The sequence below is a fragment of the Choloepus didactylus genome, chromosome 1, assembly GCF_015220235.1.
Source record: "Choloepus didactylus isolate mChoDid1 chromosome 1, mChoDid1.pri, whole genome shotgun sequence".
Taxonomy (NCBI): Eukaryota; Metazoa; Chordata; class Mammalia; order Pilosa; family Megalonychidae; genus Choloepus; species Choloepus didactylus.
Genome location: NC_051307.1, coordinates 59,600,750 through 59,672,838, shown reverse-complemented (window position 1 = coordinate 59,672,838; position 72,089 = coordinate 59,600,750). Strand labels below are relative to the sequence as shown.

General features: G+C 35.6%; 1 protein-coding gene and 2 pseudogenes across 1 annotated transcript; 2 read left to right on the top strand and 1 right to left on the bottom strand.

Annotated features, from left to right (window-relative positions):
• The first annotated feature begins 28,156 nt into the window (after positions 1 to 28,156).
• On the top strand, positions 28,157 to 30,540 carry LOC119511631 (annotated as a pseudogene).
• Positions 30,541 to 47,011: 16,471 nt separating this feature from the next.
• Positions 47,012 to 47,929, bottom strand: LOC119531989 (olfactory receptor 5K1-like; the record flags this gene model as incomplete). The annotated part of the gene is made up of 1 exon (XM_037833955.1): positions 47,012 to 47,929. A coding segment is annotated over exon 1 (918 nt), but the record flags the coding sequence as incomplete, so codon positions are not given.
• Positions 47,930 to 58,554: 10,625 nt separating this feature from the next.
• LOC119511564 lies at positions 58,555 to 62,620 on the top strand (annotated as a pseudogene).
• The last annotated feature ends 9,469 nt before the right edge of the window (positions 62,621 to 72,089 follow it).

The following is a 72,089-nucleotide window of genomic DNA, read 5'->3' as shown; positions in this document are numbered from 1 at the left end:
TGCTCTGAACTGGAAGCACTCAGGAGGTACTTTCCCATGTGCTTTGTTCTTAGGCACTGAGGTCTCATTCTAGGAGGACTCAATGTGGTTTAGAGGGTTCCATAGAAGCATGCAGCAGAAAAATGGGGGCCAGGGGTGCCTTTTCATGTTGGTATGTGTGGCTACACTTAGTAGCTTAAACTCATTGTTATGGCACTTTACACACTTTAGCAATTTTCTTTTAGCTCCTCTTGAGTTTACAAAGGCTTTGATCTTATCCAAAGACATTGTGTCTTTTGCCCCAGTTACCACATATGAGACTTACAATAAACCATAGGGTCAGGGAATGAAGAGCAACAGAAGTAAGGGGGAACTGCAAAAGAAGCAGTCACCTACTCCAGCAACATAACTCCTTTTTAGGTACAATAACAATTTCTGTGGAGGGGATGACTTCTCACTATAAAGACTAAAGCAGGGTGAGGGCGTTGAAAATAAAGTGTAACTTGAATTCTCAATTACAGGCTAATCCTCAGATGCAGAATACAACATGTAGAAAGTCTCCCATCCCTCCTCTCACATTAAGAATGTAACAACACTTATCCTGATGCCACTACAATAGTGGGGAGGTGGTCCCCTTCTCATCTCACTAGTGGTGATGAACTCACCTACTAGCTGGGGCACTTTCCAGATAGCAAAAGAGCCTAGGCTTAAGCGCTATGGAGGGAAGTTTTTAATATGCTGTTATTTTCAATTAGGTCATATTTGTTGAAAATTTTGCATCCTCACTCTTGGAAAATTAGTATGCAATTTTCTCTCCCTGTACTGTCTTTTTCTGATGTAGGTATTAGTATATTCTGGCATCATACAATATATAAAGAAGCGTGCCCTCCTCTTGAATTCTTTGGAAGAGTTTGAGAAGGATTGGTGTTGATTCTTTAAACATCTTCACCAGGGAAACCATCTGATTCTGGACTTTCCTTTGTTGAAAGCATTTTGATTATTGATTAAATTTTTGTAATATTGTTTATTTCTATTCTTCTTGAGTGAGTATAGATAATTTGTGTGTTTCTAGCAATTACTCTATTCTATCTAGTTTTTCTGATATGTTGGTGTGCAATTATTCATAGTATTATCTTATAGTAATTTTTATTTCTCTAAGGTCAGTAGTGATGTTACAATTTTAAATTCTGGATTTACTTATTTGCAAATAATCTAGTTTTCTTTGTTACTCTAAACAAAACAGAGAGTAGTGTGAAGATGGTGGGTAGGAAGCTCTGGATTCAGTCCATTCACCAATAAAGCTATTGTACCGGCTAGATCTGTCTGAATCAACTACTTTCCAGAGGTAGCAGAGTAACCCCTACATGTATATCAGGGTAGCTGTATCTCAGTGCAAATCTGATAGGAAGAATTCAGAAAGACTGAAGTAGGAAACTTGTCTCAGGCTCATCCTCCAGAACTTGTCTTGAAGGCCAAAACCTAACTTTAGAATCTTTGGATGGCTTGACTTTCCTGTCACATGGCAATGTCTTCATCTTTCTTTTATTGGTTCCATTGATTTATGGCTTCTGATTCCTTTGTGTGACTTCCTGTCTATATATCTGAATTTCTTCTGCTTAGGAAACAATGTAGTTACTAGATTAAGGCTCAGTTTTATTCAGTTAAGCTACATCTTAATTGAAATAAGATCTTCAAGAGATCCTCTATACAGTGGGTTCACACCCAGAGGAAAGTGGCTCAAGACAAATAACATGTTTAATTTGCAGCACAAAATTAAAATCACTGCACACTTATTCCCCCTCACCCTTGGTTAATCATCAGTCCCATCAATGGAGATTGATGACACAAATCCTAATGTTACAAGACCATGGACAGAAGTGTCTAATACCTGTACCTGCTAAAACCTCTGAGGAAGTTAGCTAAATATTTAAGAAGTGCAAGGCATCTTCCCAGCTGCATGGGCTCTCCTACCTGTAGGACCTATCAGCATTCCAAAGAACACTTTCTGCTGTCAGAAATGGGGACACTGCCTCTCTAGCCCTCTGGATGCTCATGCTGGCCTCTCTGTAGTTGGTAAAGACATTCAGGATTGAGAAGTGGCCAGCTATGAACAGCACCAGCTGTAAAGTGCCTATCTAGTGTTTCCCTTAAAAACCCAGAGGGTTAATAGTATTGTTGACCAGAGGAGACAACTAGAATTACAACAGCTGGGGGCCATAGAACACAGGTTTCTTCTACATCCTCTCCACCATTTTGGGAGTTCTTGCTCCCTCACACACCACAGAAAACCATCCCCATTTTCCTCAAAGGGCAGTGGGGAATGGAACCCTTTGGACATGATCCCAGCTCTGCACAATCCCTTTGTACTTTTGTTGTTTCAAACTCTCCCTTCTGAGGCTCCTCAGATTCTTCCCTCTCCCCCAAATTATGTTACTGCCTTGCTCAACCTTATAGGAATGTCACAGAATTCAGGGGGCTATAGAAGGGTTGGAGCTCTTGACATGCTATGAAGAGGTCTCCCATCCTGCTTCCCAAATATTGGCTTATCAGGCCAGTCCACTATACCTGAGGTAACCAGCCAGTTGCCATATCCCTCTTCTACCTCCAAATCTGGTGATAGCATCCCCATTCGTGCCACTGTTTCAGACAACTTGGTGAACTTAGAAATATGCTATCACATTTGCATCTAAATATCCACTGAATAATGTGAATTTGTTTTCACAGTTTCTTTTTAAAGGAATCAGAAGAATATCTTGTCCAAAGCATCAGCTTTTCCCAGTTATATATTTTACCTCTCTTCCAATAACACACTGAAATGACATAAATGATGTACAAAAATAAATAAATTTTGAACATAGGTGACGGTGATATCACATCAATGGACCAGAGATTTTGGCAAATTTCTGGAAGGCATAAAAGATGGGATTGTACTGAAGGAAAACATTTGTAAATATAGAAATCTAACTATCTGTCATCTATCTATCCTATGTATCCATATAAGTTGTTAACAATGCTATCCATTAAAGTTACTGAAGTGAGTCTTTCCAGATGGTGGAATAGGGAGCTCTAGGATTCAGTTTGTTCTCCAGGGAAGCTAGTATATAGGCAGGAACTAACTGGAACAACTCTTTGGGGGCTCTGGAGAACAGAACTCCATAAACCATCCAGGGAAGAGCCAAAGGAAGGCACTTACAAACTTCCCTGAATATTTGTGAGTAGATCTCTCCATATTGTGAAGGCTGTTGCCCATCCCCTACTGGCATGGAAGGCTGCCTCTGGAACCACTCCCTGCTGAAGGTTGGCTTTTCCCCCAGAAAACAGGTGGGGTAGGGAGTGCAAGGCTGGGCACCAACTGCAGCTTTTGATTAGTGAATTTGGATTGCTGTATTACAGCTCTCAGAACAGTTACAGATGCAACCTTCCCAGGACAGAAAGCAGCAGGCAGCCTCTGCTTCAACACTGTTTGAACACCAACCCTGGCAGCAGTAGAAGTGAGGATAATTGAAAGACTCAATAACTTTCCAGGGTGGCTAAAGGGCAGCTCTTCACAAAGAAAAAGGAGGCCACAGCCCTGTGAAGTTTTTGGTTTTTTATTAGAGAATTTTGTTCACATGCTCTAGGATCTAAGCAACAATTTGAACCTGCCCAAGACAAAAGTGTCTGGCAGCCTGTGTCTCAATCATCCCCTGGGCAGGAGCAGAGAGAGCTGAGAATTAAACACTCATGCCATCTTAGGCCTTTGGGGAACCATTGTCTGAAGTGCACCATCTGTTTGGTATTGTGAAAGCATCAAGAGAAAAGTGATTCACCACACACAAGGGACACCAAATAAGACTAAGTACTGATTTCTCATCAGAAACCATGAAGGTGGGAAGGCAGTGGCATGATGTATTTAGGATAGTGAAAGATAAAAACAGCCACCCAAGAATTTTTTATCTGGCAAAACTGTTCATCAAAAATGAGGGAGATTTTTAAGTATTTTAAAATGTAGATACAGACATTGAGAGTTGGTCAACAAGAGACCTACTCTACCAGAAATACTAAAGGGAGTGCTAAGGCTAAAAGGAAAAGACAGGAAAGAGAGACTTGGAGGATAGCACAGAAATGAAGAATACCAGTAAGGGAAACTAATAGGGTAAAAGAGACAAAAATATGATATGACATATAAACAAAGGATAAAATGAATGAAGTACTGCATTTACAGTAATAATATTGAATGTTAATGGATTAAATCCCAAATCAAAAGACACAGATTGATGGAATGGATTAAAAAATATGATCCATCCATATGCTGTTTACAAGAAACTCACCTTGACTCAAAGGCACATATAGGTTGAATATGAAAGGTTGGAAAAGATATACCATAAAAACAGTAACCAGAAAAGCAAGGGGATAGCTATATTAATATTGGACAAAATAGACATTAAATGCAAAACTGTTACAAGAGAAACAAAGGGCACTATATATTAATAAAAGGAGCAATCCACCAAGAAGAAAGAACAATCATAAATATTTATGCACTTAGCCAGGGTGCCACAAAATGGATGAGGCAAATACTGGACACACTGAAGAGAGAAATAGAAATCTCTACAACAAGAGTTGGAGACTTCAATAAACCAGTATATCATCAATGATAGAACATCTAGACAGAAGATCAATAAGAAAACAAAGAACTTGACAAAAATGATAAATAAACTGGAACTAACAGACACATAAAAAACAACGCACACCAAAACTGAAGGGTATACATTCTTCTCAAGTGCTCATGGATTATTCTGCAGGATAGACCACATATCACAAAACAATTCAAAATAAATTTGAAAAAATTTGAAATTAGACAAAGCACATTCTCTGATCATAACTGAATGAAGCTGGAAATCTATTACATTTGGAGAACTGGATGATTCACAAACACATAGAAGTTAAACAACACACTCTTAAATAATCAAACAACACACTCTTAAATAATCAGTGGGCCAAAGAAGAAATTACAGGAGAAATCATTAAATACCTTGAGATGAATGAAAATGAGAACACATATCAAAACCTATGGGATGCAGTCAAAGTCAAAGCAGTGCTAGGAAATTTTAGCCCTAAATATGTACATTAAAAAAGAAACAGCTAAACCAAAAGACATAACTGAACAACTGGAAAAACTTAAAAAAAAAAAGAGCAAACTAACCACAAAGCAAACAGATGGAAAGAAATAACAAAGATTAAAGTAGAAATAAATGAAATTAAGACAAAAAAAAAAAAAAAAATGAATAGAGAAAATCAGCAATGCCGGAAGTAGATTCTGTGAGAAAAGTCAATAGAATTAACAAATCTTTAACAAGAAGGACAAAGAAAAGAAGAGAGAAGATGCAAATAAATAAATTCAGAAATGAGAGTGGGCATTATTACTAACACAAATAGGTAGAGAATGAAAGATGGTAAAAAAGTTATACAATGAAAACAGTAACCAAAAAGGAGCATGGGTAGCTATACTAGTATTCGACAAAATAAACTTTAAATGGAATACTATTAAAAGAGATAAAGAAGTACAATATAAATTAATATAAAGGACGGTCTACCAAGAAGGAAAAACAATAATAAATATTTATGCACCTAACCAGGGTGCAGAAAAGTACATGATTAAGACACTGGCAAAACTGAAAGGAGAAATAGATTTCTCTACAATAATGGTTGGAGACATTAATACAACATTCTTTTCAAGGATAGATCATCTAGACAGACGATCAATAAGGAAACAGAGATATTGAACAATATGATAAATGAACTAGAACTTAAAGACATATACAGATCAATGCACCCCAAAACAGCAGGGTATACATAATTCTCAAGTATTCATGGATTACTCTCCAGGATAGACCACATGTTGAGTCACAAAAGAAGTCTAAATAAATTTGGAAAAATTTAAAACTATAGAAAGCAGTTTCTCTGCTCATAATGGAATAAAAGCCAGAAAATCTATAACAGATGGAGAACCGGATAATTCACCAATATGCAGAGATTTAAAATGCACTGTTATACAATCAGTGTCAAAGCAGAAATTAAAAGAAAATCAGTAAATAACATGAAAACACAAAATATTAAAACATATGGGATGCAGCAAAGGAAGTGCTGAGAAGGAAATTTGTAGCCCTCAATGATTACATCAAAAAAGAAGAGAGAGCTAAGCCCAAAGACCTAATTAAACACCTGAAGAGACTATATAAAGAAGAGCAAACTAATCCCAAAGCAAGAAGAAGGAAAGAAATGGCAAAGATTAGATCAGAATTAAATGAAACTGAGAATAATACAAGAATAGAATCAACAAAACTCATGTAGTTAATTGAAAAAAATCAATAAAATTAACAAATCCTTAACTAGACAGACAAATAAATAAGGAAAGAAGATGCAAATAAATAAAATCAGAAATTAGAGGGACATTACTACTAACCTCATAGGAATAAAAAAAAAGTTCATAAGAGTATACTATGAACAACTATATTCCAAACAGCTAGACAACTTAGATGAAATGCAATTTTTAAGGAACACAAGAAAAACCTACACTGACTCTAGATGAAATAGAAGACCTCAACAAACCAACCGAAAGTAAAGAGACTGAAATGATCAACAAATCATCTATAATCAAGAAAAGGCAGAGGTTAATTCTGTCAACCTTCCAAAAAGAATTAATAGCAAACCTGCTCAACCTTTCTAAAAACTTGATGAGGATGGAACAGTACTTAACTCATTCTATGAAGCCAGAATTACCCTAGTAATAAAGCCACATAAAGATACTACAAGATAAGAAAATTACAGACCAACTTCTCTAATAAATATAGATGCAAAAACCATTGACAACAGCAAATCATTTATAACAACACATTAAAGGAATAATACATCATGATCAACTGTGTTTAATCCTGGGTATGCAAGGGTGGCTCAACACAAGAAAATCAATTAGTGTAACACACCACATTAACATCAAAGGGGAAAAACCACAAGATCATCTTGATTGATGCATGAAAGGCATTTGGCAAAATCCAGTATCCTACCTTGTTAAAACTGAAACATAGTAATAGAAGGAAATATCCTCAGTATGGTAAAAAGCATATATGGAAAACCCACAAATAACACTATACTCAATGGTGAAAGACTTGAAGCTTTTTCTCTAAGATCTGGAACAAAATAAGGATGCCTACATTCACCAATGTTATTCAATCTTTTGCAGGAACTTTTAGCAAGAGCAATTAGGCAAGAAAAAGAAATAAAGGACATTCAAAGTGGAATGGAAGAAGTGAAACTTTCACCATTTGCAGATTACATGATCCTATATTAGAAAGTCCTGAAAAATCTACAAATAGCTACAAGAACTCATAATGAGTTCAGTAAATTGCTGAGATACAAAATGAACACACAACAATAAGTAGTGTTTCTATACACTAGCTATGAGTAATTTGAGGGGGAAATCAAGAAAAAAATCCATTCAAAATAGCAACTAAAAGAATCAAATAGAACCTAAGGTGGCAGCTAGGTGAGACAGGGCAAAAAAACACCTCCATGAAAAATACTAGACAAAAGCCAGAAAGTGACCCACAACACCAGTTCCAGCGATGCACCAGCCAGCCAAAGACTACTAAATCCACAGGAACTATGCATTTGGTGAAACTGGAAGTCTGCATTCTGAAATGAGTGAGTGAGCCAGCTGAAAGTCTGGTGGCTGTGCTGCAGTGTGGGGAAATAGTGGGTTGGCATTTGGAGATGGACTAGTTCCTTAAAAAAAAAAAAAGGGGAGCAGCTGCAGGTATGGCTGTGAGAACCATGCAGTGAAGCATGGCAGGAGCAGGCTTTTGCCAATGCCTTGGTGTCTGGCATGGAGGATATCTCTTCCCACACCTGCTGCTGATTGTCTCAGAGCCAGAGGGGCAGAGGGGAGCCAAAAGGAGAAAGAAACTGCACCCCTTGTGGCCATCTCCTCGACAGGCTGGAAATGCTCCTGCCTGAGGACAGAGCCATAGCCCAGAGCTGCGCCAAGGGTCCCAGTGTGGTGGGGAGTGTTTCCCGCAGCACTGCACACATGCCACAACATCAGCCATGGACAGTGGCCTTTAGTGCACCCACAGCTAATTGTCCCAGAGCTGGGAAGGCAGAGCTGTGCAAAAAAGGGGAGGTTAACATGCCAAATTCAGTGATCTTTACAGCTGGCTGGGAATGCCCCTGCATGGCCCAGTGACCCAGGACTTCCCTGGAGGGCTGGCATGCACTTGTGATATGGAACAACCTTCCCTCAGCAGAGGTGCTGGAAAAGCATGACTGAGAAGGGGGACCTGCTTGGAAATCCCAGGGACTATATGCCAGTGCTGGGGACTTGTGGGTCAGTGGCAGAAACAATCTGTGGCAAGACTCAAATGAAGGCTTAGACTCTTGCAACAGCCATGAATCTCTGGGAACACCTGGGAGGTTTGATTATTGAAGCTTCCCTGTCTCCTTGACAGCCCAGGCACACGCCCCACATTTAGAATGGACAGCACCAACAACACACCCAAACTTGGTGCACCAATTGAACCCAACAAGAACCAGATCCCCACACACCACAGAGACAAAGTTGGGGAGAACTTCCTTGAGGGGAATAGGTGACTTGCGGATGCCATCTGCTGATTAGTTAGAGAAAGTGTATGCCACTGAGCTGTAGATCTGGCAAATTAGAGATTGGTATTTTCTAGATCCTGAAAGAACCCGATCAAGTAAAGCAAATGCCAAGTGGCCAAAAACAACAGAAAATTTTAAAGCATAAGATAAAACCAGATGATATGGAGAACCCAAACCCAAACACCCAAATCAAAAGATCAGAAGAGATACAGTACTTGGCGCAATTAATCAAAGAACTACAGATGAACTATGAGAGCATGGCACAGGATATAAAGGACATGAAGAAGAGCATGAAACAGGATATAAAGGACATAAAGAAGACCCTAGAAGAGCATAAAGAACAAATTGCAAAAGTAAATAAAAAAAGTAAGACCTTATGGAAATAAAAGAAACTGTTGGCCAAATTAAAAAGACTCTGGATACTCATAATACAAGATTAGAGGAAGTTGAACAACTTCCTCAACTTCCTCAAGGACCACAGAATGGAAAAATGAAAGAACATAAGAAATAATGGGGAAAAAATTTGAAAAAATCAAAATGGATCTCAGGGATATGATAGATAAAATAAAACATCCAAATTTAAGACTCATTGGTGTCCCAGAAAGGGAAGAGAAGGGTAAAGGTCTCGAAAGAGTATTCAAAGAAATTGTTGGGGAAAACTTCCCAAACCTCCTACACAATATAAATACATAAAGCATTAATGCCCAGCGAACTCCAAACAGAATAAATACAAGTAAACCCACTCCAAGGCATATTATGATCAGACTGTGAAATACTGAAGAGGAGAAAGTTCTGAAAGCAGCAAGAGAAAAGCAATTCACCACATACAAAGGAAACAACATAAGACTAATGGCCACCATGGAGGTGAGAAGGCAGTGGCATGACATTTAAAATTCTGAGAGAGAAAAATTTCCAACCAAGAATACTTTATCCAGCAAAACTCTCCTTCAAATTTGACGGAGAGCTTAAATTTTTCACAGACAAACAAATGCTGAGAGATTTTGCTAATAAAAATCTGCCCTACTTCAGATACTAAAGGAAGCCCTACTGACAGAGAAACAAAGAAAGGAGAGAGAGATATAGAGAAATTTAGCATACATATATAGAACATTACATCCCAAAATACCAGGACACACATTCTTCTCTAGTGATCATGGATCTTTCTCCAGAATAGAACATATGCTGGGACATAAAAACAAGCCTCAATAGATTTTAAAAAAAATTGAATTTATTCAAAGCACATTCTCTGACCACAATGGAAAACAAATAGAAGTCAATAACCATCAGAGACTTAGAAAATTCACAAACACCTGGAGGGTAAAAATGAGGGGGAGATGAAAACATTCCCAGATAATCAAAAGCTGAGGGACTTCATCACCAGTAGATCAGTCCTATAAGAAATGCTAAAGGGAATTAAGCAGGCTGAAAGGAGGGGACACTAAACAATTGACTGAAACCACATGAAGAAATAAAGATTTCCAGTAAAGATCACACAGTAAAGATAAATACCAATACTACTGTATTTTTGATTTGTAACTCCACTATTTACTTCCTACAGGATCTAAAATACATAAACTGTAATGATAAATCAGTGGTTTTGGACTCAATGTAAAATATGTAATTTTTGACAAGAACTACATAAAAGTGGGGGAATGGAGTAGTATAGGAACATAGTTTATGTGTCCTATTGAAGTTAAGTTGGTATCAAAGAAAAAAAAAAGATTGTTATAGATTTAAGAAGTTAAATTTAAGCCCCATGGTAAACATAAAGAAAGTATCAGAGAATATGACCATAGAGATGAAAAGTAGAGTATGAGTTACAAGAAGTGGGGGAAGGGGCAATGGGGTGTTAATAAATGAATGTAGGGTTTCTGTTTGGGGTGAAGGGAAATTTCTAATAATGGATGGTTGGAAGGTGATAGCATTGCAACATTCTGAATGTGATTAATCCCACTAATGGAATGCTAGGGAGAGGTTGGAATGGGAAGATTTAGGCTGTATATATGTTTCCACAATTGAAGAAAAAAAAGTCTAAATAGATAATGACAATTAAATGCCAAGGATGATCCTGGATGGGATCTGAGGATGGAGGAGAGGAGGCTCAAAGGGATACAGTTGGGACAAAAGAAAGAAAAAAAGGAAATATAGAATGTAAGTTTTGTATCAATGTTGAATTTCCTGAACTTCTTACCTGTGCTTAATGGGATTGCATAAAAGAATGTTCTTGTTCATTGGAAATGTATATGTGAATTATATTGTTTGTTCAAGTATGTGTGCAGCTTGCTCTCATATGTTCAGAAGACAGAGCAATAGATGATGGATGAAAGATAGGGAGGGAGGGAAAGAAAGAAATGGTGGTGTGACAGGATGTTAAAGTTGGTGGATCGGGGTATCGAGGGAGGGGGTTCAGGGTATGCTGGAGTTCTGTGTATGGGGTTTGTATTGTTTTTGCAATTGTTCCTGTAATTTTGAATTTATTTCAAAATAAAACTTAAAAAAAAAAGAATCAAATATATAGGAATAAATTTAACCAAGGTTGTAAATGACCTTTACACAGAAAACTACAAAACACTACTAAAAGAAAACAAAGAAGGCTTAAATAAATGGAAGGACTTTTCATGTTCATGGATTGGAAGGCTAAATATAGTTAAGATTCCAAATCTATGCAAATTGATTTACAAATTTAATGCAATCCCAATCAAAATTCCAGCAGCCCACTTTGCATAAATGGAAAAGCTAATCATCAAGTTTATTTGGAAATACAATGAGCCCTGAAAAGCCAAAAACATCTTGAGAAAGAGAACAAAGTTTGAGGACTCACACTTCTCAGCTTTAAGGGATATTCCAAAGCTACAGTGGTCAAAACAGCATGGCATGGGAATAAAGATAGTTATAGTAATTGTGCCAGTTTGAATGTATTGTGTCCCCCAAACGCCATTACCTTTGATGTAGTCTTGTGGGGCAGACTTTTTGGTGCTGATTAGATTTTCTTGGAATGTGCCCCACCCAGCTGTGGGTAATGACTCTGATGAGAACTTTGGAGCAGAACAGAGGTTTTCCGGATGCCCTTGGCCATCCTCCAGTGAAGGGACCCTATTACTGATGTGTTACCTTGGACACTTTATGGCCTTAAGACTGTAACTGTGTAGCCAAATAAACCCCCTTTTTATAAAAGCCAATCCATCTCTGGTGTTTTGCATTCTGCAGCATTAGCAAACTAGAACAGTAATCAACAGAATTGAACTGAGAGTTCAGACATAGATCTTCATGTCTATGGTAAATTTATTTTTCACAAGGCTGCCAAATCCACTTAACTGGGACAGAATGTTCTCTTCAACAAATGGTGCTGTGAGAACTAGATATCAATATACAATAGAATGAAAGAGGACCCTTATCTCACACCTTATACAAAGACTAACTCAAAATGGATGAAAGATCTAAGTATAAGTGCTAGGACAATAAAACTCCTAGAAGAATGTATAGGGAAGCATCCTCATGACCTTGTGGCAGGAGATGGTTGCTTACTTAGAGTTTATACCCAAAGCACAAAGAAGAAATAGAAAAATGGGACCTCCTCAAACTTAAATACTTTTACACTTCAAAGGACTTTGTCAAGAAACTAAAAAGGCAGCCTAGTCAATGGAAGTATATATTTGGAAACCATGTATCCAATAAGGATTTGATATCTAGATTATATAAAGTAATCCAACAACACAACAATAAAAAGACAAACAATCCAATTAAAAATGGGCAAAACACTTGTGTAGAAACTTTTCTAAAGATGAAATACAAATGGCTAAAAGGCACATGAAAAGATGCTCAAAATCACTAACTGTCATGGAAATGCAAATGAAAACCAAAATGAGATATCATTTCATATCTACTAGAATGCCCACTATTAAAGAAACAGAAAACCACGTGTTGAAGAGGATGTGGAAAAAATAGGAACATTCGTTCACTGCTGGTGGGAATGTGGAATGGTGGAAGGTAGTTTGGCCATTCCTCAGGAGATGAAGTATAGAATTGCCACATTATCTGTCAATCCTGCTATTAGACAAAAACTTGGGAGATCCAAAAGCAGGGACACAAACAGACATTTGCACATCAATGTTCATAGCAGCATTATTCACAGTTGCCCAAAGATGGAAACAACCCAAGAATCCATCATGTTTTGTTTATTCACAATGGATAAACACATTGTGGTATGTACATGTAATGGAATATTATTCTGCTGTAAGAAGGAATGAATTCTTGATGAATGCAACAACATGAATGAAAATTGAGAACACTATGTTGAGTGAAATAAGCCAGACACAAAAGGACAAATATTGTATGGTCTCACTAATATGAACTAATAATAGTGAGCAAACTCCAAGAGTTAAAACCTAGAGTATAGGTACCCGGAGATAGAACAGGGAGCTGATTTGTACAGAATTTTCAATAAGGTTGAATATAAGTGTTTGGAAATGGATTGAGGTTCTGGTAGCACATTCCTGTAAGTGTAATTAACAGCACTGAATTATGGGTGTGATAACAGTTGAAAGGAGAAGTTTAGGGTCATGTATATCATGAGAAGGAAAGTTAGATGATGAAATATGGGACTGTAAAACATAGTGAACCTTATTGTGGACAATGAATGTGGTTAACTGTATGCATATAAGAATTTTCTTAATTGAACTAGAATATACATCGCTATTACAAGGTGTTAATAATAGGGTGGTATGTAGGAAAATACAACTAATGAAATCTATGGACTATAGTTAGCAGTAATATTGTAATATTCTATCATCAATTGTGACAAAGTTACTATACCAATGCTAAGTGTCAATAATGAGGGGTTATACAGGCTATGGGATATTTCTTTTTGTAGCAATGAGAATGTTCTCAAATTGATTGTGGTGATGAATGCACAATTCTGTGATTATACCAACATCATTGATTATACACATTGGCTGGATTTTATAGTGTGTGAATAGGACTGTTAAAAAAAGTTACTGGAGAGGGACATGGATTAATCTGAGTTATTTTTAGGAAGAATAATCTGGCAGCAGTCTTTGGGAAGTAAGATAGTAATCAACTGGATGTGAGTGACAAGGAACTAGAGTTTTGCAAAGCACAGAGCTGGGTAGTTTTGAGGGTTGGAATCTCAGTGGTATCAGTTGGAATTTGTGTGTGATTTTAGTGTTCAGAATGGGAAAGAAGGATGTGGACATGAAGATGAGTCACTCATTATACTTAAAGATCATGGAGTGTGAGGAAAGCTAACTTTCAAGGACGTTCAGGAACAAAACATCCAATCTCTTGATCATTTTCATGTCTTCACACATGGAGTACTGGGACATCATCTCACCTCAATATTATTTGAATTTTGGTAATATGCAACCAAACCCCCTGGTTTTCAACCACATATTTCAACAATATTTAAATGCTATTGATTTATATATCTTACTTCCTTTTTTAAATCATGGGAAACTTGCTGTTGTGCCACATCTTTATGATGATCGACTTAACCCTAACTTAATTCTAACTTTTCTATCTAACTTATTAGTCTTTAGAATTAGGGAAGCTTTTCAGATGGCCCAACAACATACCAACACAACTGAAAAAGTCCTTGAAAGGTATATTTGCAGTGAGAGGCAATTCACCTCTTTACATTTCTGCTATATGCATATTGAGCTGAGAGCAGATTCTTAGAGTTTGGTCCTGACTTTACCATCTGTGATGGTTAGGTTCATGTCTCAGCTTGGCCAGAATTTGGTCCTGCCTCCACTGTCTTAACTCATTTAACATATTTTCTCAATGGGCTACCATTTCTGCCTATTTCTATGTGTGGTTTATGAAGCAAATCCCTATAATAAGTGATGTTTGACATTTTGCAATAAATTAGAATGAAAGATCTTTGAATGTCTACCAGAATTGCTGGGACTTACTTATGCTCTCCCAAATAAAAGCCTGCCAGCCTGTTAGACAGTTCAGTGTAATATGAGTCCCTAAGGTATACAGTGTTTTAGAGATCAAAATCACCCTAATCAAGTCCTTTTCAGGGGAACTACACTATGTTAATACTTAATGCATATAAAGCTACATTGAAGAACATGTAAGCATATAAACTGATAACATTTGTTTTTTGGTTTAAATGACATGTATGACATGACTAAATTTCATGATATGTTTTGAGTAATATGCGTAAATATTTTAAGGAGCTTCTTGGGTACTAACAGCTCAAGTCATTAAAACACTGGAGCATGGTGTATAATCACTTTAATATGCTGTTAGATTCAGTTTGCAGGTGTTAGATTGAGGAGTTTTGCATCTATAGCCATAAGGAAAATTGCTACATAGTTTCCTTCACTTGTGATGTCTTTATCTGACTTTGTTATCAGAGTAACAATAGCCCATAGAAAGTATTAGGAAGAGTTCCCTGGTTAAAATGGGAATAACCACATTATCAAGTTAAAAAAAGTATTGGGTCAAACAGAAACTGTTTCCACTTAGCAAATCGTAGCCACAAATAATGGCACAATTTTATAAATGGTAAATAACAAGCTAATAATTTAGTATGAGAACTTCACTTTAACATGTCCCTTTTAATATTTTAGCCTGTGAATATATGGCTTTCGTATTTCTCAGACTGTTGATAACTGGCTTTAAAAAAGGAATTATGAAAGTATAAAACAGAGAGTCCATCATATCTTGATCATCTGCTTGAGGAGATCTAGGTGCATATAACGAAGAGACAAGTGCCGTAGTACAAAAGAGACAAATAAGAGATGGGCTCCACAGGTTGCATAGGCTTTCCTTATGACTTTTGAAGAATTATTTAAGACTGTAAAAAGAATAGATGTATAAAAGGAAAGAAGTCATAATGGTGAATATCTGAATTGAACCAGAGAAAATAGAAACCATCAGAAAACTAATAGAAGTGCCAGTAGAGGAAATATTAAGGTATGATATCACAGTAGTAGTAAATATTAAGGTATGATGTCACAGTATAAAATAATAGTAAATATTAAGGTATGATATCACAATAGAAGTGACGCATTATGTTGGACTTATAGAACTTTAATCTGAGTAAAAAATCTACATTAATTGAGGCATGTGGAAGGCCACCTACAAATGACCAGGCTGACAGCTGGATGCAGTGTATTCGTCATAATCACTGGATAACCTAAAGGGTTTCATATGGCTACATATTGATCATATGTTATTGTTTCCAGGAGAACACATTCTGTGATTCACTGATTACAAAGGAAAAAAGAAAATGTATCATGTATTCAGTTAGAGATATCATTTTACCCTTGGCCAAGAAACTGACAAACATCTTGGGGCTCATGGTGGATGATTGCTGACATCCACAAAGGCTAAACACCCAAAAAATAAATATGGGGGGGTGAGAAGTTGAGGATCTGTGCCAGTTTGGATGTATTATGTCCCCCAAAATGCCATTATCTTCAATTCAATCTTGTTTAGGCAGACATATTAGTGTTGATATAGGTTGGAACCTTTGGATTAGGTTGTTTCCATGGAGATGTGACCCACCCAACTGTAGGTGATAATTCTGATTAATTTCCATGGAGGTATGACCCCACCCATTCAGCATGGGCCTTGATTAGTTTTCTGGAGTCCTATATAAGAAGCTCAGACAGAATGGGTTTGCTGCTGCAGCCTAGAGAGGAATATCCTGGAAGAAAGCCCTTTTGAAACCAGAATTCCAGAACAGACACCAGCCACATGTTTTCCCAGCTAACAGAGGTTTTTTGGATGTCATTGGCCATCCTCCAGTGAAGGTACCCAACTGTTGATGCCTTATATTGGACACTTTATGCCTTCAGGATATAACTCTATAACCAAATAAACCCCATTTATAAAAGCCAATCCATTTCTGGTGCTTTGCACAATGGCAGCATTAGCAAACTGGAACAGGGTCATTTGAGGTGAGAGCAATCAGCCCTAGGTTCCCCATCATGGTGATGAGACACACCATAAAGAACACCAGGAGTAGGGGGATTTGTCACTCTGGTCAATCTAAATCCTGTGAGAACAAACTCTATCAGCATTGTTGCATTTTCCTTTTCCATGTCCTCACTGGATGTCTCCTGAAATAAGATGGAAAACATGTAAGAAGAACATTCACTAAGGGTTATAAGATGAAATTTTGAGGAGAGAAGTTGAAATAAACCCATCTATCTTATCAGAATGATCTTTTAATTTTAATTAGCACTACTATATTTGGTGGAAACTACTTTTGGAGATCAAAGAAATGGAAATGATTGCAAATCAGTTCAAATAGCAATTAACAAATTTAGAAAAAAAACAAAGACATTCTAAATCTATACTAAATATATCGGTATACCAATATTGATGCATGTGGGAAGGAAATTCTATATGTGTGTGACATGGACACAGGGTCAGGGAAAATAGCTTTGAAGGGCTTGGATTATAAAATGCATTGAATGACATGTGCAGGATGTTGAATTATATCCACTCAATAGGCATGCACTGAATACTTTTAATACAGGGAGTGCCATTGTAAGATATTTTTCAATTAATTATTTGTTAGTATAGAAAACAGGCTACAGGGAGGGGAAACTAGAGTCAGTCATGTTAGCCAGGAAGCTGATACTATTGTCTTTTGTTCTCAAACCAGATTACACATCAGAATTGCCTGCAGGCACTTTTTGTCCTAAATAGAGACTGTGAGATATTTCTATAGAAGTTGATTCATTAGGTAAAAAATGAAGTCCAGGAATATGCACTTTAAAAATGTCTCCAAGGTGATTGAAATACATAAAGTGTGCAGTCTAGATGTGATATGACATTAGCAGTGACAAGGAAGATGAAGAGATACATTCAGAAGAATTCAAAATGAAGTGTCACTAGGAATCAGTGACATATAAGATGTGAACGTATTGGTCTGTAAAGGGAAGAAGAGCTACTTGGTGATCAGGTAGATGGTCATCAAAAATTGTAATTGAAAATTTAGGTATACTGATAAATTTATGCAGAGAAACATTCTCCAAACCTACAGGTGAGATGTATTACTAATATGGGTCCAGTAGAGCAGAGTAGCATTAATGCCTTGGAGGCAGTTGGGGAAGTTGAAGTAATGGTTATGGATCCATGGAAAGTGTATAGAAACAAAAGAGAAAGGAAAGAAAGAATTTTGATGAAGTGGCATTATAGGGGGTAATGGATATGTATTATTTATTGGATGGCCAACATCTGATCCCCTTTCCTACCATATGTGTGCTATGGATCAGAGGCTACTATACACTCTAAAAGTCAAAAAGCCTAGAAATTCACTTTCCCATTCCACTTTCCCTACATTGAAGAGACTTGGCCTAGGTTTGGCCTATCAAACCCACCCACCCTGAAACTGGAATATGGAGAGAGGGAGACAAAAGGACAGAGACAAAGAGAATTGTGGTAGCAAAGACAGCCAAGACAGCACTATAAACACTCCAGAAAATGCATCCTGCATCCATTCCAATGGTGTTGGCAGTATGAGCTGTGGCATCTGAAGCTCAGAAGCTATGACCTAAGCCCTCACAATGCTAATGTTAGTGCCTGATTTAGACTGATGCCTCAAAGCTTTGCTTTCTTTGGTTTCTTCAAATTGTCCTAGCTGATTCCTCCAAACTTCTCAGAAATTTTTATGTTAGTTATTTTCCATTCAATAAACTAATTTACTACTTAAATCACCCAAACTACATTCTGCCTCTATAAAACAAGAAACCTGGCTGGCACAAAATATAGAAAAGTGAATAACAGAAAAGTATACCAAGCAGAATGGTCACAAAAGCAGGAGAGAAAATGTAAGGCCTATTGTTCTCAAAATAAAAGTAGAAAAATACTAAAGAAGATAAAGTGAATTTCAGTGTCAAATGACAAAATGAATGTCCTATAAGGATAAAGAGTAAACAAAGATGACTGAGTGTGGAAATTAAGAGATTATTAGGGACTTCACTGAAAGCAGTTTACATTTCTATTTTGATAGAGTTGATGCTAGACATAAATGAGAAGTAAATGGGAAACGAGTGGTGCAAACAGTGAGGAGAATGATAAAATATTCCCTGGTACTCGTACTCCATGTTATTTGAAAAAGCTGTTTGTTTCCTGCCTGTAGAGAAATATAAATTGTTTTCCCATGGAACATTTGAGAAGAGGAGAGAGGAAGGTATCTAAAGGGGAGTAGAAGTAGAAAGGGAAATTTGGGTGGATGAGAAGAATACAAGAGAGAGGAAGAAGTATTAGTGGAGAATAACAGACATAGATGGAAAAATGTAAGTAGAGTCAAGGAGACAGGAGAACAAACATGTCAGAGAAATACTGAAAGTGAAATAAAGGAAAAGATTCAACTTCTTGGAGGTGAATGTATGCCTTAACCCTGACATTCATTAAAAGTTCTATCAGTCCTGGTGTTTTTTTTTTTTTTTTTCTGGTCAAAATTCAAAGTTTATGTCCCTACAGAGTTTGTATATGAAGGAGGGACTTTGATTTTAAGTATTACTTTACAAACATTGAAAAGCTCATAAATAGACAGCTTTGCATCAATTTGTTTAGCAGAATGAAATTGAGTAAAATACTAGATCTTTAATACATGAATAAACTCAAGCAATAATTCTAGTTCTTAAGTGGATTTTTATTTGAAATAGAATCCCAAGAAATCCCAAATCACTAAATAGTTGAAAACTCTCAGATGCAATATTTGTTGTGAGTACTTAGCAAGTCATGAATACTGGTAAGGACAATGGAAGCAGACATTTTCTACATATTTCCTGATATAGATAGATGAGTAGAAAGATAGATAGATAATCTGAAATTAGTGGGTGGAGGAATAAAGGAGCTATTATTTAAGTGAATCATCTTAAGAGTTTTAATCAAAAAAGATGTCAAACACAATGTCAATTTTTATCAGAATAATCAAAAAGATTTCTTTATATAAGAATCATTATGACAATGTTCAAACCCAGTTTCCAATTGTTTCATGCACTACCTCAACAAAACTTATCTTAAAAAGTCACTATCATTAGGTTACAATATAATAAAACATTGGTAAAGGGAACAATTCAGTCTTACAGCTATTTTGCTTATCCAGATTTTAGAGTCTTTAAACAAAATATACAGGTTATCCACTATTTTTTTTTCAATTTTTAACTAGGTTATTTTGGTATCTTTTAAATTCAACTTAAAATTACTATAAATTAAACAGTATTTTAACTTTTTGTATAAAGAATAATGAATATTAAAGAAATAATTTCTCCATGTATTTTAAGAAATTTGGAGAAAGTTTAAAGGTGTTAGACTTTCTAAAAGTATGAAAAATACACTAGTACAGGAATGACAATAATATACATAGCAATTCTTTTTACTGAGATTCCTTTTGGAGGTTTCATTTCCTAAACTTAGGGAAATGTAATTTATATAAATTTGCTCTGAAAACAAGTCAACCAATTGTACAAATGCACAAGTGAAATTCCCACTGGAGCATCCAACATTCTCTTTATGACAAACGTAAGTTGTTTAAATGGGCATTGCTGACTTGGACACCTGTGGGAAGTCCAGGTTGTTCCACAGGGCACTACAGGTTTTGAAATTATAAAGGTCAAGCCATGACAGATACATCCAGATGAAACAATTATAATTGCACTCTATGCTACATTTTTACAACACAGAGGGAAACTTCTGATATGTTTATGCAAACTTTATATATAAAATCTGATTCTCTGAGTGTCTTGATTAGCATGGTCATGTCTGAACTAATGAGAAGATGATTTTAGTGAGGCCAAAATACTAAATTCCCATCATGAGCCAACACCAAAAAGCCCTCCACTGCAAACTGCAGCTCAAATTACATAGCTCCCTACTTTCAGCTGAAATCTGATGAATAAGTAAGAAACAACTAGGCAAAGGTCAGGGAGAGGAAGAAAATGAAAAATGAAGACAGAGGACATCAGCAAAAATAAATCAGTGCTTCCCAAACATTATTACATATGAATCTACTACAGGTCCTGTTAAATGAAGGTTAGATTATTGGATGAAAAAAATATTCAATGTAGCTGGCATGCAAAGACAAAGCAGGGAAGCCAGCATGGGATCACACAGGGCCTAAGGGGCTACATCAGGGACTTTGTTCATTAACCCAACTAAAAGGTAAATTATTGAATGATAATTGAATTACAAAAGGTGATTTAATTTAAAAGTAGATTAATTGTAGAAGAATTTATGTTTTCAGTAAACACTAAGGGCCTAGTTTCAATAACATAGTGCACTAGGATCTCAAGAATTTTATAATCTTACAGTAGCATGGTGTTAAATGTTTTACCAGCTTTAGCTTTGGGGTGGGGGGGGCGGATTTTAAATCAATTTAAGTTACTATTTTTAAATCAATTTAAGTTACTATTTTTCCACTCAAGAATCATCACCAGCACTGTTAAAGCTTATATTACAGATCTAGTCATGTTCAATTGATTATAAAATATACATAGTGAATGCATTTCAAAATTTAATCTTCATATAATCTTTCACCAAAAGTGATAGAAACCTGTGGAATTATCCTAATTTGCTTGTACTAATCCCTCAGGAATTTCCCTGGCATATAAAGGAGTAGCTAATAGGTGAACCTCTGAAGATGCACAGTCTCAGCTGAAGAGCTCCCTTCAGCCATATCCCTCTATAGTTGGTAGCGACTTTAGTCTACCTTCTAGCTTTCTTCAGATACAAGAATAATGATTCATACCTTAAAAAGAAAAAAATGAAACAGGCAGCATGACAGTATAGGGATTCTTTTCCTATTTCTCCTCAAGTTTTCCAACACCCTATTTGAATGATATATATTTTTCTCTAGGATCAAATTTTGGATATTTGCCATGTCTGGCAAAATCAATATGTGAAAACTCTGAATTGCAAAAGCAGCAAATTGAATAATTATGTACCTTACAGAATTTGCCATAAGTCATTTAAATCCTATTCAGTGCTAACACTTTTTATTAGTAAAGTGAATACAGTATTTCACATACAAACATTCACATATTTTCAGCAAACTTGAGTAAAGCAAGGTCTAATTTATATTAACCATCTACTTTTACATGGATTTAGAAATGTGATATAAATAATGAAAGATAATCATTCTTCTGCTTTGGTTCATCTTTAAACCATCTGAGATATTGAGTAATGAAGCACCCTTAATAAAATGATTCAGTGGTTAGTGTCCCAGGATATGAAATATACCCCACCTGTCCTTCAGGCTATCTGTCACTCCCATTCTTCCAGCCTTCTGTTCTCATTTCCTGTACTCAGCTTGGATTGTCATCTGTATGTTCACAAGCATCTGATATTTTCTCGCTCCCATAACTTCCCATGACACCTTCCTTCAAAATCCTTAGCCTTATTCCTAGATTGTGTTACTCATTTTTTCTTATGCTCAAACTTGAGATATCAAGGATGGTTATTTAAAATTATAAAACTGAATATATAATAAATTATGCTACCTGACTTCAACTGCTTAACATTTCTAATCATTTCTGGTTATTGTCCTAACACCCACTGTCAAATATCTATAAAATTTAGTTGGTAGAAACCCTTATTCTTCCCCTTCACTTCTATGAAGGGGAATTTTGTCCCTCTCTTCAAACAAGGAATGTAGGAATAAACTCTTCCAGTTTCTCCAAACCTTATTTGATACTCCCTATAAAAGGAGGAATATGTTATCTATCAGATTGGAGAGATTGCTGGGATCCTGGCATCCAGAAGAAGCAGCATAGTGTGCGGTGGTTAAGTACCCAGCTCTGAAGCCAGAATACTGAATTTGTAAACCCAGGTCTCTTGCGTAGCCTTTTTGAGCCCTACATTACCCATCTGTGAAATGCTGTTGTTATCTTACTTGCCTCATGTAGTTGTGAGAGGATTATGTAAATTGCTCAGCACAAAGTAGCCATTCAAAAAGTGCTGGTTATTACTGGTTGCAATACAAGGAGATGCTTTTACCAAGCCTCTAAACTGTGGTCCTCAGTCTACACTGCACAGTGGAATTGCCTGGAGAACTTTTCAAATATACCTGTGCCTGGCTGGTTTCATCCCCAGAGATTCTGATTTGATTAGGCTGGTATATGTCCAAGTTCACTGGGGTTTATTCAACCTCTCCCAGTGATGCCAGTGAGGATCTTTGTTTTTAAACCACTTTTCTAAAGTTAGCAATGGGATTCTTTTTCTGCTCTCAGACTGTCAGAAAAAAGACAATGGGCTCTCCATTGTACTTGGTCTTCAGAGGAAACAGTTCTGGCACAAATCCTGCCTTCTAGAAGCCAACCTTCCTCTTGCTAAAGACTGGCTGTTTGAGGGAGGCCCCATCCATCTAATCCCTGCTGGCTACTGATGTGTATGTGATCCTTCTGCAGGCCCTATACACTCCAGGTGCAGTGAGTAATAGGGAATCTGGTTTCTCTGCCTTCATTTCTAAATTATGTTCTCTATCTAATCCTTCCAGAGATGTTGTAACTTGGAGTGATTAGGCCTCTATAAGGAAAATGGATACTTTGATCCTGAACTGCTTATCAGTTCTTTGTATTCATATTCTTTTGGTTAAAACCTGGAAGGAAAGAGGCATAAGTGGGTGTCTGACATCATGCTCTGCACAAGCCAGAAATGCTTAAAGCATAGGCATGGAATAGCATTATAGATAAAATGAGGGTAAAACAGGACCTACCTTGTGAGGGTTAATTAAGAAGGTATTAAATGTGGAGTGCTTAGAACAGATCCTGAAACATTGTAAGGGCTCAATAAATATTAGGTATCATTTGGAAGTTAACAGCATACAGGGTTGAGTGCTGGGTGATCTAATTTGGGCTAGACTAGATGACTGGCTGGGCCCCAGCTACTGAGCCTGGAGTTGGGTGTTTTAGAAAAGCTCCTGGCATGCCCTGCAAAAGACTGGGATGAGAAGTCTTTTGCTTGGCTTATGTTTCAGTCCCTAATATACACAGGACTCAGGCACTTTTGTGACTTGCTTGTGTTTGCACTTCAGCTGGGACAAGAGCTGGGGTTGGTGTGACATTGTCAGGGAAACCTTTTAGCTTCCAGATAGGGTTCCTTCCAAAACAGAATATCATTACTGTGCAGGGTTTTTAGCCAAAATTGTGTCTTACAGTGGAAGAATTTTTGCTTTTATAGCTTGTGTTTTTAACTTTTTTATCAAACAGAACTCCAGTGGTGTGAGAATTTTAGCCTTTCCATGATTGTGCTAAACTTTGGTTGGCAAATCAAGATTAACTACAACAAAAATCTGTCTTTATCTCATTTAGTATTGTATCCAGGTCCATGGAAGGAGTGGGAGGAAGTTGGAATCTTGTGCCTTCTTTACAGACTCCTGAAATTAACTACTATATCATGCAATCCAATAGGTTTTATGGTTCATTTTAAGAGCTAAGGCTGAAATGGATTTCAGAGACCCACACCATAGGTTCAACCCCTGAGGGATGGATAGCATATTCATGAAACCATATCAAGGTACTAAGTGGTACTTTCTTGTTGCCCAGTGCTTTATTGAGGATTCAAAGATATGACAAGATGTGAGATGATCTAAGTAAATTCTAGTGAGAGGTCAAAGACTTGGGACTAAATCCCCATTCAGGTCTTATTTAGAGGCATCAGAACCCAATTTTATTATCCCAACTGTGGCAGGTTTAATTGTATATAGTAGAGAACAACATGATTTTAATCTTGATCCATTCTTGTGGGTGTGCTTTCATTGAAAATAGGACTTTTTGAAGGTGTTATTTTTAGCTAAGGTGAGACCTAACTTAATGGGGTTGGATCTCAGTCTTGTTCCTGGCACTTTATGAAGAGAAAGTCACTTGGAGGAGTAGAAGCATGAAGTCAAAGGAACTCAGAAGGCAAAGCAGAGGACAAAGCCAAGGAACCCAAGAATTTCCAGACAGCCAATGTATTATCAACCCCAGGAAGGAGCAAGTCTTCAAGCCTCTGATAAAATGAGACAATAAATTCCTGTTGTTTAAGCCAAACTATTGTGTGTTATTTGTCTTAGCAGCCTGGCAAACTACAACACCGGAAATCCAAACATAACCCCAGGAGTGCCACCTTCCCCTCTATTTGAAATGAGGAGATAGATGAGGAAGGAGAGGAAAGAAAAGGGAGAAATGGGCTCCCCCTAAAACTACATCAGGGTTTAAAAACTTTATTAACATATTCTGTTATTACTAAACAAGTGTGGTTTTACCTATTTGTTTTTTTGGATAATTTATATTCATCTTGATTTCAGAAGTATTAAAAATAAATCATAGTCTAGTGATTACACCACCTGCTTCAGGTAAAAGGAAAGATTTTTTTTAACTAAATTCAGTTTTATTGAGGTGTATTCACGTACCATACAATCGTCTATGATGTACAATCAACTGTTCACAGTACCATTATATAGTTACGCATCTATCACCCCAATCTATTTTTGAATATTTTCCTTACACCAGAAAGAATCAGAATAAGAATAAGAAATAAAAGTGAAAAAGAACACCCAAATCATCCCCCCTATCCCACCCTATTTTTCATTTAATTTTTGTCCCCATTTTTCTACTCATCTATCCATACACTGGACAAAGGGAGCATGATCCACGAGGTTTTCACAATCACACTGTCATCACCCCTTGTAAGCTACATTGTTATACAATCGTCTTCAAGAGTCAAGGCTACTACTGGGTTGGAGTTTGATAGTTTCAGGTATTTATTTCTAGCTATTCCAATACATTAAAACCTAAAAAGTGTTATCTATATAGTGCATAAAAGTGTCCACCAGAGTGACCTCTTGACTCCATTTGAAATCTCTCAGCCACCGAAGCTTTACTTCATTTCACATCTCCCTTTGGTCAAGAAGATGTTCTCAATCCCATGATGCCAGGTCCAGATTCATCCCTGGGAGTCATAAAAAGGAAAGACTTTAAAGGAACTTAGAAGATTGATAAATAAGAATTTTAAGGAAAAACCCTAAAAACTTTAGAGAAATAAATGTTTATGAAGGTAAACATATCCAGTAACAATATATTTTAAATACTTTTTTACCTGGATTTACTTATTGAAAGTTTTATAAAGGCAAGTTTGTTGCCAATGGTAGTTTTTAAAATGAGTACAGTAATAAAACTCTTCCTCTGGATCATTTAGGAGACTGTTTCTACCAACAGTTCAATTAAAATATGTATGTCATTGGCAGAAAATAGTTCAAGAGTTCAAAATAATTCTCAGAAGGATTTCCTTGGCATTGACATCAAAACGTAGCCAGAGAGATGTAATCTCCTAATATTATTGACATAGCAACTTGGAATAGTTAAATATATAGTTTGTGCCCTAGAGAGAAGCCTAATGCTCATGAATGAGGAATTTTCAAGGGTCGTGGTTTGATTATCCTTCATTTGGGTTCACACTTTTTAATCTTATCACCATGTTGGATAGAAGATTCTAAGTGGATGCTTTAATTTCTAGGCTGCTAAAAGAAATACTATACAATGGGTTGATTTAAAAACAGGAATTTATTGTCTCATGGTTTCAGAAGCTGCCACACTTTGTTCTTCCCAGTGTCAGTATTTTCTAACCAGTTTGCAAACTTTGAGGTCCCTTGGCTTTTATGCCACTAGACAGTGTACATGGTGGCATTTCACCTTTTTCTTTCAGGTTCTGTTGACTTCAAACTTGTTGCTTCACTTGTAATTCCTCTCTTTGTCCAATTCCCTTTGCTGTCAAGGACTTCAGCCATCTTGAATTAAGGCTTATCTCCATTCAGTTTGGGCACAACTTGGTTAATAATATCTTCAAAGATCATGTTTACAAATGGTTTCATACTTACAAGACAAGGGTTTGGGACTTGAACTTGTTTTTTTGTGGGAGACATGATGTAATCTCTAACAGTGGGAGACAAAAAAAACCCATTGGACTGGACAGCTAAGACTTCATAATAGAGGTGGGAATAGATTTTGTTGTCTCAGAAAGGAGTAGGTGTGGTGTGAGCATGTGTGGGTAAATAGATGCCTCTTTTTACAGCCAATATACAATTTCTGAAATCTTCCCCTGAAATTATAGTCATAACTTATTTAATCTTATACCTGCATTACTACAATAGCATTTTTTTTTTCTTCAAAATACACAGAACACCTCAGAAGATTCCTTTATTCCCTAATCTGGAAATATCCCATAATTTATAATGTAATGACTGCCTATTTTCCATCAGCCTTCAGTCTTAATTTGTTTGGTAAGCTACTAAACAAATAAATAAAGTAAGCATCATTTGTGCTCACTTCATTTCCTTATATTCTTTACTCTCTTATGCAGTCTGTAAGCCAGGTCCCTTTCTTAATGGTTCTCTGCATGTCACTTCCATTCTTTGTTGTATGTCTTTTATATTATGTATATTACCAGCAACATTTCTCTCCATCCATCTAAACCCTCTTCTTTTAATGCTCAGATCAAGGTCTACAAAATGCCCCAAGGAAAGACTCACTTGTCTTCATCGTTTCCCAAACTCTTGCTACACATATAACACTTCACAAGTCACAATTTTTCCTATGGTCCTCTGGAATTATTGGTGTAAGTGTTATTCCCCCTCAGTTTGATTGCAACCTTATTCATATCATGGTCATACATATATCTTATGTTTCTTGCCCAAAATTTGTACCAGACTTTACATAAAATAAGGACTCAGTTGTTCCAGAATTTTGTATATACTGCGGTGGAGATTGTAAGATATAAAAAAGGATAAAAAATGGTTTCAGTTTTCAAGGTTTCTGTTCAAAATATAGTGGGGGAGATAAATGCCTACATCTATAGCTAGGTATTAAAGGCAGGCTCTTGTAATGTTGAAAATTGTATACCACTGTCACCAAATGTTTACCTAAAATGTGTGCACTCTTGAGAAACTTCTAATTGCCCTGTTCTCTGAGTTCCTAGCCAATAATGCCAATATACAACAAGAAGGTTGATGTGTTAATAGAGTGCCTCTACTTCTACAGCAGTGATGCTCCTTAATGAATATGGGGCAGTGTAGATACATGCTTGTTTGCTTTATCAACCTTGTAGTTCCCCTGTAAAGGGAGATTATAGCAGGTATGGGAGTCAGTAAGGAGTAGGCCACACTGTTCTTACAATAGACCTCATCTATTGTCCATTGCTCCACCTTCATGCTATCTGTCTTTAGAATATAATGAGAACACATCTACTATAAGTCATTTTGTCATAGCTGAATGCTTCACTTTTTTATTATTATTTAGCCTCACTGTCCACATTATATGGCAGTTTTATGAACATAAAAAAACCTTTCTCATTCATTTATTCAACAAATATTTATTGATTGCTGACCAGGCACTATTATATATTCCTGAGGATATATCAAAGAATAAAACAGATAATTTCCCTTCCCTTGGAACTCACATTCTAGGGCAATATGACTGTTTCAGGTGAGAGCCAAATTGATGTGGGGATTCATGACTATATCTCTGCTGATATAGCAAAGTGAGCAAACTTTCACCTATAATGAGAGATATTAGGGATGTGTTGGAAAAAGACTCTGCCGAAGAAAACAATTAAGAATATTACTCCTTTTCTACTCTTAGCCACAAAAGAATGTGGGGTCAGTAAAAGGTAAGTAAGAGTCAGTGGAAAGGATCAAATGACTCATTTCTTGTTATTCTAATCTTTTTATAAATTTATGAAATTTTCTTATTTAAAAACTTAGAAATGTCCCCTGCTCAGAACCACAAAACAGGTGCTATTTATTGCATCATTTATTCATGCATTCATGTGATGCAGTTTTTTGAGTGCCTTCTGTGTGCCAGGCACTACTGAGGATTCTGTTCACACAAAACTTACACTCTAGTAAGTTGTAGTAGTGGGGCCTGAGGAGTCAGAAATAAATAAATACATAAATAAGTGAGGAAAATGGCAAAAACTAAAAGTGCTATCCTGACTGCAATGTAGGATGACGTTTATAAAGAAATAGTGGGGATTACTTTACATTAGATGTTTGAGGATGATCTGTAGGAAAAGTAAGTATTCAAGCTGAGGCATAAGCAGCAAGAGCTAGTTACGGTAGACTGGGAGAGCATATTAGTTACATATTAGGAGATGTCGTGAAAATACTTTAAAGTAGAAATAAGCTATGCATGCTTGAGGAATCCATAAAAGTCAGGGAGTGTGGTTGATGATGGGAGTTTGTCTTGCAGGGTTTTTAACATAAGGTAAGGGGTCTGTATTTTATTTTCAGAGCAAAGAGAAACCTTGGGAAGGACTATTGGTTTCCTATTGCTGCTGTAAGAAATTACCTCAAATGCAGTAGCTTAAAACAATGTAAATTTCTTTTATTACTGTGCTGGAGACCAGATGTCTGAAATAGGTCTCATCAGGATAAACTTAAGGTGCTAGCAGAGTTGTGCTCCTTCTGGAGTCTATAGTAGAGGATATGTTTCTTTGCCTTTCACATCTTCTACAGTCTCTCAGTATTCCTAGGCTCATGGTATTCTTTCATCTTCAAAGCCAGAAATGGCCAGTTGAGTCTTTCTTACTGTGAAAGAAGGGGAGAACACTCAGTCTTCAGTGTCCATGCAAAAGAAAGTTTTATTCTACTCATTTCTACAGGTCGTTATAGCATACAAGGTAGTCTCCTACGTGACTGTTCTCAGGTACATTTTTTCTAAAGCCATGAGGTGTATTTACATATCTTTAGTCTTAAGGGACAATTTCTTTGGGGGCTAGACTGGAAGCAGTGGGGGAGGGAGACAGGAGCATGGAAGGAGCCCAGCAGGAGCTCAGAGATTATTGCAGTCCACTTTCAGATGTGCAAGGCTTTTGGCCTTTTCCTAGCTCCAGTGTCCGCCTTCAGACATCTGTAGCTCCGGGGAGGCCCTGCTCTATAGTTTGTTAAGCCAGGGGGCCTTCCTTGTCTCCACATCTTACTACATTCCATTACTTGGACTCTGACTTTTCTGTCTGCCTCTTCAATATTTAAAATACTTTTGTGATTGTGTTAGGCCCACCTGGGTAATAAAGGATAATTTCCTTATTTTGATGACAGCTGATTAGTCAACTTAATTCCATTTGCAACCTTAATCCCCCTTTGGTATATAGCATAATGTTTATAGGTTAAAGGGAATAGAAACTGGGACACCTTTGGGAGGTCATTATTATGCCTATACCAGGGGGTGTGATAGCAGATAAATGGCAGTGTCTTATTTATATTTTAAGTAGAATACTTTACATAATCTTTGAAAGGGTAAGGGAGGGTGCCAGAAGGATCCACCCAGCTCTGGGCTTGATTTGGCCTTTGTGGCTTTTGACTCCTTCCTGGACTTGGCTCCGAAGGGTGGCTCCAAGCAACAGTCTGAGGAGGACCTGCTCCTGCAGGATTTCAGCCTCAACCTCTCCACCAAGTCCTCCACGTTTTCTTTGGGAATGCCTTCATTTTGTCTGCCATCCCCATCTGGTTATATTGGTGAATATGGCACATGGATCTTGTTCAGTCTGCTGTTCTGTATAGTGTGATGACCCTAGTAAGCACCTATTTGGTAGCTTTTGCATACAAGAAAGTCAAATTTGTTCTCAAACACAAAGTAGCACAGAAGAGGGAGGATGCTGTTTCCAAAGAAGTAACTCAAAAACTTTCTGAAGCTGACATTAGAAAGATGTCTTAAAAGGAGAGAGAGATGAAAGAATCTTGTGGAAGAATGAAGTCGCTGATTATGAAGCTACAACATTTTCCCTCTTTTATAGCACTCTATTCCTGTTCTTGGTGGTTGTTGCTTCTTTCTTTATATTGAGGAACTTCAGCCCTACAGTGAACTACATTTTGTCCATCAGTGCTTCATCAGGATCATCGCCCTTCTGCCTACTGGCTCCAAGGAGACCATGTCAGCTTTCCCTGTGGCTTTGTATTTATGAGTGGCCTTTGGTATATGGAAAAGTAGCAGGGTGGTCAGGGTGGGGGACACACCAGATGTTTTTGTAGCCTAGAATTTGAGGGTTTAAGAAAACCAACAAAATGTAATTCAGTGTTTGTTTACTGGCTCTTTTTGACAGATTGCTGAAATTAAATGAATTGAAAGAGAAACTCAGAGTAACAGGACATTTATTAAAAGGCAAAAAGTGTCTTGAAATGTGTTATAGCCATAGGAAGAGAAAATAACCTGTTTCTTTGATATTTCAGAGATCATAGTAACCTTGGCTGAGCTGTTATTATTTATAATAGTAGCAAGAAGTTAATAACTGGTTCTCTGTGTTCCAAGCACAATATTATAACTTTTTTTGAACCAATGTCACAATGAATCTTCTCCCCTGGGGTGTTGAATGGAAACCTCATGTTTACAAGTCTCTGAATTTGTGATTTGAAATAACGCAAATTTCAAATATGGTTTCTCCACCTCAGGGATGAGAGATGTTAGAAAAGTTCTTTTTTAAAAAAATAATAAGAAAAGCAGCCAATGTAATAACTAAAAATAGTGCCCAGGCATATGAGAATAGTCCTGTGGTCTTAAAGCTCACACAGTTCCATTATATGCCTTGGGCCCTGGGTGGCCAGGTAAGTCATCTTTACCCTGTCATGTTAGTTTGAACTTAAAGAGACTAGAATCATTTTTTTTTCCTTTGACCAGGGTTTTATACCACTGGAAGAATGTTAAGTAAGACAGAGAATTTCTTTCCTAAATATTGATATGTAAAAGACCAAAGTAATTTTTGTAATCTTATTTCCAGAATTCTGAGAACTCTAAAAAGGAATTAGTAATGGTTTTAGTGCTTCTCAGCATGTTTCCATTAGTACTTTCATAAATTTGACCATTTATCACAGAGGTTCCCATGGATTGTGAAACAAATATTGATCCCTTCTCCCTTCAGTCCAGCTGAAAGCAGGCTATTGCATTTTTACCAGTTGTGTACAGATATTTTCTGTGTGGCCTGACTTGAAAAAGTTTGTGAAGCTCTTCTTTAACCTATATTACTACAAAGGCTATGGAGTCACAGGTGATACTTGTTTCCTATTATTTTATGACTATATCCAGTAATTTCTACAAAGCAATACCTCAAAGTAAATATCTTATTCTTAATCTTTAGTCTCCACTTCTAAATATAAGATGAATGTTATAAACTACATTAGTTTTCTTATTTTTATATTTATTAAAAAGGTGTTCATTAGGAGTCCATCTTCTAGTTTATGACATTGGCTGTTTTGGTGTACCGCATCAAAGGAATTGGAAGTAAAACAGGTCAGGAGCCCATTTCCATAGTTACCCAGATCATCATTGCAAATGAGGATTATGTTTTATCATTGTTTCCAAAGGTTTGCAATTCTTTGCTTTTCTTTGATGCATTATTATCTGAGTGCCATCTCTGGATAAGATGAATGAATGGGGAAGTCAGAAGAGATTCACTGCTAAGTACAGTTAGAGAAACTCCCAAGAGGTTTATTTCTTTTTTACTTTTCTTTTGATAAATAACCAGTCAGTAGTTTGACTGGTGATAAGGAGTTTGTGTACAAGATGCATTTGCTTCCTTGACAGAATTATTATTTCAAACCATCAGTGTCTACTATATGTTACCAAATCTGGGCCAAATATCTTTTTTAAATTTCAGGGAAAAAAACGGCCACTAGATGGCAGTACCTGTATAACTGGGGAGGGGGTGGAGTGTGACTCTCTACTGTTCTTAATATATGACACAGGACAGTGTAGCTGAAATGGGGTGATGAAATGGGATATCACCCAAATATTCTTAATAGAATTTCTCTGTACTCATTAAACTGAATAAATTTGTAGGAGAATGAATAAGCAAAATTTGTTTTCACTCCTGAATTTTTCTTTCAGTTCTTTTTGGTTTTAATCCTGATAATGGTTTCTAGCTATCTTTTTGTTAAACAAATTTCCATGCATGAGATTATAAGGCATAAATATACTCATGGTTCCACAGTTTTTATTAAGGATTTACTCTACTAATATTTTATTTACTCTTGTGAATTACAGAACCTTTCTTCCAGTACTCCCCCCATCATATCAAAGGGCTGTGTGGCACATAGAATTACACTGTGCTGAATTTAATTTACTTAGTAACATTCTGCTGTAGAATTTTATCTTAAAAAGAAAAGGGATTCTGTAATTGGGACTCAAAATGATTAGTTTTTTCAAACTGCTTGTGATAATAGAAGCATAAGGTGTTGGAACATTTTTATATTTCCTCATTTATAACTTAATAAAATTCTGGGATTGAAAAAAAAATAGAAAGGGTAAGAGTGGAAGTAACATGAGGTAAGGAGTTTGCATTTTGTTTTCAGTGCAAAGAGAAACCTTGGGAAGGACTATTGGTTTCCTATTGCTGCTGTTAAGAAATCACCCCAAATGTAGTAACTTAAAACAATGTAAATTTATTTTATTACAGTGCTGGAGATCAGATCTCTGAAATAGGTCTAATCAGGCTAAAATTAAGGTGATGCTGGAGTTGTACTCCTTCTGCAGTCTTTAGGAGAGGATATGTTTCTTTGTCTTTCCCATCTTCTACAGTCCCTCAGTATTCCTAGGCTCATGGCACCTGTATTAGTTAGGGTTCTCTAGGGAAACTGAACCAATAGGAGATAACTGTAAACAGGAGATTCTACAAAAGTGTAGCACAGGATGCATGAGTCCAAATTCCATAGGACAGGATGCACAAGTCCAAACTCCATTGGGCAGACAGTAAGCTGGCAACTCCAATGAAGGTCCTCAAAGAATTCCCCAGGAGAAGCTGGCTGCCTGAAGAAGTGAAAGCTCTCTCTTCTACCTTAAATGTCTTCAACTGATTGGACTAAATCCAGCTGATTGAATTCTCTCATTGCAGAAGACATGCCCTTTGTTGATGTAATCAGCCACAGATGCAATCAATTGACTGATGATTTAATGAAACAGCCTTCTCATTTATTAAACAGACACAAATGCACTTGCAGTAATGGTTAGGCCCAGTGCTTGCTTGACCAGACACCTGGGCATCATCACCTGGCCAAGTTGACACATGAACAGTACCCTTCCATCTTCAAAGCCAGAAATGGCCAGTTGAATCTTTCTTACATTGCATCCATTGGACTCTGACTTTTCTGTCTGCTTCAGCAAAATTTAAAATACCCTTGTGATTATGTTGGACCCACCTGGGTAATTCAGGGATAATTTCCTTATTTTAATGACTGCTGAGTAGCCGCCTTAACTAAAATTGATAACTTAAACCCCCCTTGGCATATAACATAATGTATTTACAGTTTAAAGGGAATAGAAAATGCAAAAACATTTGGATAACATTATTATGCTTACACCAGAGGGTTTTATGGCAAATACATGGCAGTATCTTATTTACATTTTAACTAGAATACATAATCTTAGAAAATGGATCATGAAGTATAAGGGTGGAAGTGGGGCAAATAGCTAGGATAAAGCAGTAGTTCAGAAATAGAGTGATACTTCTGGACATAAAGAAAGGCAAATGGACTTGGGTTATATTTTGGAGGATGAGTCAACAGGTGTGCCGGTTTGAATGTATTTTGTCCCCCAGAAAAAGCCGTATTCTTTGATGCAATCTTGTGGCGCAGACAGAATAGTGGGGATTAAGTTGGAACATTTGAATTAGGTTGTTTGCATGGAGATGTGCCCCACCCAGCTGTGGGTGGTGACTCTGGTGGGATACTCCCATGGAGGTGTGGCCCCACCCATTCAGGGTGGGCCTTGATCAGTGGAACCATATAAATATGCTGACTCAAAGAGATGGAACAGAGTGCAGCTGTGAGTGACGTTTTGAAGAAGAGCAAGCTTGCTAGAGAGGAACATCCTGGGAGAAAGCCATTTTGAAACCAGAACTTTGGAGCAGACGCCAGCCACGTGCCTTCCCAGCTAACAGAGGTTTTCCGGACGCCATTGGCCATCCTCCAGTGAAGGTACCCGATTGCTGATGTGTTACCTTGGACGTTTTGTGGCCTTAAGACTGTAACTGTTTAGTGAAATAAACCCCTGTTTTATAAAAGCCAATCCATCTCTGGTGTTTTGCATTCTGCAGCATTAGCAAACTAAAACAACAGGGTTTAATGATGATGTGTGCCTGTAATGGAGGGTGATGGAGAAAAGAAAATGTGAGGAGTGGATAGGGTTATTTATATGTTGAAGGAAATTGGGGGAGGAATATTTAGTATGGGGGCAGGTATGGAGATAGAAAACATGAGTTTTATTTTATCCATGTTATATTTGAGATGTCTTTAAGTTTTCTAAGTGGAAATTTCAAATAGGCATTGAATATAAAGCTCTAGGGAGTCAAACTGGTATTTGGAGTGATCATCATAAATTTTTATAGCTATAGGAATGAATATGATTATCTAGAGAGAGTGAGAAGTTGGGAAAAAAGGGTGCTTGGGTGAGAGCACTTTGGTGTTCTAACATTTAGATTAAAATCACACTGCCTGGCTTATAGTTTGCATGGTGGGAGGAAAATGCAGTAGAGTAGTGTTTTGGTTTGCTAAAGTGGCTGGAATGCAATATACCAGAAAGGGGTTGAATTTTACAATGGGGAATTATTAACTTACAATTAACAGTTCTGAGGCTGTGAAAATGGCCAACTCAAGCCATCAACAGGACAATACCTGGTCTCTGAAGACAGGCTGTTGGCATAAGGGACAACTCTGTCACATGGAATGACACATGGCCAGCATTTGCTGATCCTCCACTCCAGGGATTTTTGCTTTTGGCTTCTGGTTCCAATGGCTTCCTCTCTGAGCTTCTTTGGGCTCTCTCATAGTTTCTCTGGGGCTTTTCTCTATGAACTTCTTTCAGTGTCATTCCTTCATAGACTCCAGTAAAGGATTAAGACCCACTTTAGGATAATTTCTCAGTTGAAATAACCTAATCAAAAAGTCCTACCTACAATTGGTCTGTATCCATAGGAATGGATTAAAAGAACACAGCCTCTTTTGGGGTACATAACAGCTTCAAACCACCATGCTCTACCCTCTTGACCTCTAAAGGACATTTTTTTCCATATGAAAAATACATGCATTCCATCACAATATCACAAAAGGCTTAAATCATTTTAGTAACAATATTAAGTGCAAAGTTTTATCAAAATCAGTTACAAGTGTGGTCGGTCCTAGGACAAAATTCCCCTTGGCTATGGAACTGTGAAAATTAGGAGTTATCTGCTTCCAATATACAAAAGAGGGACAATCTTAGAGTGAATGTTCCCATTTCTGTAGGGAGAAATGGGAAGGAAAACAGGGGTCATCAGACCCAAATGGTTTCAAAAACCTGTAGGGCATACTTCATTAGATTTCCAGGTCTGAAAGTCATCTATAGAATGATGTTTTATCCTCAGGCTTTGATAAAATGGCAGCCCCACTAAGAGTTTATGTAGTGGCTTTGCTCTCTCCAGACATTGGAGTGAGGGCTCAAACATCTCCAAGCACTGGGGAGACAGCCATGCTCTCATCTTCACCCTCTTCTAGCAGCATCAGGGTGGCAGCCGATCTCTAGGCCCCACTTCTGGGACATAGGCTTAACCCCCTGAGAAGAGTGGGGTGCCAGCCAGAATCTCCCCAGTCCCTAGGTAATGTGCTCCACCCTGTCTGAGGTCTGGGGTGGCAGCACTCTTGCTGAACAATGGGGTAGCCAATCTCTCCTCAATTCCCCAGGCATCTGAGAGCTCTGGGGTGGTAACACTCTTCTTGAACAACAGGGCAGAAGTCCTGCCCTCTGCAAAGTCCAGGGCAAACTCACCCTTTCCACAGGCATGTGTGGGTCCTTCTCCTGGCCTAAGGTATCTTAACTCCAAACCTTAGCTTCCATGGTTCTGCTTTTGAAGTCATTTATCCTCCACCCTGTCCCTTTTCTGTCCCTTTTAGCCCTGACTGACAGTGGTTCCACTCTTACAGATCTCACAAAAATTTGCTGGTTTCATATGCAGTACACAGGGGTCCTAACCTTCAGACAATAGGACTTTCACAAATCTTTTCTGGATAACTCCATCTCCAATCCTGACTTGTACTGAAATAGCTGACTGGCTCCATAATCAGTTAAATCCTCATAGGGAGCACTATTCTCTGGGGACTCACTTTCTGGAAGCTCAATTTTTTTTTTTTTCAAAATATCAATTTCCAGTTTCTTTGTATCCAGGAGTTCAGTTCTGAGCTTATCCCTTTCCTTTTGCATTTTACTATAAGCTTCCTCTCTGAGCTTCTTTGGGCCCGCTTTTTAGCTTCTCTGGGGCTTTTCTCTGTGAGCTTCTCTCAATTTCATCTCTTTTACAAGACTCCAGTAAAAGGATTAAGACCCACCTTGGGGCAACTCCTCAAATGAAATAGCCTAATGAAAAGATCTCACCTACAATTGGTTTGAACCCACAGTAATGAATTAAAAGAACATGGCCTTTTTTGGGGGGTACATAACAGCTTCAAACCACCACCTGTAGAAATTAGAGGAAGTGACTTGAAAAAACAAGGCAAGAATGACAAACCAAGGGGCCTGAATTTTTTTCTTTTATTTTTCAATTCAGTTTTATTGCAATGTATTCACATACCCTACAGTCATCCACGGTGCGCAATCAGTTGTTCACATTACCAACATATGGTTGTGCATTCATCACCAAAATCAGTTTTTGAACATTTTCATTACTCCAAAAAATAAAAATAAGAATAAAAATACAAGTAAAGAATAACACCAAATGCATCCATCCTCCCTATCCATCCCCACTCCCCCCCATTATTCATTTAATTTTTGTTTCCATTTTTCTACTCATCTGTCCATATACTGGATAAAGGAAGTGTGAACCACAAGATATTCACAATCACAGAATCACAACGAGTAAGCTAATTAAACACTTGTCCTCAAGAATCAAGGAGAAGCCTGAATTTTATTTAGTAGACCTTGAATGTTATATTCTTGGCATTAAATAATTTTAAGTGAAAGAATTTCCTAGATCAAACATGTTTTAGAAAAAATACTCTGGCTGTGGTGACTCAGCACTTTGTTCTCAATGTTGCACTTTGCATGTTGATATGGCATAAAAAATAAATCAATCAACAAATGTTTATTGAGTGCTTCTAATGTACCAAGTAAGATTAAGCTGTGGAATAAAGGTGACTTAAACCAGGATCATTATAGAAAACAAAACAAAAACTCCAAATTGAAAATTATGAGGGATGGTATTCTTTTCTGATCATGTTTGGCTCACTGATCAAGAGTTGGTATCAAGGGCTTAACAGCACCAAGAATAGTAAAATAAAAAGTGTTAAGTCATAACATTATTAAAATATTCTACAATTAAGTCCAGAATTTACATAAGAAACTTGCACACACACCAAATAATAGAGGCTGTTTTATTATAGATTGCATTAAACAGTTCATTTGGCACAGGTATTGAAAGACCTGTAGAAATTTTCTAAGCAGAGAAGGATCAGAATGGGAATGCTAAGCACATTTAACATACAAAATATCAGAGGCATAAAAGCTCATGAATTGTTGGAAGAATGGAAAGAATTTCTCAGTCTTTGTGAGCATAAGGTATATGTGGGAAATTGGTACTATTTACTCTTTATAGAAGTGTTGCTCAAAGGTTAATTTGGTTTTTATATACCCTACCTGAAATAAATATTGAATGACTCAGCTATCCATTAAAAAATTGCCAAGGATTTAAAAATTATTCTGTAAACAGAAGGCAGTATCTTTAAATTTGTTGTTGGAAGAGTAAGAGTAAGAAATCTTCCCAAAATAGAGGTAGGAATTAAGAGATAAAAATCAATAAACTAGGTAATGCTTAATAGAGAAACTGGATGTGGAAGCACAAAAATCAGAATGATGCACTGCAAATTAGGGGACAGTAGTGGTAAATGAGGATAAATGGAAGTCAGGTTCAGGTATCCCAGGGCACTGTAGCCTAAGGTTAAGATTCCCAAGTGTATCCAAAGAACAATGGGGAGACATTCAACATCCCCAGGCTCAGCCTCTTAGTGTCATTTATGACAATGTCATTATGCTCAAACCCCTTATCCAACTTGTCATGAAGTTGCCATAAAGCTCCATGGATTCTTCAAGTTCTCTCATGTCAGTCCCTTCTACTACTTTCACTCAAACTGAAACACATAATTCTCAAATCATCTCTTAGCCATATACAATGGGGCCACAATATTTTTATCAATAAAATCAGCTTTGAGCAAACTATTTTTCTACATTTTGATGAATATGTAAAATTTACTATTCCTACAACTGTCCGTTCATGCTGAGATGATAAATATATGGCAGATGCAATCTTAGATATGTTTGTCATATGAAAGTATAAAGCAGAGTATAACTTGCAGTATGTAGGAAGGCAGAAGTATGCCTGGTAGCAAAGGAAAACATGTAAATTTTGCCTTGTGAATATGAGGCACTTGAGCACACCAATGAACTGTTGTATCAAAATAGCAACAATGTCTGGAGAGCAACCAAGAAAAGATATCATTGACAATGGACAATTAATAGACATTATGTGACATGATTATACTGTAGTGGAATATTATTCTAATCATTTCCTCTTTAATGCACTTGTGTCTCTTAAGTCTTTTCATTTTTTAGAGGATGCTGCCCAAAATTTCTATTATTTGAAGTATAATCTAAAAATCATGAAATGTTTGCAAATCATTATTTTATTGTCTCACTTCTGGCCTATTACAATATTATCATGTGTTAAGGCTCTATATTAAACCTTGCAAGCTAACATCCATCCTAAATATCATTAAAAAGATGTACTTCAACATTATTCTGTTGTTTTCAGGATAAAGTCCAAATCTTTACCAAAATCTTCAACAGCTGTCACAAGTCTACAGATTCCCGCATCAGCTACACCTGCCAATTTTATCAAAGAGCCTCTAAGTAATAGCTTGACATGTATTTTAAAAATTTTCAGCCAGCCTAGTGTCTTAAAAAACTCAATAACTTTAAGCAGGATTTTAAATCTCCAGTCCAACAGAGTTCCCTCCACTCCTTATTATTGTAAATATTTAGATTTCTGCTTATATGCTCCGTTCTCTACAGGAGCCTCCTGCACCAGCCAAACTTTTGTGATACCTGAGTAGGCCATAGACTTTCCTGCCCATTGTCCTTGCCTTTTCCTAAACCCCATCCTGCATTTGCCCTTTCCCTTCAAGAATCAGCCTGTAATCTATTTAATCTTTAGATTCTTTCTCAGCTATTCAGGTAAGAATTCTATATTAGTTGTTAGGCCTGTGACAGATGTCCCTGCCTAGCACATCACCCCTCAGCCCTCCTGAGTTAATATGTAGACTGTTCCTCTATAAGCTGACTCAGGTTTCTCTTTCTCTCTCCATGATGGTATTCTCTGGTCATATGCTGCACTTGGCTTTGGCCAGGGCCTGTGTGATACCACCAGGAATTTAACACTCTAGGAATAATTCAATGAAGCATGGAGGTTGATGGATAAATACCTTGACTTCCTCACATCTTGGTGGAACAGTTTTATGGGATGTTTCACAGTCTTTCAGATGGTCCTTGGTTTCCCACAGTGGCATTCTGCTCATTAATCCATTTATGGCTTTCCTTCCTCCCCATCTCACTTCTCTTTCTCTCATTATGCTTCTTGAGGTTGACTCCAACTTACACTACCCAAATCCTTGCTTCAGAGTCTGCTTTTGAATGGAACATATCAACATAGTCACTAGTATTTTTTCTCATATTTGCTTGTACCAATCTTGTACAAATCACCCAACTGGAATACTAACTTCTTAAAGTGTGCTGAGGAAGTCATATATGCACTCAGTTGCCTTCTCTGAACCCTCACCTCTCCCATCCTTTTCCCCGCTTGCTTGCTTGCATGCAGGTTGTTTTTGTATTTCCACCCTTGTTCACTTGTTTGCAGGTGTTTGGTGTATTTCCATCCATACTTGCCTCATGCAGGTGCTCTTTGTGAATAACCTGGTCTGTCTCTAGAACTTCAAGTATCTGTGTGACACCTGAGATTCAGGGCTAGCGTTTGGCAGCTATAAATGCCAGTATTATCCCATACAGCAACTGCTAAAAAAAGCTGAAAAAGATTCAGAATTCAATTAGAGATACAAATGAAGTGGATTTGGTTAGCCTAAGGCAAGTCAGACTAAAGGGTAAAGGATGATATTGATTGTGTTTCAAAACTTCAAATTTTGTGTGGGACCAAAGAAAGATATGGTTATTAGGTGCAAAATCTCTATTTTCTGTAGCACACCAGATAATTTAACTTACACTGTCAGTTAACTTAAACTCCATAAATACATAGAACTTTGAATGGGGAGTAGGATCTAGTTGATTTTTAGTTTGTGTGAACCTACCATATATCCCAAAGTAATTTGGGCAGAGAATAAAAATGTATTTGCAAAGCTCCTCTGAGGGACTTGTAGAAAATGTGGAAATATTGAACTTCCCCACTTGGGGAATTCCTGATATTCTCATAAGCATTGGAGGCTACAATTTAGAAGGCTGGGCCCTTGAACTTGGGGCTTCCCTTGTGAAGCTTGTTCTGCAAAGGAGAGGCTAAGCCTACTTTTTGTGCCTAAGAGTCATCCCAGGAGAACCTCTTTTGTTGCTCAGGTGTGGCCACTCTCTCTAAGTCAACTAAGCAGGTAAACTCACTGCCCTCCCCCCTATGGGGGACATAACTTCTAGGGGTCTGAAGCTCCCTGGCAACATGGGACATGACTCCTGGCTGTGGACCTGTACCCAGTAGTGGTGGATTGAGAAAGACTTCTTGATCAAAAGCGGGAAGAAAAATGAAACAAAATAAAGTTTCAGTGGCTGAGAGATTTCAAATAGTGTTGAGAGGTCCTTCTGGAGGTATGTGTTATATAGATTTCCTTTTTAGTTTTTAGTATATTGGAATAGCTAGAAGAACATACCTGAAACTTTTGAACTGCAACCCAGTAGCCTTAATTATTTTTTATTCACTTTTTTATTTTTATTTATTATTATTTTTTAGCCTTGATTTTTAAAGATGACTGTATAAATAGGTTGCTTATATGGTGTGACCAAGCAATTGAGAAAACCTTGTGGCTCACACTCCCTTCATTCAGTGTAAGGACAGATGAATAGAAAAAAATGGGAACAAAAAGTAAGTGAATAATTAGGTGTATGGGGAATGGGATGTTTTGGGTGTTCTTCTTTTCTTGTACTTTTATTCTTTTTTAATTTTTTTAATTTTTATTTTATTTTATTTTATTTTTGGGGAAATGAAAATGTCTAAATTTGACTCTGATGATGCATGCACAACTATGTGATAGTACTGTGAACAATTGATTGTCCACTGTGGATGATCGTAGGGTAGGTGAATATATCTCAATAAAATTGAATTAAAAAAAAAAACGTGTATCCAAAATATAAAAGAACTGTTAAACTTAAGAACAATAAAATGAACAACACAGTTTAAATATAGGCAAAAGATCTGAATAGTCGTTTCACCAAAAAAAAAAAATATATTCTGATGGCAAATAAGTATATGAAACAATGCTTATTATCGTATATCATTAAAGAATTACAAATTAAAACAACAAAGAGATACCATTACAAACTATCAGATTTGCTAAAATCCAAAACACTAACAACACCAAATGATGGCAAGGATGTGGAGCAACAAAACTCTCATTCATTTCTAGTGCTAATGTAAAAATATACAGTCACTGTTGATGCGAATGCAAAAAGTTACAGTCACAAAGTAGTTTGGTAGTTTCTTACAAAGTTAAAGTAGGCTTATCATATGATACAGGAAACATGTGTCTTGCATATACCCAAAGGATTAAAAACTTCATGACAATGCAAAAACCTGCACATGTATGCTTACAGCAGCTTTATTAGTAATTGCAAAAAATTGGAAACAATTTGATGCCCTTTGTAGGTGAATGGATCAATAAGTGGTGGTACATCTATACACTGTAATATCATTCAGCAGTAAAAGAAAGGAGTCATTGAGCCACAAAGAGACACAAGAGGAAACTTAAAACATATTTTTGCTAAGTGAAAAATTCAGTCTTCAAAGGTAACATGCTGTATGATTTCAACTTCTTTGACATTCTGGAAAATGCAAAATCAGTAGCTGTTATTAGAGAGGGGGATGGAGAGAGAGATGAATATCCAGATCACAGGGCATTTTTTAAGGCAGTGAGACTATTATATTATATATTATATTACATATAATATAATATATAATAATAATATATAATATATTACATATTATTATATATTACATTACTATAATAATGTAAAGAGAGGATACACAGTATCATGTATTTGTCAAAACTCATAGAACTGTATTAACACAAAGTGTGAACCCTAAAGTAAACTATTGACTTCAGTTACTAAAATGTATCAGTATCGATCCATCAATTGTACCAATTTACCACACTAATGCAAGATGTTAATAAAAGGGGAAGCTATGTATGTGCATGTGTGTGCATGTGTATATGTAGGAAAATTCTTTGTACTTATTGTACAACTTTTCTGAAAACCAAAACCTCTAAATTTAAAGTTCTTTATTAAAATAATAAAACCTAGCCCCCCCACCACACACACACATAAGTAATCCTAGGCCAAGACACTTCAATAGTGAATTCTATGAAATATTTTATGAAGTATACCATCAATTCCTCATAAAATCTTCACAAATTGAAGTTATGGAATACTTTCCAGTTCATTCAGTGAGGCATCTAAATTTGAAAAGAAGTAAAGGTATCACAATTCACAGATGACTATCCCTTACGTAGAAAATCCCAAAGATTCTATAAGAAAACTACAAGTGTTAATACACAAATTCAGCTATGCTACTGAGTAAAAGATGAAGACAAAATTTAAAAATGGGCAAATGATATGAACAAATTCCTCACTAAAGAAGATACATAGAAGACAAACAAATACATAAAAAGATGCTGAACATCATTTGTAATTAGGGAAATGTAAAATAATAAATAGATGTCTACTAAAATGCAAGAGGGCCTATTAGTGATGACAACCAAATAGCTAAGAACACACCTATCATGCATATTTTGGTTTCTAATACTACTCTCAAATAAAAGGAAATATGACTGTTGGAGAAATTGCTAATTATAGGACTGTGGCAAAAAACAAGATGAGCCTGGAGCATCTTTATCATGCCAGAAAGTAAGGAAGTGGTGGGAAAATAAAAATAAGAGAAATCAATACTCAAAATAATGGGTGTATGCCAAAGTGATACAGTAGAACTGAAATAGTTCCTAATAGCTAAAATTGGAAAAATTCAAGCAAATAAATAGCCACGAATCCATACTGAATAAATAAATGGGAAAGAAAAAACAAAAATTCCCTGTAGAAGACCTCTAAATAATTTATGTAGGCACGATGCCCACAAGGAGGGGGAATTCAATCCCCAGTCCTTTTTTAGACCTCATATATTAACTTCATCCAAAGAATACAGTATGGAAAGAGAGAAAACAGTTACTTTAAATGGGGAAACTTGGCAAATGCTATTTCAAGCAAGTGGTCAAGGTGAGCATCAACAGATCTAAGTCATGTTGATAGAACATAGTATTGATTTAATTTTTGTATGAGGTTGATAGGATGCAATGATAATTGCGTAATGATTAATCTACAGAACTCTTGACTCTGTCCTAGTTCAGTGCCCTCTTCACATTTCACCTTTTTGAGAGACTTTTCCTGTCATACTACCTTTACTTGTTTAGTATCATGTTGTGGTTAACAATATGGATGGATTCTGGAGCCAGATGGATTGGGTTGATTCCAAGTGAAAAGTTCTGTGTTGATTAAAGATTGCCTCAGCATTAATTAAAATAGAATATAAAGGACAAGAATGAAACATAAGTATCAGATATATGTATATGTATATGTATCGGATACTATTCATTAAGTTTCAAAAAAAAACATTTTTTCTAAAACAAGCTTCAATTTTTAGAAATACAGCTCCTTCACAGAAGCTAGTCACAGTTAATCACAAAATGCTTATAACATAACAAGGTTTTTGGATATAAACATATTAATAAATGCAATACAGGTTATATACATGCAATTCTAGATTGTGTGGGGTATATAAAGCATGTTTGGGAATCCCTAAAATAGAGATCAGTCTGGCCTGGTCTGTTTATCATTAAGTCGCATCAGAAATAAACTGTACTTTAAAGAATGGAAAACATGATATTTGGTGAAAACAGTAATAATAGTATGGAAATGATTGGAACACTGAGGTTGAAAGATGATGGAGGTGAAAGATAGGTGGACAAGGTGAGAATGTTAGGAGAGCTGTTGGTGAATGTGGAAAATACGGATGGAAATAGATCTGGTTACTGAAAATCTTAACGTCACCCTACGTGTCATCCAAGTTTGAAGTCTTCCTGGAAGCATAGATTTTAGATTGATTCATTCAGAAAATTAATCTGACATTTCATTGGAAAGAGAGACAAGGAGCAATGAAAATGCCTTCAATAATTAATACATAATAGATAATAAGATTTGAAACTGGGGGGACTCTAACAGAAGAGGGAGATGCATAGGTATAAGCAACATTCTAAGATGAACAACAGTAAATTTTAAATTTTGGATAGTAAAATACAGGTTTATTTTCTCTTGTGAGTAACAGCAATTTCATATCTGATCATATATTGCCAGTATTTAATACAGTGCCTGACATATTTGGGCATTCGTTAAACATTTCCTGAGTACATGACTTATAAACTAAGGTAATTTTTTAGTATTTTTATTATTAGTAAATTTAGATAGTTTATACATATTTTGACATTTTTATTTTTTAAAACCAGTTGATAGGGTCCTTTATCTGCTTTCTTAATGAGTCTTATGATTTTTCTTACTATTTATAAATATACATTTTCTAGTGAAAGACTACTGAACCTTTATATATAGTTGTAGTAATTTTTTCTCAATAATTTGCTTGTCTTCTAATTTTGTTTATGATATTTTGTAATGCAGAGAAATTTTCATTTGAAGGCATTTATTTATTCCAATGACTCAGATTGAGACATTGACTGAGTCCAATGACTCAGATTCTATTTTTCTGTAATTCTTTCTGATATGTCCTCCATTGTGCACTGACTTCATCCTCAGACTGGTTTCCTTTTTGATGGAAAAAATGGATGAAGGCAGAGTCAGATTTCACATCCATGTACCATGCACTCTGAGGGAGAATAATTACAGTTTTGTGAATCTCTTTTCAAATAAAGGAAACATATTTACAAGAAAACCACTTTTTCTGTTTCATTGGCACATAATAAATGCATACTTAACTCGGAACAATCTGTCGTATTCATTGCTAAGTGTTGGTTTGGGTGAAGGAATGGAGAAATAAAGAGATGGGAAATACTTAAAAAAGGAAAAGGGGATGTATGAATGCAAGGATAATAAGAGTGTTTACCAGTTTGAGGGTAATACCATGATATACAATATCCCCTTAATTCAGAACTTCTCAAACTATTTATGATATTCTTCCATTGTACATATTTATAGATTTTTTGAATTTTCACTACTATCTGCCTCATTCAAGTTTGAACAGTTTTTCCAGTATTCTGTAATGTTATGATTATATCAATAATTTACATTGGAATTAGTGTAGGCCAGTGATTTTGTAACAACAAACAAGAGAAGTAACTATATCAGTGGAAAGACCCTCGATATAATTGACATATGCAGTAATTGCACGTCATGCATCATGGACTACTAATTAAAGTATGTGAAATATTTGAATCCATGGATTTCAATGAATAGCATCATTTTCAAAGAGAAAGATAAATCCTGATTACTAACATATACTTTCACCAAGCTTGAGAGGAAAATTTATCAATATTAAAGACCAAAATATTCTAGATTTGAGAACATATATTATCAGAACCCATATTCAAATATAATCCCTTCAATAAACTCAAACAATTTGGAGAATAAAATTCAGATGCACAGCTTATATCTTATAGATGGTGTCGGTAAAGAAAAGATTAGTATTTGAGAACATGGAATGTGCCTGAGTTTGAATAATATTCCACAAGGATTTCAAAATTTGGCTTTAGTTTTAAATGGAAGCTACTTTTATATATATTGACTTCTAGTGTTTGCTGGATATTGCAAATAGTAGCTAAATATGCTGTGAAAAAAAATGGTGACCTCAGGTGTAATCATACATCATTCCTCATAGACTCTAGTACCCTATATTTTGAAAAGCATTTTAGTAGAATCCCTCCTTTCTGAAATTATTCATTTATTCATTATTTGTCTTACATATCATCATACTTAAGTGGTTTAATAACTTACATAAAATTGGCTGTTTTCCATTTTCTTAGTATATACAACAATGATTATCAAAATTTTTAGCATACTAAAATAACTTTACCATAAGACAGAATTTTTTTTCAGAATGTTAGATTTTTCTTTTTCATAATTTTTTTCATAACTTTTATGACTTCCTTATTTCTTAGAGTATATATAAAAGGATTTAATAAAGGAATTACTAGAGTATAAAAAATAGCAAGGGGTATATTGTTCATTTCTTCTTTAACTGTGTTTGGTCGAATGTATGTAAAGAGAAGAGAACCATAGAATAGTGAGACAGAGAGAAAGTGGGATGCACAAGTCGATAAGGCTTTGCCACTTCCCTCTCTGGATTTCATTTTGAAAATAGTGAAAAGGATGTAGAGATAAGAGATTACAACTGTGGTAATAGTGAAGATTTGAAGTGACCCTGAAAAGATAAGGATCATCAGTTGATTGATAAAAGGGTCCACACAGGAGAGTCTATACAATGGAAGTACATCACAAAAAATGTGATTGATTTCATGAGATCTGCAGAAAGTCAACCTAAACAGAAACCCTACATGAATCATAGAATGCAAGTTTCCAGCTAGGTAGGCCCCCATGGTCATCTGAATGCAAAGTTTCTTTGACATCTTGGTGTGGTACTGCAGTGGGCTACATATTGCCACATATCGGTCATAGGCCATTGCTGCCAGAAGAAAGCAGTCGGCAGTTTCAGCGAGACAGAGGAAATAAAATTGCACCATGCATTCAGAGAGGGAAATCATTCTGTCTTCTGAAAAGAAGATCTCTAACATTTTGGGGGTAACAGCACAGGAACAGCATGAATCCATCAGAGCCAGGTTGCCCAGGAAAATGCACATTGGTGTGTGAAGACGTTGCTGCATAATGATCAATGCCACCATTCCCACCATTGTGATCAGATAGATGGCAAAGAACACCACAAAGAGAAGGTGTTTCATCTCTGGTTGATCTGTAAATCCTGTGAGGATAAATTCAGTTGACAAGGAGTAGTTCTCTTTGGTCATCTCTACCCTGTCTGTTGAGAAAGAAACTGGATAAATACGATTCTAATTCAAAATATGTCAATTTTCACTACACATTTCTCTTGCACAATAGGTAGACATACTTCTCTTTCAAGCTTTCTGTGTTTTTTTCTTTTTTTAAAATATAGGCACTTACACCTCTTGGGAAATTTATTCCCCTAATTGTTATCTTCTATCACATCAAGTTTGAGTTCGAGATTCACAAGAATATATTGATAATTCCAGAGAGACTTTTTACAGAGGTAAAGATTTGCTTCATGAATTTTTGCAAGACCATGTACAAATTTAGGATACCCATGTTTGATTATGTGTTTCTGTATCAATGTCTTGTTTTCTATTGAGGATCCTAGAATATTCTTAAAAGCATTTTTCCGTATATGTATTTTTTCACAGAGCAAACACTTTTCATATTCTCTCCCTTGGGAGAGAATGTAGAAAAAGCAAATTAGGTATGATAAATTTATACGTCAGGAGCAAAGAACAATCCCTACCGATGAAGAGGATGACTGTTCATCTAGAAAGAAAATTCCATTGGAAAGAGGGGATTTTATTATCAATAAATGTATTCAATGTTTAATTTGTATATGTTATCTTCATATTTTTCTCAACCCTTTGTGTAACACATTAGCTTTGGCAGAGTCAATTTTCTGAGATTATTTGTAAAGGAAATTTTTTTTTTTTCCACTCATCTTAATACTGCCCATGGAAGATTTAAGGTTCTCCTTGATGTTCTAATACTATTTGGTTTGTACCCATACCCTCATAATGGTGAACAATTATGAGAATTTATAAACATCCGATGTGTACCTTTAAATAAATTGTTCCAATGAGACTCATCCTAAATTTTTGTTATAACATTGTAGATTCCCAATATTGGATTGTTTATTTAAGGTAATGTTCCTGTGATCATTTCCACTTCCATTTATCTTTATTGCAGTTCAGTGGCCATAACTCCCTGATATTGACAAAAGAAACATCTGTTTCCTATATACCTCAATAATTGTTACCCCTAGTATAAATTAAAATTCTTTAGGGTGGCAGTAAAAGTGTTCTGTAATCTTATCCTTTTCCAATCTCATTTCCCTTTCACCCAGTTTTCCAGCTTTCATGTCAACCCATCATTTAGCTACTTCATCCCTCTATCCCCCGTACCACACTCATTTTCATAAACACTGATTCTGCACAGGCTGTCATTCTTGTTGTTCCTGCCCAAAGATTTTCCATCCTTTATTTAAGGTATAGTTTAAATTTTATGCTCCTCAGTAAAATTTAAATAAATACTCCTGCCACACTGATCTCCATTTTCTAAGCCCCCAACATACTATTATATTCCCAACCCAACCTTGAATTGCTTATGGATAATCTACATTTCTTTTTTGTTATATGTCCATGCACCATTTTCTTATAAGTCTATAAGCATTTGAAAAGAACTGAAGCCTACTTTTCTGTGAAAGTAGTTATGAAATGCTACAGGAAACAGGCAGAATCAATTCAAAATCTTGCTCTTTTCTAATCACCTGCAACAGGTGAATTTGTTTTCGGTATCTTATCGATGATACTGAGTGACCCCTTTGGCATCTGGAAATTTAGATTGTTAACTTCGAAGATAGACTACGTAGTAAATTATTCAAAATGCATCATATTTTTTTTTTGTTTTTTTTTTTCATTTTTATTGAGATTGTTCAGATACCATACAATTATCCAAAGATCCAAAGTGTACAATCACTTGCCCCTGGGTACCCTCATACAGCTGTGCATCCATCACACATAATTTTTATTCAATTTTTAGAAACTTTTCATTACTCCAGACAAGAAATAAAGTGAAAGATGAAAAAAGAAAAAAAGAAAAGGAAACTCTAAACCTCCCCTATCCCTAACCAACCCCCTCAATTGTTGACTCCTAGTATTGATTTAGTACATTTGTTACTGTTTATGAAAAAATGTTGAAATGCTACTAACTGTAGTATATAGTTTGTAATAGGTATATAGTTCTTCCCTATATGCCCCTCTATCATTAACTTCTAATTGTATTGTCATACATTTGTTCTGGTTCATGAAGTGATTTCTAGTATTTGTACAGATGATCATGGACATTGCCCACCATAGGATTCAGTTTTATACATTCCCATCTTTAGACCTCCAACTTCCTTCTGGTGACATATATGACTCTGAGCTTCCCCTTTCCACCTCATTCACACACTATTCGGCACTGTTAGTTATTCTCACATCTTGCTACCAACACCCCTGTTCATTTCCAAACATTTAAGTTCATCCTAATTGAACATTCTGCTCATACTAAGCAAGAGCATCTACATTTCTTCCACAAGGCAGGAGGGAGAGTCGAAGGTAGAGAGGCAAAAGAAAGAGGAAACAAAAAAAAATGACAGCTAGGAAGCAGCAAAAGGAAAAATAACCTTAAATCAAAGTAGAATAAAGAATCAGACAATACCACCAATGTCAAGTGTCTAACATGCCTCCCCTATCCCTCCCCCCTTATCTGCATTTACCTTGGTATATCACCTTTGTTACATTAAAGGAAGCATAATACAATGATTCTATTAGTTACAGTCTCTAGTTTATGCTGATTGCATCCCTCCCCCAATGCCTCCCCATTTTTAACACCTTGCAGGTTGACATTTGCTTGTTCTCCCTCGTAAAAGAACATATTTGTAAATTTTATCACAATTGTTGAATACTCTAGATTTCACCAAGTTACACAGTCCCAGTCGTTATCTTTCCTCCTTTCTTGTGGTGTCTCACATGCTCCCCATCTTTCTCTCTCAACCGTATTCATAGTTACCTTTGTTCAGTGTACTTACATTGTTGTGCTACCATCTCCCAAAATTGTGTTCCAAACCACACACTCCTGTCTTCTATCACTCTGTAGTGCTCCCTTTAGTATTTCCTGTAGGGCAGGTGTCTTGTTCACAAAGTCTCTCACTGTCTGTTTGTCAGAAAATATTTTGGGCTCTCCCTCATATTTGAAGGACAGCTTTGCTGGATACAGGATTCTTGGTTGGTGGTTTTTCTCTTTCAGTATCTTAAATATATCACACCACTTCCTTCTTGCCTCCATGGTTTCTGCTGAGAGATCCGCACATAGTCTTATTAAGCTTCCTTTGTATGTAATGGATTGCTTTTCTCTTGCTGCTTTCAGGATTCTCTCTTTGTCTTTGACATTTGATAATCTGATTATTAAGTGTCTTGGCATAGGCCTCTTCATATCTCTTCTGTTTGGGGTATGCTGCGCTTCTTGGATCTATAATTTTATGTCTTTCATAAGAGATGGGAAATTTTCATTATCTCCTCTATTATTGCTTCTGCCCCCTTTCCCTTCTCTTCTCCTGCTGGGACACCAATGATACGTACATTATTGTACTTTGTTTCATCCTTGAGTTCCAGGAGACGTTGCTCATATTCTTTCATTCTTTTCTCCATCTGCTCCTTTGCGTGTAGGCTTTCGGGTGTTTTGTTCTCCAGTTCCTGAGTGTTTTCTTCTGCCTCTTGAGATCTGCTGTTGTATGTTTCCATTGTGTCTTTCATCTCTTGTGTTGTGCCTTTCATTTCCATAGATTCTACTAGTAGGTTTTTTGGACTTTTGATTTCTGCCGTATACATGTCCAGTTCTTCCTTTACAGCCTCTATCTCTTTTGCAATATCTTCTCTAAACTTTTTGAATTGATTTAGCATTAGTTTTTTAAATTCCTGTATCTCAGTTGAAGTGTACGTTTGTTCCTTTGACCGGGCCATAGCTTTGTTTTTCTTCGTGTAGGTTGTAATTTTCTGTTGTCTAGGCATGGTTTCCTTGGTTATCCAAATCGGGTTTTCTCAGACCAGAACAGGCTCAGGTCCCAGAGGGAAGAAATATTCAGTATCTAGTTTCCCTGCAGGTGTGTCTTAGAAAATTGCTCCACCCTTTGATGCCTCGGGTCACTGTGCTTTTCTGCCCAGCAAGTGACGCCTGTTAGCCTATAATTCTTGAATGGTGTGAGGAGGTATGGCCGAGTTCCCCCAGGCTCTGGGGTCTGGTTGTGAATGGAAAGGGCCCCACCCCTTTCCTCCTAGAGAAGACAGACCCCTCAGGTGGAGGTCATTAGCATTTCAATGGTCTCCCTCTCTGTGCTGTCTCCACCCTTCTCCGCTTCACAGCCCTGAAAACTGAAAATGACTGGGGCTTTCTCCACTGAGCTGAAAAAGAATCAGATAGTCCCCTTCAGACCCAGTCCAAGGCTCTCCAAGGTCAGTCCTCACCCAAAGCCTCTGTCTGTTTTTTGGGGCTGCGTACCTGTAGTGAGCAGTTCACACTCGCTACTTAAAACCCCAGTTGGAGCTCAGCTGAGCTGTATTCGCTTGCTGGGAGAGAGCTTCTCTCTGGCACCACGAGGCTTTGCAGCTCCGGCTATGGGGGAGGGGGTCTCCCGACCTGGTTCCGCAGGTTTTACTTACAGATTTTATGCTGTGTTCTCGGGCATTCCTCCCAATTCAGGTTGGTGTATGATGAATGGATGGTCTCGTTTGTCCCCCCGCAGTTATTCTGGATTATTTACTAGTTGTTTCTGGTTTTTTGTAGTTGTTCCGGGGGACTACTTAGCTTCCACTCCTCTCTATGCCGCCATCTTGCCCGACTCCTCCATCATATTTTTTTAAAATGCAGGTGTCTTTCTTTTAATCGACTCATTCCTACTATTGGCTTCCTTGGAAAATTATAAGATCTTCTGAAGTATATCACAATAGCTTATATGCTAATATATAAAAATAAGCTTGCTTTATCTCAGTTTCTAATACTTACAAAGAGAAACAATTTAAATCAGGATTTTTTTTTAGAACAAATTTTGTTTTGCTTAAAAGGCTATCTTCTCTCATTATTAAGTGATATATACATGTTGACAGAAGATATCATCATGTAAATTCTGTATCAACATAAGTTAAATTTTCCATAATCAAAATAGCAAAATAAAGGCCTTGACTGAGATTTTAATTGATTAATTTTAAGTTCTTAAATATAAAGTATTTAATCATTCACATAAATTAGAAATAACTTTCAATGTATATGCCAGAAGCACATAACAGAAATCCTTTCTGATCTTATTGTAAGCTTTGTAATTCTACCTTACATTGAAGTATATTGTTTTGTTCTAGTACCCACATTTTTCAATTGAGAGAAAAACTGGAAAGATAACTAAAGAGTTAAAATTGAAAACAACAAAAAATGACCATTAAATTTAGAGAAATAAATATTCACTGGAAGTTATGACAGTAATAATAAATAGAATACTTCTCTTACCTAGATTCCTCAGAGAAGTGCTTTGTTACAGGTTGTTAATTATCTTACGGTATTAGTACTTGCATAATTTCAAAACATAAACCTTGGTCTCTAAAACATTTGGGATTAGCATGAAAATGTAGGATATAAAAAAGTCAGTGTGAATAATTGTTTTCCTTACAAGGCAAAATATGTTTTCCATTAAACCCTTAGGGATTTCATTGCATTCTCATCATTTCATTTCAGTAGAGAGATTTGGTTTTCAGAACATTTAAACCACAGGGCATTAATTAATTATATTCTGTGAGGCACTGAGTATAAAGTAAATGACCACCACTAAAGTCTGTTTGATAATCGTTTCGCTGATCCTGATGTGACTTGTCACATTTTTATAATCCTGTTCACCATTTTGTACATAAAATCTAAAATGCAACAAAAAGATCTCAGGCTGGGAAAACACTTCTGTGGAAAGTGGGATTTATATGGTTTATGAAAAGTAGTTAAGATTTGGAGGAAAGGGGGAGGGGTAGGCCAGGGTCACGGACTTCTTCACACTGTGAATGAATCTTTCCCCATCCCTAGAAAGTGCTCTTTGGATAAACTGATATTGTTATTTAGACCCCATATTAATTACTAAGATTGTTTTCCTTTTCTGTTTATGCCAATTACTCTTTAACTTTCCTACCTGATTTTCTTCTTCATATAAATGGAATTTGTCACAGAATGGTTCCACATAAAAAAATCAATCAACATAATGCACCACATTAATAGAACAAAGGGATAATAAGCACATGATCATCTGAATCGAAACAGAAAAGGCATTTGACAAAATCCACCATCATTTCATAATTAAAATGCTCATAGGAATAGAAGGGATCATACTCAACCAGAAAAAAATACATTTTTAAAATCTCACAGCTAACATATTCAATGGTCAGAAACTAAAAGTTTTCTTCCTAAAATGAGGACCAAGACCAGGATGCCCCCAACCACATCTGTTCTTCAATATTCTTCTGTGAGTTCTAGGCAGCACAAACTGTAAGAAAAGAAAAAAAAAAAAAGGTCATTGGAAAAGAAGGAGTAAAGCATTTCTCTCCAGAATGGCATATTCTTTTTTACAGGAAATACCAAAGAATCCACAAGAAATCTATTAGTGCTAATAAACAATTTCACTATGTTGCTGGCTAATAGGAACTCACAATTAAAAATGGGAAAATGATCTGAATGGACTTCTCAGTAAAGAAAATACTAGAGATGGCAAATAAGTACATAAAAATAAACTCAAAATTAATTGTCATTAGGTAATTGAAACTAAAACAATAATAAGATATCTACTAGAATTGTTAAGATCAAAAAATAATTTATAATACCAATTGCTAGGAAGCAGGTGGAGTGACAGGAATTCATATAGCTCTCCATTTGCTAGCTGAAAGAGCTTAGAAAAAATGACAACTCAAAAGGTATGGCCACATCTGTCTTACAGATCATGGCTTCTAATACTATTTCCTAATAAAAAGAATGAAGACCATAGAGAAATTGCTGATTCTAGGACTGTGGCAGGAAATATACAACATGAATCTGGAGCATCTTTTTGTGCTAGACAATAAATATGTGGAATGAATAAAAAGCAAATTCATTCATAAAACAAGGGGTGTATACCAAAGAGGAACAGGAGAAAACTGAAATAGCTCCCAAGATCCAAAGCTGGAACAACTTTAGCAACTAAATTAATAAGGTAGTGTTTGATTATAAGTCAATGTATAAAATAAATATCTATAAACTCATATTGATATGAATAAATGAGTGAATACATAAGTAAATGAGGGAGAAGAGAAAGATATTCACTATACAAGAATTCTAAATAATTTATGTAGATATTCTGCCCTCAAGGAGGTGAGGCGTAACTCACCATGTCTTTTGTGAACTGTGCAGCATGACTTCCTTGCAAACAAGTACATTGGAGAAACTTGTCAAATACTACCTCAGTCAAATGGTCAAGGGAAGCATACAGAGTTAAAAATCTTGTTGAAAGTATGTGCTGCTGACATGGTGTGATGAAAATGTCAGTTTACTTTTGTGCTCCCCAAAACCCATAACTCTGGTCTAATTATGAGAAAAACATCAAGAAAATCCCAATCGAGGGACATTCTACAAAAACTAAAAAAAAATTCCTGTAAACTGTTAAGGTCATTCAAACAAGAAAACTAAAAAACTTTCATAGCCAAGAGTAGCCTAAAAAGAAATAATGACTAAATGTAATATGGTATCCTGGATGGGATATGGAAATAGCACAAAACATTAGATTAAAATTAAGAAAATCTGAATACAGTAAGAGCATAGTGAATGAGAATAGATCAATTCTGTTGATTAATTATAACAAATGTATCATAGTAATAAAGATTAACATTAATGTCAGGAGAAAACTGATGTGTCATACATGGAAACTCTGTATTATCACCATTTTCTGTACATCTAAAAATTTGCTAAAATGTAAACATTTCTCTTAAAATGTTAAAATAGCTTCAAGAGAAAGCTTTTATTTTCAGTGTGAAGCCAGATAGAAGCCAGAAAAAGCCACGATTTTTCAACATCCATTGCAACAATTGATTCATGCAAGGATTGTCAATGTATGCTAAAAACATTGATGGTCATCTATTGGGGATTTGCATGGTTTCCATGTATTATCCTACAGATTTTATTTTAAGTTGAAAAGAAAACCATTATCTTTACGTTGAAAAAATCTCTTGGGCATGTCCTTAACCAAATGTTCAACGATAGCATCAACAGTAAGGAGAGAAACTGAGGTTATTGTCTCTTGCTGTTATGCAAATGAAAAAACAACCAAACAAACAAAAAACAACAAAAAACACATGGCACACCTCTTCTGCCAAAAGTATTTAACCTGAACCCAACTGTGAGGAAACAACAGAAAAACATAGATGGTGGCATATTCAAAAGACAGCTGAACTGAATTATTTAAAAACTTAAATCTCATGAAATCCAAAAATAACAATTAGAAAAATGGCAGGTGGATTCTTCCAGATTAAAGATGTTTAAAGAATCTTGAAAACAGAAAACAGAGAGTGACCTTTGAATCCTCTTGTGAAAAAAATATCTATAGAAGACAATGTTGGGGGAATTAGAAAATTTTGAACATGAACTTTATTTTAGATGTTATTGAGTTATTGTTAAATTGGGAGATATTATATTAATATTATGATTCTGTTGGAAATGTCTGCATTCTTTGAGATATATGCTAAAATTTTTAAGGATAAAAATCATGAGGTCAGAAATATAGTTACATGTGTATATGTATATGTATACAAATACTTATGCAGAGAGAAAAAGCCAATTATTATAAAGTGTTAACAATTGTTTAATCTTCGTAAAATATAGATGGGCATTAATTGTATAATTCCTTCAACTCTTCTATAGGCTTGAAATTTTTCAAAATAAATTTGGGGGAAAATATCATGGATTCACATCTCTCTTGAATCTCTGCCCACTTTCTCTGCCCACTTCATATATTAGCATGTTGAAAGAGTCTTCGTCTCATGCTACCTTACTTTTTCATGCTATGCATAGTTTTATATAGTTGTTAGGAACATGGATTCTGGAGCCAGATGGACTAGATTGATGCCTGAGCTCTTCCTTGCAATTCCATGCACAAATTTATAAAACCTCTCTGCCTCACAATTTTTTTTTAATGCACTTATTGGAAAGTAAAATAAGGTAATGTAAGTCAAACCCTCACTAGATATACTATAATCATGAAATGCATACAACTCACAAGTTTTGTGTTGCTGCAAGATTTTCTGAGGATTGATGTAAAATAGAATGTAAAAAGACAAAGAAAAAGGTAATGTGTCAAATAGTATATATTCATTCAGTTGCTAATAAAGCATCATTCTGAAGCAAGCTTAAACAGTAAGAAAATCTACTGGATTACACAACTAGAGGAGGTAACTTATTCCTGTATCTGCATCTCTTGTTCTGTTTCTCCAGGGTTCTCTCAGCTCTGTCCTCCACTGTGTTTTGACTTCATCCCCCAAAAGGCTTCCCTGTTGATGGAAAATGGATGAAGAAAATGACATGTTTCACATCCACACATCTTCACATTTGGAAGGAGAAAGACTACTCTGTGGATCTCTTTTAAAATATAGGAAACATTTTTCCCAGAAGCTTGAAATAAATCAACTTTTCTGTCTCATTAGCCCCAAACAAGTCACATACTCTCTCCTCAACAAACTCTAGTATTCACTGTTTGTAAGTAATGGGCAGATGGATGCACATATACATAAACAAAATCATGGTGCTTTAGAAAAGGGAAAGGGGATCAATTCATGCAAGGCTTACAGTGAACAAAGTCCATGAAATAGAGAGTGGAACTAAGAGGTACAACATCCACCTGAAACTTTTTTCCTCTGGAATTCTTCATGCTTTTAAAAATTATTTTAGAAACTGATACAGCTTTTTTTTATGTGGGTTGTAATTATCAGTATTTCCTATAATAGAAATTGATTTATAAATTAACTATTTATTTATTAATTCATTAAGAAATTACAATAATAATCCTATTTCATGCTAACTTAAAAACTGTGAAAAACCAACTGGAGCTCAGTGAAAGGTACATTGAGATTCATTTTGTCTAGGTTTGTCATTTTCTGTAATAAAACTTTTTACTGTTTCATTGAATAACCTAAGAAGTCTTTCATCATCTCTGATATTGAGGATATTTTTTCAATTCATTAAAATACCATTATTTCTAAAATTATTTTTAGTTTTTATTTTTACAAATGTAAAAAGTCTACAGTTGAACAATGTAATACAAAACAGAAATTAAGATCTAAGTTGTTAAACAATTGCTATAAGACAGGACATAAAATAATCCTTTCTTTCCAGATTGATTTGTGATATTATTCTTACCATATTCTTGTGTTTTCCATAGCCTGTATATTGATTCTTGAGTTAATATGACATCATATAAATTATTTTAGATTTACCATGCCTTTTAATATCACACGTTATGTCAGTCTCTCAGTATTTTCTTGGCTTATTTTACAGACAGATTTTAAATCTATCATCTACCAAATTTTTTAAAAAAATGATATTTTGATTGGAATTACATTAAATTCTCAATTTATGTAAAGTTCATCCAAATAAAAGTAGAGACTTTTTACCCTTCACAAAAAAATATGTCTCTGAATGATTTAATAATTAAATGTGGAAAATAGAAGTACCTGAACTTATCAATGCACATGAGATTTTCAAATGGGATATTTATCAGCAGGAATGAAAGATACATGAAGGAGAAATCAATATATTTGAGTACATTAAAATGAAAATGTCTGTACATTGCAAAGCATTATTAGAAAAGTTAATAGATGAAGAAATTACTGAGAAAAAAATGCCACAACTGCATTTAAAGATTGAACAGATTTTCAAGGTAAAAATTTTCTTAGAAAATTCAAGAAAATCTTAGGGCTCATTGGAAAAGCAGGCAAAGGACACAAGCAGGTGATTTTCAGGAAAAATAATAATGGTTAATAAGCATATGAAAATGTGTTAAATTTACTAATAGCTAAATATATAAATATCATATTTGCTTATACATTATGTACTGAGGAAATGTTTATTTATGCCGAAATATGTCAGACACTGTACTAAATATTGGTATTATAAAATCAAATATAATATCATTGACATTCAAAAGAAGTAAGTAGTCCTCCATGATATTATCCAAACAGTTGCACATTTCTATTTGTTCTTCCTAAAATGCTGCTTAATCTGTGCATCTATCTCTTTTCTTATTCTCTTCTCCAGCTCTCACCGCATATTATGTGAATGTTATCAGTTAATCTCATTGCTTTCAGTCTCTTTCCAATCAAATGCCAGATCAGTTTTCTGAAAATACAATTATATTACTCTATTGCCAGGAAGATTTCCGTGTTTGATGCTCCTAAGATAAATTCATATTCACTGGGGTAGCATTAGGATTCTCTGTAACCTGATCCACTTCCATCCTATTTCCCACATTCACCAACAGCTCTCACCCACAGCTCTGCCAATTTTCTTTCTCTGTCCACCCGCTGTTCACTTCCCTCATTCCCCAGACCCAATGTCACAATCATTTCCATAAACATTGGCCCCTGCTCATTCTGTTATTCCCATTTTTGTCCCAAATATCAGAGGAACATTTTACTTCCAATGCCAGTTAATCAGTAAATACACCAGGTATACTACCTCTATTTTCTGAATATCCCAGCTTGTTATATATACACAACACATTCTAGAATTGTTTGTGTATTATCTGCATTGCTCTTTTCATGTATTTATCTATTCAATATGCTTATTATATTGTGAAAATTTTGACATTAACTGTGACTCAAGCTTTTGTAAAGAGAGCTGTAAAATGTTATGAAGAAAAGGAAGTATTGATTCAAATCTTAGCTCCATTCATAAATGACCTGGATGAACTTGGACATGCTCCTTAATATTTCAAATTGTGAGTTTTATTCAGAAAACATGGAAAATAATGATAATGCATTGGTAGGTAACATTTGAGAAACTTCTATTTTAGTGTCTAGCAGCAGTAGGTTCTCAGAAAGTTTTTTTTTTTATTCATATTTACACATTCAAGTGATCGAAAATGCATTTTGCTCTGAGTTTTAGGATTTTTGTATTATCGGCCTCATTTATGTTTGAATAGCATTTCATGCTCTCTGTTAAAAATTTGAATACAATACAAATTTACATTGGAATCAGTCCAGGTTAAAAGTATTCCTAATAACAAAAAAAGTGATAACATAGGGGAAAAACAATGGATTTAATGGATATATTAAAAATATTGTACTGTCATGCATTATGGAAAATTAATCGAACTACATAAAAACATTTAATTCCATAGGGATTTCAATACAAGTAGCTGCATTTTCAATTATGGGTTGATAAAATTCCATTTAAAAGGTGTTCAGTTTCATAGTTGAGAGGAAAAAATGACGAAGTCTAAAGATGAAAATGTCTTTAACTTGACAGTAAATATTCTGCAGAAATCATATTCAGTATAACCTTCTGAAGAAAATCCAAGTTGAGAATCAAATTCAGAAGTAAATGTTACATCTGATACATGGTGATGCTTAAGAAGGATTAATATTTGAGAAAATGTGCCTGAGTTTCTAATATTAGGGATTCCATAAATTTCCAACAATATTACGTTTCTCATAATGACTGGAAATTCTGATTTCTATTTTTAGTATTTGTTGGATCTGTTGAAAATAGCAATTATACACTGACAAAATTTGTGATCTCAGGAGCAATCATTTATTCCTTCCCAATGTACTCTATTTGCTTAAATTTTGTAAGACATCTTAGCAGAAATTATCCTTTCTGAACGTATTTATCCATTTATATGTTATTTGACTTAAGCTACTTTATGTTTCACTGATTTAAACTTTATATACAAAGTGGCCATTTTCCATTTCTCAGTATCCTTTGTCTTTGAAAACCTTTTTTTTTTTTTTTTTGGTTGTTGTTGTTGTTTTTGTTTTTTGTTTTTTTTTTTCCCTACATTAAAATCAGTTTGCTACAGAAATATTTGTTTCACAATGTTTTGGGACATTCCCCTCTTTTTTATTATTTTTCATAATACATATTACTTCCTTATTTATTAGACAATAAATAAAATGATTTAATAAAGGAATTACTTGAATATAAAAAAACAGTAACTTGTATATAACATGTTTTCCTTCTTTAACTGCACTTGGTCTAACATACATGAAGAGAATAGAACCATAGATGATTGAGACAGAGAAAAAGTGGTATGCACAAGTTGAAGAGCCCCTTCCCTCTTTGGATTTTATTTTGAAACTAGTGAAAATAATGCAGAGATAAGGTATAAGGATGATACTATTAGTGAAGATTTGAATTGACCCTGCAAAGTTAAATATCAACAATTCTTTGATATAAGGGTCAACATAGAAGAGTATGTACAAAAGAAGAACATCACAAAAAGTAATTGATTTCATGAGATCCACCAAAAGTTAACCTAAGTAGAAACCCTATATGATTCATGCAAAGCCTTCCAGCTATTCCTATAGAAATCTGAATGCAGAGTTTCTTTGAATCCTGGTGTGGTACTACAGTGGGCTGCATATTGCCACATACCTGTCACAGGCCATTGCTACCTGAAGAAAGCAGTCTGCAATTTCAACAAAGCAGAGAAACTAAATTGTGCCACACATTCAGAGAGGGAAATCACTTTGTCTTCTGAAAAAAGATTTCTAACACCTTGGGAGCAAAGGCACAGCAACAAAGCTTGCCCAGAAAGATGTACACTGTTGTGTGAAGACTGCACTCCAAGAAAACCAATGCCACAAACCAAGATTCCCCACAATGGTGGTCATATAGATGACCATTATCCTTCCTACTCTGCTTTATTTTTCATATTATTAATCATTTCCCAACATGCTATATAATTATTTGTCAATACATCCATAAGCCAAATTGCATCCTCCTCATCACCACCCTTATGTGTAGACAAGAGGGAAGGGGCTCCCTCTGTTTTGGTCACTATTCTCAACAACATGAAGAGTGTCTGGTACTTTGTAGTTCTCAATAAATATTCCTTGAACAATGAGAAAATGTTACTTGAAAAAGCTTTGCTCAAGAATTCTTAATGGAAGACCCCATGGCTTCTCCAGCCCCAGGTGTATTCAGACAGGAGCTCCTCAGGCAGCAGTAGCCATTGTCATCAGTGTTGTTGCCCACACCTGGAGCATGGAGTTCCACTGGAGTCACAAAGACATCACCATGCCTGAAGCATCAAAGGAAAAAAGTACAGGATGGGAAAAAAAGGCATCCAACCTTTAATAGAAAAGCAGCTCAAATTATGATAGGCCCACAAACAAGAAAATTAAAGAAACATTAAAGAATGAAAAGGCCTTGCATCTCAACATTATTGGTGAAAAACTACAGAGGTTTCACAACCATCTTTATCACAAAAAAGTAGAATATTCAAGGAAAGACCCTCGTGAATTAACTGAAAGTCATTTAAATCAATTCAGTGATGAACTGGAGCAGATTGAGTTTCATAAAAGCATCAAAGAAAAGCAGGGAAGGAAGTGCCATTCCCTGGAGACAGTTTTCAAGCAGATGATGGCATGAGGGCAGCAGCAGTGTAAGGATATGGTTTGGGATTCCAGACATTGTAAATAAAAGTAATATGAAAACTTTTAGGGAATGAGATATTCATCTGAATAGCCAAACATTAAAATGAGAAAAATCTGTGCTAATGATGCAGTTCCCAAGAAGTACAAAAGGAAAAATATTAAAATTGTACTTAAAGATTTAAGGGAATTGAAACTAAAGATTGAACAGTTGATTGAGATGAAGAAATGACTGCAGTGTCCTAATTGTCTTTATTTGAGTTTTAAATAAATAATGTAAGAACTTCAAGTTATACTCATTGAATATATATAATAGATACATATTATATATACATATTCTATACATATAATTTATATATATTGCATATAATAGCAATTTCCTGTAATTAGAATATATATTATATATATATATACACACACACATATACATATATACACATTGCTATTAGATCATTCTTCTACATGAAGAGAGACCCATTTATAGTTTCAAAAATGAAGTTACGGTTTTTATTTAAAAACCAAAGTTGCAGTCCTGCTCAAATTCTTCAAAAAAAAAATGAAGAGGAGGGCAAGCTACTTGTGATGGTAGGTTCATGTGTTAACTTGGCCAGGTGATGGCTCCCAGATGTCTGGTCAAGGAAGCACTGGCCTAACCATTACTGCAAGTACATTTGTGGCTGGTTAATAAGCCAGAAAGCTGGTTTATTAAATCATCAGTTAATTGATTGCATCCGTGGCTGATTACATCAAGAAGGGAGTGTCTTCCACAATGAAATAATTCAATCAGCTTGATTTAATCCAATCAGTTGAAGATTTTTACGGGAGAAGAGAGAGAACTTTCACTTCTTCAGCCAGCCAGCCTTTCCTGGGGAGTTCATTGAAGAACTTCATTGGAGTTACCAGCTCACTGCCTGCCCTATGGAATTTGGACATGTGCTTACCCAAGTTTGCATGAGACACTTATATAAAATCTCATATTTATAGGTATTTGCTGTTGACTCTGTTTCCCTGGAGGACCTTAACTAATACATTACCTAACTCATTCTATGAAGCCAACATCACATAAATACTAAAGCCAGACAAAGATACCTAAATAAAAGAAAACTATGTACCAATATCTTTAATGAAAATAGATGCAAAAGCCCTCAACAAAATACATAAAAGTTGAATACAGCAGAAAAATAAAAGAATTATTATACACCATGACCAAGTAGGATTTATTCCAGGAATGCACAGCTGGTTCAACAGAAGAAAATCAACTAATGGGATGTACCACATAAATAAATCAAAGCAGAAAGACCACATGATCATCTCAATTGATGCAGAAAAGACATACGACAAAATTCAACATTCTTTCTTGATGAAAACACTTGAAAGGATAGAAATATAAGGGACCTTCCTCAGTATGACAAAGGCAATATATGAAAAACCCACAGCAAATATAATACTGAATGGAGAAAACTGAAAGCTTTCCTTCTAAGATCAGGAAGAAGACAAGGGTGCCCAATGTTGCCATTGTTACTTAACATTGTGCTGGAAGTTCTAGCTAGAGCAATTAGGTAAGAAAAAGAAATAAAAGGCATCCAAATTGGAGAAGAAGTAAAATTTTCACTATTTGCAGATGATAAGATCCTATATGTAGAAAATCCCAAAAAAATCTACAGCAAAGCTCTTAGAGCTAATAAATGAATACAGCAAAGTGGCAGGATGCAAGATCAACACAGAAAAATCAGCAATGTTCCTATAAACTAGAAATGAGCAGCATGAGGAAGAAATAAAGAAAACAATTCCATTTATATTAGCAACCAAAAGAATCAAGTATTTAAGAATAAATTTAATGAAAGCCACACAAGATCTATACACAGAAAACTATAAGAAATGGCTAAAAGAAATCACAAAAGACCTAAATAAATGGAATGACATACCATGTTCATGGATTGGAAGACTAAATATACTTAAGATGTCAATTCTACCTGAACTGATTTATAGATTCAATATATACCAATTAAAATACCAACAACTAACTTTACAGAAATAGAAATACCAATACCCAAATTTATTTGAAAGGGCAGGATGCCACAAATAGCCAAAAATAACTTGAGAAAGAGGAATGAAGTGGGAGGTCTCATAAAACCTGACTTCAAAACATATTACAAAGTTACAGTGGTCAAAAGAGTATGGTACTGGCATAAAGATAGATACATCAACCAATGAAATTGAATTCATGGTTCAGAAATAGACCCTCTCATCTACAGACACTTGATCTTTGATAAGGCAGTCAAGCCAATGCAACTGGGACAAAGCAGCCTCTTCAATAAATGGTGTTCAAGGAACTTGATATCCAATCAAAAGAATGAAACAGGAATACTATCTCATGCTTTATGCAAAAAATAACTCAAAAAGGATCAAAAACCTAAACATTAGGGCTAAAGCCATAAAACTTTTATGAGAAAATATAGGGAAATAGCTTAAAGAACTTATGATAGGAGGTGGCATTTCCCTAGACCTTACACCCACAGCATGAGCAATGAAAGAAGAAATAGATAAATGAGATCTCCTTAAAATTAAACACTTTTGCACATCAAAGGATTTTTTTTTTGAAAATTAAAAAGGCAGCCTATGCAATGGGAGACAATATTTGGAAACCACATATACAATAAGAGTATAATATCTGGAATATATAAAGAGATTCTATGACTCAACAAGAGAAAGACAAACAACCCAATTAAACAATGGGCAAAAGACATGGAGAGACACTTCTCTGAAAAGGAAATACAAATGAATCAAAAAACATGAAAAGATGCTCAATTTCACTGGATATTAGGGAAATGCAAATTGAAACCACAATGAGATATCATATCACACCTGCTAGAATGGCCATTACCAAAAAAAAAAAAAAAAAAACAACAGAAGATTACATGTACTAGAGAAGATGTCAAGAAAGAGGAACACTTGTTCACTGTTTGTGGGACTGTAGAACAGTGCAGCCACTCTGGAATGAAGTGTGGTGTTTCCTTAGGAAACTAAGTATATAATTGCCATAATGATCCAGCCATTCCATTATTAGGTATATTCTCAGAGGAACTGAAAACTAAGACATGAACGACATTCATAAACTGATGTTTATAGTGGCATTATTCACAATTGCTAAAAGATGGAAACAGCCCAAATGTTCATCTACAGGCAAGTGGTTAAACAGGTGTGGTTTATAAATAAATGGAATATATCACAGCTGTAAGACAGAATAAAGTCACAGAGCCTATCACAGTGTTGATGAACCTTGAGGATGTTATGTTGAGTGAAATTAGCCAGAAACAAAGGGACAAATACTCTTTTGTCTCACTAATATGAGCTAACACTAATGATCAAATGTTGACAGTTAAACCTGAGAATCCAGGTGATCAAGAGACAGAAAGAGGGTAGAGAGAGAGCATTTGATGCTGAAGGATTATAGAATATTCAACAAGATTGATTGTATAGATCCAGAAATGGATAGTACAGTACTGTGTGATGGTACCACAATGTTGTAAATCCACTGAATAAAGATGACTGTGAGTACCTTTGAAAGAGGAAGGCTAGGGGCAATAATGACACCAAAAGGAAAGATAGAAGATGAAGACTAGGACTTTTTAACTTAGTAAAACTTAGAGTGGTCATGGATGGTGATTAAATGTACAAATAAAAAGTGTTTTTACATTTGGGAGATAAATGAATGTCAACTTTGGAAGGTGTTAAAAATGGGATGGAATTGGGGGAAGATATAATCAATTCAAACTAGAGTCTATAGTTTACAGTAACATTGTAATATGCTTCCATAAACTGTAACAAAGGCAATATAGAAAAGCTAAATATCTATAAGAGGGGGATATAAGGGAGGGATATGGGATCCTTGGTGGTGGTGGTGTTGTCTAACCTTTTAATTGTATTTTTTTATTTTATTTTTTAATTCTTTTTTGGAGTAATGACTGTGTTTGAGGCTGATTGTGGTGATGAAAGCACAACTATATGATGATACTGGATAGAAATGATTGTACACTATGGATGATTGTATGAAATGTGAATATATCTCTATAAAATTGAAGGGAAAAATAACCAGAGGGATACAAGTGCTGAAGAAAATGTGGAGAGAGGGATGTACCTATTCACTTTTGGTGGGGAAGTAGAATGGTGCAGCCCATTTGGAGGGCAGTGTGGTGGTTCCACAAGAAGCTAATTATGGGATTGTCATTAAGTCCTACAATCTCATTATTGGGTATATACTTGGAAGAACTTCAAGTATGGATATGAATGGATGTTTGCACACTAGTGTTTATGGCATCAGTATTCATGATTTGTAATGAATGTGGGTGGCCTAAGGGTACATCAACTGATGAACAGAATGATGAAATGTGGTGTATGCACACAGTAGATTATTGAGCAGCTGCAAGAAGGAATGAAGTTGTCAGGTGTGATGTAGGTGAATAGAACTTGAGGACAACATTTTCAGTGAAATAAGCCAGAAATGAAAAGACAAACATTTTCATGCCTCACTAATATGGACTAACTATAATGTGCAAACTCTTGAGAATTGACTCTTAGAGCATAGGTTATCGGGGGAGGCTTATTGTAAACGTCCTTGGATTGTTAGCTCTTACAGCAGTAACATCTATTCCTAAGTAGTAATGGTTATCTCTAAATTCTGAGATGCTGAATTCTTTGTGTATAACCTGGTTGGTCTCTGGAACTTTGGGTATCTCTGTGACAACTGAGACTCAGAGCTACAGTTCAGCAGCTAAGAATATGAGTATTACTCCATACAGAAACTATTAAAAAGCTGAAAAAGAGTTCAGACTTCAATTAGAGATATGAATGAAGTGGATCTGGTTAACACTGAGGCAAATCAGACTAAAAGGTAGAGGATGATATTGACTATGTTTTAAAACTTCAACTTCTATGTGAGACCAAAGGAGGAGATGTTTATTTGGTATATTATCTGTAGCACACTATATAATTTAACTTGTTTGGTCAGTTTATTTAAACACCAGAATTACATAGATGTTTGAATAAGGAATGAGATTTATCTATGTTTGTACAGGTTAGTGTGAGGCCCTGAAACATCCCAAAGTAATTTGGGCAGAGAATAAAAATGTATTTGCAAGGCCACCTTGAGGGACTTGGGGACAATGTGGAAATATTAAACTTCCCCACCCAGGGAATTACTGATATTCTCACAAGCATTTGGGACTACCAATTTAGATGGCTAAGCCCTTGATCTTGGGGGTTGCCCTTATGAAGCTTGTTACTGTAAAGGAGAGGCTAAGCCTACTTATAATTGTGCCTAAATGTCAACCCAGAGAACCTCTTTTGTTGCTCAGATGGGGCTGGTAAACTCACTGCATGGGACATGATTACCAGGGGTGTAAATCTCCCTGGTGACATAGGACATGACTCCTGGGTTGAGACTGGAGCTGGTATTGTGGGTTTGAGAAAGCCTTGTTGACCAAAAGAGGGTATGAGAATGAAACAATATAAGGCTCCGTGGCTGAGAGATTTCAAATGGAGTTGAGAGGTCATTCTGGAGGTTATTCTTAAGCATTATATAGATACCCCTTTTTAGTTTTTAGTGTATTGGAATAGCTATAAGGAAATACTTGAAATGGTTGAAGTGCAACTCAATAGTCTTCATTCTTGAATATGATTTTATGACTATACAGCTTACATGGTGTGAATGATTGTGAAAATTTTGTGGCTAACAATCCCTTTATCCAGTGTTTGGGCAAGTGAATAGAAAAATGGGCACAAATCTTAAATGAATAATAGGAGGGAATGGGGGTTGGGAAGTTTTGGGGTTCATTTTTACTTTATTCTTATTTTTGGTTTTTGTAGTAATGAAAATATTCAAAAATTGATTGTGGTGATGAATGCACAACTGTATGATGGTATTGTGAACAACTGTACACTGTGAAAGATTCTATGGTATACGAATATATATCAATCAAACTGAATTAAAACAAACAAAAAAACCTAAAGAAGGTGTTTCCTATGCTGCTAGGAGCAATTAAAAGAAAATTAATAAAATTTTGACTTTAGTTACACAAAAAGTTTGCTTTAGCATTACATAATGATACTAAGGTGGACATAAAGTGATCTGCAAAACCAATTTAACCTGATTTTCCAGTGGTAGCAGTGTGATATGAATTAGGACAGAAAACATTTTTTTTTTTTTTTTTTTTGCTTCATGTTTACTGACAACTGCCTAAACTCACATTTTGGGACATGGGCAGCATTCTGTTTCTAAAAGGGTCCTCTGGATGCTTCTTGAGCTGTGATGATGGCAATGTTATCTTTCAGTAACAGTGCCACATTAATCCTCTTAAATATTAAACCTATTTTCTTTTGTTATATGATTGAGGAAAATGTGATGCAGGCTAAATTCATATAGGCTGATGGATTTTACATTAGTCATATTTGTTATCTTCTGAGGCAGAATTAAATGGTTAAAAAAAAATCTCTTATATTGATCTCCCATACTTAATCTCTTATCTTTTGACACAGGATATAAATAATTTCATGATAGATCCTTTTCATTATATATTAGTTTCTCCTTCCTCATTGTGAAAAATAGATTTTGTTTGTCACAGATGAACAATTTTTTAATGGTGCATTTTGTTTTATCCTCAAGCAATAGGTTAAAATGATATATAACTCTGTATTTCAAGTGTCAGAAAAAATATGGATGTGTAGATTGTTCATAATGGAACTCATTAAATGCAACATACCTTTTAGACTACTTTCTAAAGAAACAGTGGAATTTTATTTGAATATTTCCAAGAAAAGTAAAAACACTAACATCATATGAAGTTAACTAGAAGTCAACTAAGTCTTATTAACAATCTAGAGTATTGTAACTTTTTATTTATGAAAATTAGAAACAAAATTTATTTACACATTACAATAAAAGAGTCGTTAATGGTCGCTCAATAAATTTTAACCAAATCCATTTTCCTTATTTTGATATTCCAGATACTCCATGGTAACTTACCACTGTCTTTCTGTCATCTCAAGGCACTTGGACATATGCATCACTTCCCTATTAGAATATGCACTTGCTTCAGCCTTGACTGAACGAATTGGTTTAGAATGTTTACCCTCTTCTAAAACACCCTTTTCTCCTTCTACTTCCATCACAATCCTATTCATCCTTGAGCACAAATCTGACCCCCTCCATGAGAACTTTCCCAGGTTTGTGGGTCAAACTGATTTTCCCTTTTCCTTACCTTCATGGAAAAATGTGCCTTAATAACACATTTACTTAACCATGTTTGACTTTCATTTCCTTCCGAGTGTATATATGTCTTAATTAAATATTCTTAAGCAAGGATAATGTCATACATCTTTTGGGCTCTACCCTGCAAACTGAGTTTCATCTTCAACATATATTGCATTGATTCCTAAATTTTCAGTTCAGTTCACACTTTATCAAGTATTTCCAAAATACAGTGCATTGGACAAGACTCTGGAAATTGGGGGCATATGGTCTGAACAGCATGGGGATGTAAAGTTCTTAGATATTAGAAATTGCTCATCAAAAAGAGCTCAATCTAGTTGGGAGTAAAGCACAATATTAAATGTCAGTGTGAAAGATCAACCAGGGTGATATACCACACATAAAATTGTAATCCCAGAAGAAGAAAAGTAAAGAATATTATTTAAAATTATAATCCAGGAACTATTGGGGAAGACTTCTTACTCTAGAAAAACTGGGGGAAGTAACAGAAGACTCCATATTGAAGTAAGCCACCAAATACTTGTAATAATTGATCCAAGAAAGTTAACTTCAAGATATAGCCTAGTAAAACTATTAAACTCTAAGATAAAGAAAAAATATATTTACCTTCACATAGAAAGACAATCTCATTTCCAAAGATGAGAAATCAGGTTGGCATCTGATTTCTCAATATCATCATACAAGTTAACTGTAGATCAATATTTTTTAATGAATTCAAGGAAAAAGTGTGACCCAGGGATTTTACATCTGCCTAAGCTATATTTTCAATGAACATATGTAGAAAGAATCAAGAAAATAGAAAATTATCACATTATTAAATTAATAATTTCTGTAAGCAAGACAACTGCTGGGCAAAAATTTAAGGAGAATAAAAGGACATTTAAACAGACTCAAAGTATTTCCCCCAATTTTTTATTAATTACTGTGATGTATTTAACATAATTCCATAAATTCTTTGATACTCCTCCCTCCAGGAGGTAGAGTTAATTCCCTGTCCTCCCATCTTGAATGTGGCCTGAATTTAATGACTTATTTCTAATGAATGGATTATGGAAAGGAAATAATAGTTAATTTCACATTGCAGGAAACTAGCATATCCACCTTACCCAAGAGTTCAAGTTAGTATCACCAGTAATAATTCATGTTGATATCATGTACTCTTAACATGATACAATGAAAAGGGCACTTTGACTCTATCACATTCTTCCTCCAGATTCATAACAGCAGTCTAATCCTGAAAAAAGTATCAGACATACCCAAAGTGAGAGACAGTCTACAAAAATATCTGACTAGTACTCTCCAAAAGTGTTAAAGTCATGAATCAAAACTAAGAAACTGACACAGAATAGCAGAAACTAAGGAGATATGATGACTATATGCAAATTAGTTTCCTGGATTGGATACTAGAATAGAAAAAAAGATATTAGTGGGAAAACGTAAAATCCAAGGTAAAGCATTTAACTTGGTTAATAGTATTTCAGCACTGTTAACATCTTAGTTTTTTTAAGATTTTTATTAATAGACTTTATTTTTAGAACAGTTTAGATTTACAGAAAAATTAAGCAAATTGTGCAATCCCCATATTGCCCTTTCCCCATCCCTACACCAGTGTCCCATATTATTAGCATCTTTCTTCAGTATGGAATATTTATTGTAATTAATGAACCAATATAGATCCACTTTTACTAACTAAACTCTATAGCTTAGGACCACACCAATAAAACATACACAATAGTATATTGAAATCCTGCATTTCATGCATGATTGTCTATAAACTTCCAACTTCTGTAATAAAATCACAACAAAAAACAAAAAAAAAACAAGGAAAGCTTGAGAAAATATCACAGTCAAGAGAAACCTAAGGAGAGATGAAAGCAAAATGTAATGTGCTATCCTGAATGTGAAACTGAAATAAAAAAAAATGACATTAGGTAAAAGCATCTTAGGTTTGATAAGTGAGGCATGATTATGTAAGACAGTGTTAGGGAACTAGATGAGGTATACACAGGACCTCTCTGCACCTTTTTTAAATTAAATTAAGTTTTACTGAAATATATTCAGATACCACATAACCATCCATGGTGTACAATCAGCTGTTCACAGTACCATCATATAGTATGCATTCATCACCCCAATCTATTTTTGAACATTTTCCTTACACCAGAGAGAATCAGAATAATAATAAAAATAAAAGTAAAAAAGAACAGCCAAATCATGCCCACCTCCCACCCTATTTTTCATTTAGTTTTTTGTCCACATTTTTCTACCCATCCATCCATCCACTGGAGAAAGGGAGTGCAATCCACAAGGTTTTCACAATCACACTGTCACCCCTTGTAAGCTACATTGTTATACAATTGTCTTCAAGAGTCCAGGCTACTGGGTTGGAGTTTGATATTTTCAGGTATTTACTTCTAGCTATTCCAATATCTTAGAACCTAAAAAGTG